Here is a 71,033-nt window from a genome sequence, read left to right as displayed (position 1 = left end):
GATTTGTCTGCAGTCTTTACAAGATAGATAGATTTACCATTTTGAATAATTTCAAATGCTCTTGATCATGTTTTGTAACAGATGCTTCCCTCCCTCATTTGCATTATCGTTTTGGTGCTAGGCATATTTAATGCTGAATGCATCTTTACTATTGTTTGAATTAAGTACATTAACTTACTGTTAAGTTGCATGGAATTTACTCCACAGTTCTAATTTACTAGGATGGATTCTAAATTCTAATAGTACAAGTCCATCAAATGCTTCTGTTCTTCAACTTGTGATTTTTAAATGTTCAATATAGTTAATACAAACTTGACAACTACTGTGGCCTGTGGGGGAATCATAAAAGAATTTGACTAGTTTTTATGAGGTGGAGGGAGTACATTTAAGATACCAATGGTGCTCTTTTGCTGCACTTATTCTGGAAGAGTCATCTCCACCTATGTTTTTATTGACGAATAAATCAGATGCAACCAATTGCTTTGTTAAAAAAGGGTTGTACAAGCAACGTGGATAAGCTGTCTTATAAACCAATAAAATTAAATTACACATAATCCCAGTTTCATTGAATCTTCCCAAGCAAGTTACCCTTGAGATCAGGTGCGACCTATTATTCTCTTGTACCCCTGCGCTCCCTGCAGCAGTATCTAAGCGTTGTTTGTGTTTGCTAATCAATTTATTTGTCCAGTCTCATGCAGTGGTTCATGTAAATATTGGAAGCATTTTCCACCTATAATCAAGCTGTTTCCTGCTTTTGAAATAATTCTTACCAGGTTTTGATAATTTGATAGTACTCCCTCCGTCTTTCTACGGATTCTACCTTGCCATTTCTTACTATTATACTGTGCTTGACAAAATCTATGATATCTATAGCAAAGCCCAACATGACTGCTATGAGCTCCAACTGGTTGTTAAAAATTCTGTTTACTTGTTCCTTTCGATACTTGTCTTTTTTTCCTGCTCAATCAGATTCCTCAAACATTAACATTTACATTGTGAACATGGAAGTTGTATCATTTGTTTTTTTTTTTCTTTCTTTCTGGATGACAGGCTGTTAATTCTTCAGCTTTGACCTTCTCTCACTTGATCTCGCTTCCATTAGCCATACACAATGAACTGGTTGATAAACTCAACAGATTTCAGTCCACTGTACTGGCATATAGTGATTCTAAAGATGCAGATGGGACTATGGATGTAGATTCAAGTGTTGAGGCTTCTGGAGATGAAGAACAAAGTGTAAAACCTGTAAACGCACCAGATGTTGCTGCCAATCTTAAAGTTGACGACACACATAATTTTAAAAGAGATACAAAGGACATACCTCTTGTAAGCTATGCACCTAAAACATCAAAGTCTTCTACTTCTTCTGGTACAAGATTCTTCTCTACTTCCTCTGTTGCATCCTGTTGATTTTCCTATATAAATTCTGTTGTAGGAAAATTTGAAACCACATCTAAAATTGTCTCTCTCACCCCCCACCCCACATACTGAGCCTTCTCATGGAAAGAATCTGTTAATTACTCTAGCCGTCTTCATTACTCAAGAGACAAAGGCCCTATGGAAGATCAATGCAACCATATACACAAGTAGTTTCAAAATTGGCTGATCAAGAGACAATACCTCACTAAAAAAAACTTACTACTATATCGTTGTTGGATGTTAATGGAATAAATAAAAATGGCTAATAATAGTATTTGCATTTTTTTATATATTGTTGTGTGATGAATTAAGAGATTGGAAATAGCCTCTCTGTTCTATTAGAGATAAGGCTACATACATTAGACTTCGTACCCTGCTGAGGATGGTAGCCTGTTTAGAGAGCAATTGGGATAATTTTGATGGTGAAAATCTTATTTATTGATGACCTGACGGCTGACGCAATAGACATGCATCAACTTACACCAAGTTATCTCTTGTATTTGATATCTCTATTCCTTTCTTTGGCAGGACTGGGAATTGATAAATCTATATTTATCAAACCAAAAAGATTTCACTTAACTGTAGTAATGCTGAAGTTATGGAATAAGGGACGTGTCAATGCAGCTAAGGAGGTTTTGCAGGTATATCTTGTTAAACTTTTGTAATTTCTTTATTGTAAACTTTCTTCTGTAACACAGTGTTTTGTGATTTTATCCAGAGCATCTCCTCTGAACTAATTGAGGTCTTGGACAATCGACCTTTATTTATTAGACTTAAAGGGCTGGTAAGACTCATTCTGACTGGCTATGTAGCTTTGGATCTGATGAATTTGGTATTATGTTATGAATTTAAACTAGGCTGCACTAGCTATTGGCCTTGAAAGAGAAAGACACTCTCTATCTGCTGATGCTTTCTTCACTCAAGGCTCATTAGTGATTGGTTTTCTCTTTGCTTGTCTTTCCTTTACAGTAGTTTACTATGTTTATTTTAGCTATTTTACCATTTAAGAAACCCTTATTTGATTCCAGGATTGCTTGAGAGGATCTCGAACCAAAGCTCAAGTTCTTTATGCTCCCGTTGAAGAAATTGGTAATGAGGGGCGACTTCATCGTGCATGCCGTATCCATTTACTACTTGGTTTCCTTTTCTCTTTAAATACAATACTTATATGATAATAATATTGATGTCTCCACATAGTAACTTCTTATTGCTCTCAAGTAAAGATTTATACTTCGATATATATGATGATAATGATGTCTCCACATATTAACTTTTTATTTATCCCTGAAAACACTTAAGTATTTCCTCAGCTATTATAGAACTCATCATTGATGCCTATGTCAAAGCTGGACTAGTACTTGAGAAAGATGCTAAGCAAAAGTTAAAGGTATATCTGATGCCCTAGTTTTCTGCTTATAACCTGCTTTTGACATCAGTAATCCAGTGCTCTTTACAATCTACAAGTAATATTCTTGTGCGGGTTTGGAAAACTATTGTGTGACCATCTTTCAAACTGCGACAAAAAGTAGAATGTTTCCTCAAAAAAAAAAAAAAAAAAAACATAAAGCAGAATAATGCTAAGGCATCTCAAACTTTGGACTGGAACTTATTGATATTTATGCTGCAGGAACATAGAAAATAACACAAATGAAGTGAAAGGGGTATTTTAAGTTTGATGATTACTTTGTGACTTATGTCTTTGTGCTTACTTCTTAATTATATACTTCGTACAAGACACTCATATGTTCTATCGTTTGTAAATTTGCTCTCCTGCTATATATACCAGAAAAAGACTGATAATGACAGTTGAGTTTTAAAAATAAAACCACCTGTAAGCATTTTTGAGCTGTGTTAATACTCAATATCAATATTTCTTTCATCATTTTAAAAACACCAAGAATGGTCTTTACTGCCATCCGATGCCCGATGGTGTTACTTTTGATTCAGCCTTCCATCTTCATAACATATATGAGGATTAAGTAGCATGGCGGGAATTTTCGTTTCTTGCATCTCTGTTGACTGCATGTACACCATGTTTGTCTCAGTTTGGTTTATCTGTAGTATGAGTGTTTTGTAGTGTTTGTCTGTAACTGTAATTGGGATGTTTAATTGCATCTACTTGCTTCAGAAGCTGTCTGTTACATGTACATATATGAAATTCGTGATTGAAACAGATTTTAAGTGTTGGCAGTGGTCTAGTCTGGCAGTCCTCCATTCTATGTTTCTTCCCTCCAACGTCTAAATTGCTGTGCATGACAGATGATTTAATTTGGTTTGTTTAACGCTAATAGTATTATCATTGCTCCCGTAAACTGCAGCTGCATGCTACTGTGATGAATACAACACAAAGGAAAGGAGTAAACAAGAGGAACAGAAGAGGGAAAGACTCTTTTGATGCCACACCCATTTTCGAGCAATTTGGGTCTGAAGCATGGGGTGATTATCTCATCCGTGAAGCTCATCTTTCACAAAGATTTTTATATGATGATAATGGTTACTATCACTGCTGCGCTTCCATACCCTTTCCTGAAATCGCTGAAGTTCCTGCTACCAGTGCCACTCCGGCTGAGTCTGTAGAAGAGTCCATAGCCAAGAGCGTGTAATCTTCTTGTATGGAGTACAATACCTTTGTTTTTCTGTCAGCTCCAGTTTGTACTGATAGCCTTTCGCGTGCCAAGAGGACAAGGAACAACCAAAGTCAATTTTCGAGCACAATGTTTGACAATGCATGGTTTTCATGGTATCTGTGTTTTATTAATTTTTTTATAGAATAGTTTTTAGTGATGTAAGAAATTAAAAATAAAGTTTGTTTGTAGAATGCGTCTAAAAAAAAAAAGAAAGAATAAAAAAAAATGTTTGTATAGTTGGTTGGCAAATGACTTGGCCTTACATGAAGTTTTTTTTAGTCAAAATTTTGGCTGGCTTTTAGTTTGTTACTCCATAATGTTGTTTTAATGATTTAAAGAATTTGGTCGGCAAAAACTTTGGAGCAGATTTCTAGCTTTTTGCTGTTGACCTTTAAAAAAAAAAATTACACTTTTTTGCCACAAAAATAAAATCTGGTCACTTTTTTTTTTTTTTTTTTTTTTTTTTTGACAGTGGTCGTTATACCTATGTATAGTTCACTGCTAACAACTTATTTCATCAAGTAATGTTTTTTTCACCAAACCAATGCTAAAGCACACTAATACAGTAATACAATCTATCAAACTTTTGCACCAATACATTCTGGCAAAGTTTGGTTTGTGGTAAGTTGGTAACTGATAAGGTTTGTATTTATATCTATCAAACTCTACTGGAGGTACTTTTGAAGTGGGAATTCCCCTACTTTCCCCCCATCCCACTTTCAAAGGGTTTGGCCCGTAAACTCGGATCTGGTGGACTTATGAGAGGTTTTAGTATTAAACTTTTGCTATAGTAAAAGGAACACTTATCATTAAGTTCATTATATTTTTGGGGGGTGGGGTGGGGGGAAGATAGCTAAGAGGGAAATGACAACAGACCTAAATTGATATTTTAGGTCAATCGGGTCTAATCGATCTAAACTGGGTTGAGTTCAATTAAGTCTAATCAAGTTTGGATTAGTTCGAGACTTTGAGTTCAAGTCATAACACATTATTGTGTCGATACAAGTCGAGTACTGAATCAAGTCATTTTTCAGTTTAAATCGAATCTAATCTACTGGTTCTATCAGCGTTTTAAAAACTTGTAGCGGTATTCTACTATCATTATTGTTTTAATTATTCTCCTTAACAACCTCAAATACGATGATAATTTGAGGACAAACGAAATAGCATATAGCATATAGCATATTCAATGTCCCACCTAACATTTTAATCTTTTCATACATCGTATGTTATTATAGAATTGTACACTAGTACGTGATGACTTCATATAACATCAAAAACGCATCAATTTAATTAGCAGGATTATAATATAAACGAAACTCTACTTAGCTAAAAAGGGTAAAAACTTGGTTCTATGACATTGTACTAGTACAGCTCTACCACAACGTACATCTATATAATAACACAAAATTACATATTTAATTATATGGAAGATAAGTTTGATATTAATTAAAATTAGATGCTGATCAGTTGGTGCTAATAAATTAAGTTATCTTTAACGAATTTGTTAATGTAAACTAATTACACAATTAAACTAAAGACATAACAAGTCTACCATCACTTGATCCCAGAAGACAACTACATACTGTACAATTGTCCCCACCTTTTATGGAAAGAACATGCATTTATGTTTAATAATTAGCAATTCAATCTAATCCAAAACATTATCAAACGAACAGTCCTAGAGCTACTATTTATCTTCACATGTTCTTCGCACAGTAATTCTTGTATCAGACGGTCTAATTCAATTTTTAGCCAAATAAGTTAATTTGACATTGTTTTATTCAACTTTTTTGGCTTTAAATTGACAGTGTAACGATGATCAAACCGTCTTTAATTTTCTAAGAATTTATATCTTTAATTCTAAAAAATACCTATTTCTTAAATTAAGTATCGCCTGTAATTGTTTGTCACATTAGATGAGCAGTATGTCAATGGATGCAATAAGCATATTCCTAATCAAAAATTCAAAACATCCTTCTTCAATTTTAACTCTGAATGATTACAACACCAAACAAACAAATAAAAACGGACCTACCAAAAAAAAAAAAGATGTCATCGAGATTCCACACTCATCTAGCTAATCCCCTACCTTACACCCCCCACGTTATCATTGTCTAATTTATTAAACCTTAACAACAATAATAATCCCAATTACATACATAATTATACATAATTAATCAAATGGTGGCTTATTTGTAGCCTCCAAATCAATAACATCCACATATAAATTTCCTTAATTTGAAGGGTGTAGACAATATAGTATCCTCAACTTTATATTTAAGATTATGGACGGTGCATTATGTGGCCTTAAATGGGTTACCATAACATCATGCGCTCCATATATATGACTTTACTATAATGTCTTTCACATAAAATTAAAAAGGGATAGATCATGTAGGGCACCCCCACAATCTAAATTTAATTTGCCATTGTATCGGTTTTTACCTTAATTACCTTTACTCGCGAGTTTAATCTCTATCAGCTACGGTTTTTGGACATGAAGACTTCCCAAGTTCCTATTTTCAAAAATCTAACCTATATGAATAAATTGATTTACTTGTGAGAGATTTCGATTCAGTAGATTTCATACAATCGACCTAAAAACAATCTACCCTTACAACATAGGGTCACGTACTGTATGTCTGGATGTTCCTCAGAGAACGGTTTGTCACATGCTAGAAAAAAAATCATTCATGAGATATAAGATGAATAAGATAAGCTACTTCGAGACATTTCCTCCACTAAAGCAATTGGGTGACAGGTTGGAATTGCCAGGGAAAAGTTGTGATTGGTTGTTTCAAACAAGATGTTGTGTATCTTTGATTCAAATATACTTGATCTTTAGTCTTTATCTATACACATATATACACATACACGACCATATATTTATGGCTTATGTACATTAAATGGATTCATATTTGCATATATATGGACCATGCATGTGATGTGAGTGTCATACTCATACAAACCATATACGGATTACCTATCTATCTATATAGAGTGGCGGATTCTGAAAAAATAAATATATTGGCGGCAGAATGCATATAAATAGTTTTGTCAAGAAAAAACTCGGAAAATTTAATAATCACTAGGGGGGCAAGTGACCCCATTCTATGCTAGAGATCCATGCATCATGTGATTATGAAAAATGGTTGCTACTAATTACCAAAGTTTGCTGGATCAATTATCGTTTTTACATTGAATTTTGAATTAATATATAGTAGAGTTCAAACGTTAGCTAAAGAAGGCCATTTTACAATAATATATATGAAACCCTTTAGTTAGAAGTTTATCTCTTGCATTATGAAATATAGCAAACATAATTATAAAGTACTAAAAAGTAATCAAAAGTTGTCATCATCATATGCAATAATTTGGTGTATTTTGCAATATAATTTTGTCTTGTTTATCCAATTAAAAAATGCTAGCTACTACACATTGCTATCATTAAATTTCTTAAATTTGTTTCACAATGTTCTTCCCTCTTTTTGTAAATCTAAATATCAATTAATATGGAGTATAAATTCAATAAAGTAACATAATGTGAAAAGATCATTATAGAACAAAGGGTATACGTGAATACGTGATCATCATAGTAATAATGTCAAGTGTATAACAAGTTAATTTAGGTACAATTATCAAATAAATTTGATAGTCATTCTATAATAATTATTCTATCAAGCCATGAAAGTAAATCTGTATATATATCATTTTAATGGTGTATAATCTGATTGTAATTCTAAAAATCACTAAGTATGACACTACATTCTTTGAGTGATCTGACGAATATATAACAAACAAAATTGATACAAGTATCTTAAATGGTTATCTTTTATTATATCATATTCTTAACCATAAGAGTCAATCAAAATGACAATTAATTTCGTATCAAAGTTTTTTTTGAAAAAATGAAGTTGTGTCATAATTCCTAATTTTGTCAATTGTTTCTTCAAGTTTGTCTTTTTTGCTAAAATTGTGCAACAAAAGCTAAAATTTGGAGAATTTTTAGTTATCTCCTAGTAGTAATAATAATGAGGTGATATATTTGTTCAAGACTTCTTGGTACTTCTAGGACTTTCTATTTTTCCTAGTAGGAATCTTTTTTCTACATATTGGCATAAATGACCTTACATAGTTACATACAAGTATCCCAAAAAGAGGGAAATTATATTTTCAAAAGAAAAAAAAAAAAAAAAAAATCACTTTCATGATAATGGAAGTATACAATAAAAAGAATAATAATTATGAGTATAATATTAGACCATACTTTCTATATAAAGGAGTGATGTGGAAAGGCAATTCCATTATCTTGAAACCCAATTTCTCATCTTCTCTCTTTCTTTCTTTCTTTCATTAGTCTAATTAAGCTAATTAATAGCAATGGCAATTGCTTTTGGAAGATTTGATGATTCTTTCAGTTGGGCCTCGATTAAGGCTTACATTGCTGAGTTTATCTCTACCTTACTCTTTGTTTTTGCTGGAGTTGGATCTTGCATTGCTTTCAGTTAGTACTCTTTCCATTTATTACTTCAATTTTGCTACATTTTGCTTATCATAATCATATACTCCTATTATAGTAACCCGTATTATGTATGTACTCCCTCTATTCTTAATTAATTGTCACATTGATAATTTAGTTTTGATCCCTAGGTAGTTAGCCTTGGCAAAATGTACTTTTCCTAGTACTTCCCATCTCAAAAAAAATTTAAATACCATGTCATGATAAATGTTTAGAATAAATGTAGCTAGTGCACAAAATAGTAGCATGCCATTACTTATTCCCAATCATTGTGTTCTATTTTCTTAATGAAGACAACATGACCTAAGTCTAATGTATCGTATGTTGAATCCAAAATACATCATTATCTTTCGTGACTTCCTGTAGACTAAAAACAAAAGTCGATCAATTCATACATTTGAGTGATTATGTTTATTAATCTTGAGTTTGAATTTTGTTATTTCAGGCAAGTTGACAGATGATGCAGCACTAAGCCCAGCAGGGTTAGTAGCAGTAGCAGTGTGCCATGCATTTGCCCTATTTGTTGCAGTTGCAGTTGGTGCTAACATCTCTGGTGGACATGTCAACCCCGCCGTCACCTTCGGATTAGCCCTCGGTGGTCAGATCACCATCCTTACCGGTATCTTCTACTGGATCGCCCAGTGTGCTGGTTCCGTCGCTGCTTGTTTCCTCCTTAAGGCCTCCACCGGTGGCTTGGTTAGTACTTTTACCTCTTTGTCAATCATTATATTATTTCACGTCCTCATTCTTATTAGATTCGTCTCAATATATATTTTCTAACAAACACTCGATTATAGATCGATAAGAATAATTAAAATTAAAATTTTACTTTAACAAACGTGAAAAGAATAAAATAAAATATGTCATTATGAAGTATGAAACAGAGGTAATATTTTGAAAACTGTGCCGACCAATGTGACAATATGGTCTTGGTTATCATTTTTCAAATTAATTGCAATAATTTGATATAAAGTAGGAGTAGAAAATGTCTAATCGTTGCAAATAATATGAAACGGAGGTAGTATTTGATCAGATACAGATCATTAATTTTTACATGGGAAAGTTAATTAACTAGTATAAATTGTTCTTTTGTTATTGCAGGCAACTCCAATTCACAGTGTAGCAGCAGGAGTAGGATCAATTGAAGCAGTAGTGATGGAAATTATTGTAACATTTGCATTGGTATACACTGTCTATGCAACAGCAGTTGACCCTAAGAAGGGTTCCATTGGTACCATTGCACCTATTGCTATTGGATTCATTGTTGGTGCCAACATCCTAGCCGCCGGCCCATTCTCTGGTGGATCAATGAACCCGGCTCGCTCTTTCGGTCCCGCTGTCGCCAGTGTTGACTTCCAGGACCACTGGGTCTACTGGGTTGGACCCCTTGTTGGTGGTGGTTTGGCTGGTCTTATTTATGGCAATGTGTTCATGGGTGAGGAACATGCCCCTCTTACCAATGAATACTAAATTTGATGATTTAATTTGTGTGTTTTTTTAATTGAATTGATCCAATTTGTCAATGGGATAAGGGTGGAAATTGCAAGAATTGTCTTATTTATTCCCTTTTTTTAAATCTTGATTTGGGTAGTTTGTTTGGTTTGTTCTTGTAAATCCAATGTTCTAATCAATTCAAGTTTTGCATTTTGCGGAGTATAAATCTTTTATTTTTCTTTATCTTTGTTTTTCATGTTGCAATCCAAAATAATGCAATCAATATTAAGATTCCATTATGCAAAACTCGAATTCACACAAAGTATGTTTTCAAAGATTACATACACTAATACTACTCTAAGCTTTAACCACTAGTCCAAGACCTCATTGATGTGCATGATTACCAGTTTTAAATATGTAAATCATCAATTGTCAAATACTACCTCCGTTTCCATATGTAGTAGGTAACCGTTCAAGATCATCAAGGAGTATTATACGTAGTAATTAAAAATAAAATAATCACCTAAACCTATCGCGGTAATGCAGTATTGCAGTATAATGCATGATGCATTGGTATGTGGAATGGCTATAGAAATATGTACGATTGGCTACCTGTTTTGGTTAAGTCGTTAAGCTAATCCAAGGGTGTATCACCAGTTTGCACATACTAATGTATTAACAGTGTAAGCTGTGTAACACTAATACACTATACTCTACTAGTCCCATAAGCTCACGAGGTCATGACTCATGAGCACATACTCTACTTAGTCTACTAGACACATATCAGGTCATGCAAGCTCATGTGTTGTTGTGTCAGTGGAACTCATGTTTAAGTGGGTTGTCCTTGGAATGAGCCAAGAAAACATGTGTTGTATCGAGTTTGTACCGATCTTTATTAAAGGGAATCCATGTACGACCAGGCCAACGTGCCGTGCAAGTTAGCCCCAAGCCAGCTTGTCAATCTCGTGTCTAGCTTTTGTATATTTTAAAAATGATGTTCATGCATGACCATGACCTATCAATGTGTCTTTTGTGCTTGCTAGTTGGGCCTGAAATCTCGTTTTAGCCTGACCCATGCTAAACTCTTGGCTGCTCGTGTCAGATTGAACACTCCATGAACATTTCAAGACCAATTGTAAAACTTAATTTGAGTACTAATTCTTTAATTTGCTTCAATAGTCCAAATCAAAATGTATCACTATATTATTAATTCACGTATACCAATTTGATAACTCTTGTCACACAACTCCCAAGCTACTCATGCTAAAAGCCTAAAAGTGATAACTCCATCCAATCCATGAAGAGTAAAGGACTAAAACTTTATTTGAGTTTCATTCATATACTACCTCCGTTAATGGTTATCTGCAACTTTGGAATATTTTATACCTCACAAAAAATACCCCAAAGTTACAAATAATCATTAACAGAGGCAGTATTAAATTAATATCGATAATATACAAAATATTTGAAAGTATGTAACAAACTATCAAGAAACACTAGGAAAATCTTTTTCATAATTCCATTCATGTGCTTTCCATTCTGGTAGTTGCTGGATGACAACCTGCATACCCAAATCACATGAAAACATTAAGATATTGTTATTATATCAAAATTAATGTTGTAATTAAATAATTAATGAGCCTAATTCATTAAGAAGAAGGTTCTACTGACCATTCCTCTTGAATCTGGTGTACCAACTGTTGTTTGACAAGCAAGTCTCCAATTCTTTGGTTTCTGCTCAAATTTAATTAATTTCCCATTAAACATAATTATAATAAGTTCACATAAATGTAATTAAGTGAGTAACACTGTAATAGGGGAGTCTCTTAGTAATCTATATTACCTTCTTAAGATGCTCTTTCTCTTTTTCAGTTCTTGGGTTTAGAAGTTCCTTGCCTTCAATCACCTAATAAAAAAACCAAGACCATGATCAAATTTGTATCGCGCATTCGTTCTACATAAACTATACTTTGATTAGAGTAGAAGTTATATTAAAAATTAGGCAATTGTTTTCCATGTGAAATTTGATATTTATATCTATGTATGTGAGATTGATCACCTCTACCATGCAGGATCCACATGTTCCACTACCCGCACAGTTTAATAGTGGTCTTGCCTACAAAAAATAAAAATAAAAAATATCAAATTTGACAAAATATAAAGCAATATTAATTTCATTTCATTAATTAGTTTCATATAAGCAATGTACTTAATGAATTTAACAAATGATAAGAGTTTAAATAAGAGCTTACATAAGGTCCATAAAGGTCAATATCATTATCCAACATTATATCTCTAAGCTTTTGTCCACCCGTTGCTGATCGCAAATGCAAATCAGGCGTTCCATCAGGGAGTAACACTGACTGATTAATCAAAAACCCGAAAATCGGATTAAGAAAACAGAGAACATAATAAATAAAATCTATATTGTACAACTTATCATACAATTACTTTTAATGCATGTATTAATAAGATTCCCGTCTACAAAGGTGCACAACTTTACCACACTAGTAAGTACTAGTAACAACAATAATAGAGTGACAAATGGGGAGAGTTTTGTGGATACCTCCCCGTACCTACTCTAGGTTAGGTACGGGTTGGGGTTGGGGTTGGCAAGGAGATAATAATCGTACCCACATAGGATAGTGAGGCGGGTATGAATTTAAAATTTTACACGTCTCATGCAACTTTTTTCCATTCTAGCAATTACATAAAACATGCTAACAAAAAAAAAAAAAAAAAAGAAATTAAGTTTGAGATGTACTTACACTGACAAATGCAAATCCAACATAAGGTGGTTCGAGTTCTTCCTCTGATTGATCTCTCGTTTCATTAGCTTGATCATTCTCAGGAACAGTTCCAATAGCTCTAATTTGCCTTCTATAATTATTGCTATTAAAGCTAATTAGATTTTTGGTACTAATTGTTCTAATAGTGTACTTTGTTGTAATGTAGTGTTTAAAGTTGTTAGAAGATAAGAAACTTGAAGATAAACTGTAAGGAGTGTTCAAGTAAAGAGCAGTACTGCCCATCATTTTTTTGATATGTCATAAATTAAAGTGGAATAGTTTTTCTTGCTTTTTAGTTTTGTTTTTGTGGGTCAAAAAAATAGTGAGTATATACGGTTATAGTTTTGTTTATAGTATGGTTGATGTGTGGTTCATATATATCTTATCTTTGGTGTTGTGATAATAGGTAAAGAAACTCATGATATGGTTGCTTGATGCCAATTGCCAATCATAGCTTTGCCTCCGAGGTTTAGGACTTAAAAACTAGTATAAAGTTGGAGAATAGAGCAATTGTTCATGTGTTCGGAGCAATTAGATAATACTTAAGCTCCCTTTTTTTACATTCTTTTTGTGAGCTTAAATTAATTTTATTAAATTGAAATTTATTTAACGCTTTATTTGGATAGTAATTAATTAAGGAAAGAAAGGAAAAGAGGGAAAGAAGAGGAACAAAAGGGAAAAAAAAGGGAGGGGGAGGTGAGCTCAATTATCCCTTCAAATCTCTCTAATTTTTACACAAACAAGAATATGTACCCCCTTCTTTTCTCTTCCCTTCTTTTCCTTTTATCCAAACATAATGTAAATTTTTTTAAAAAAAAACAAGCTGCGAATTTCATTAAAAAAGATCAATTTCCGCCAAAGTTGTTAGGTTTCAATAATGTAACAACCGATTCTCTATTATATTCCTTATTTAAAATAGTTACTGATTTTACTAACCTGAAATGAATTAATTTTACTAAACTTAAGTTATTTTTACAGAATAATTTTTTTATGGTTTAGAGAACAGGGCCTTACTCCGTTTCCTTATTATGCTCTTGACTTGATTTTACACATTTGTCAATAGTCTCAATACATATATTTCATCGTTAACTAATGAGAAAATCCAAGTTTATATCTAAGATAAACTTGTTAACATATTTTCCCTCACAATACAATCTTTATCTTTTATTTTTTAAATTATAATTTTTTCTAATAAAGTGGAACAGATTCAAATATACATAATTAAATTGTGAGACGAGAGAAATTGGGATGTTAATATAAGAGATTAACTTAGGTTTCCTCCTAACTAATAATTAAAGGTTGAAATAATAACTTTTTCTCCCTTTTTATCCTTTCTTTCTCCTCTTTTAGGATTTTAGTTTTCTTGACGACCATTTAGGTCGAAGAAATTAAACTATTTCCTGATTTCCAACCCTATTACTTTTAAATTCAAGCTAAGTCATTTTTTTTTTTTGGTTCTCTCCATCAATCAGCTAAGACTGTTTTTTTCCCCAATATTCTGAGTTTTTCCCAACATTTGGGGTTGTTGATCATCATCTATGGATGAGAATTTTATTTTCAAAGATTATCATAATTCATATGGGTTTAAGTCTTGTCATCATTTCATCAACTAATAAGTCCTAATTGTTTAAAAAAAAAAAAAAAAAAACCTGATAAGTCCTAATTTGTACACATTTTAGATGCTTATATATCTACACTCAATTGCTTATATATTTAGAGGTTTAAGGTGTATATTTACATTATTTGCTTAATTAATTAGGTCATGCTCTACTACTCTCCATTAGTGTGTTTTGATGAATTTTAGGTGATTTAGATGCAAATGGATTATGGTTTAATAATCATGAGTATGAAGTATGAAGCTATCTCGCTCAAGGATCTCAACTCACGTCTTTGAGGCAAAAATGAGCTAGAATGAAGCAAAGCACCGATGAATTGAAACACATGACGAATATGAGTCTCATCCACTATTTTGCTTATAACTTTTGATGTAAAAATGATAATGGATTGATTTAGATTGCATTGAAAATTAAGCAGACTTCAAGAGCTTTTCAATGATATATTACGTGCCTCAAAAAAAGCTCCAGATCTCAAGCTATGACCGTTTTAAGACGAGCCACACGAATCGTCCATGCTCTAGCAAGTGAATTGATGCACGTCCGCGCCTAGAAAATTCTTGGACAATTTAGCCTAGATTAGTTAGAGCTGGCAATCCTGACTCGATCTGTGACCCGAAATTGACCTGAAAATGTAAACCCAAAATTGACTCGAACATAATGCTGACCTGACCCGACCCATACCCGACCTGAAGTGGAGTTGACCTGCTACCCGAATTGGCCTAACCCGAATTAACTCGGCTCGAAGTTGACCCGATACCCAAATTGACCCGACCCGATATCTGTGACCCGACCCAAATTGATTGATCCGAACGTATTCGAAACCCAAAGCAACCCGAACTATACCTGAAATGACTCGACCCAAAATTAAAAAATACTCAAAATGACCTAACTAATTTAGGGTTTAATTACTTTACCTGAATAAACACTTATCAAAGATAAGCTAAATTAAACAGTATAGTATTGTGTGTATAATGATATTGACATGTGTATGTAATTAAGTACTCGTAATTCATAAAGAGTTCCATTTAATTGGGAACACTAATTATTGCTATTGTTATTATTACTATATATTACTCTTAGCTTCTTCTTTATAGTGTTACATTGAATTATTTTTTTCACTATTCACTATATCTAATTTGAATTTTTGACCAATTAATCACTAATAGTGATCATACATATGAAATAATACAACCTAGAGTATATAGAACTGTTGGAATTGTCTAATGAATATACTACATATTTTTGATATTCAATTGTTAGACTCAAAAAAAGCTCCTGATCTCAAGCTATCACCGTTTTAAGACGAGCTACGCGAATCGTCTATGCTCTAGCGAGTGAATTGATGCACGTTCGCGCCTTGAAGATTCTTGGAATCTTGGACAATTTAGCCCAGATTAGTTAGAGCTGGCAATCCTGACCCGATCTGTGACCAGAAATTGACCTGAAAACATAAACCCGAAATTGACCCGAACACAATGCTGACCCGGCCCATACCCGACCCGAAGTGGAGTTGACCTGGTACCCGAATTGACCCAACCTGAATTAACTCGGCTCAAAGTTGACCCGATACCCAAATTACCCAACCCGATATCTGAAGTGACCCGACCCGAATTGATTGATCCGAACAGATTCAAAACCCAAAGCGACCCGAACTATACCTGAAATGATTCGATCCAAAATTAAAAAATACTTAAAATGGCCTAACTGATTTAGGGTTTAATTACTTTACCTGAATAAACACTTATCGAAGATAACCTAAATTAAACAGTATAGTATTGTGTGTATAATGATATTGACATGTGCATGTAATTAAGTACTTGTAATTCATAAAGAGTTCCCATTTAATTGGGAACACTAATTATTGCTATTGTTATCAATATCAATCAATCAATATATATATTAAAACTCAATGGCAAGGATTGTAATCTTGCCACGTGTCACCAATCTTGCCACGTGTCGCCATGTCACCCACTATCATTAGTCATACATCAATGTTTTCCCTTTAAAATTTATGATTTATTAGCATTAATATTTGAACTCATAAACTCTTATTCATTAATATTAAACTTTAACTAACCACCAATCCGATGACATCTTATGATGATAAAGTTGTATTAAAAAGAGTTAATCATATTCATAAATTTTAAAATTTTAACTGTAAACTTATATATGTGTGTATATTTTAACAAAATATGATTGCAAAATTAATTTTATTTCTTTCATTTACCCAACCATAATTCATATAGGTTATAGTTAATAAAAATATATAACCATGCAAAGCAATTTTAAAGGTTTTTTTTCTTTTTAACCACAAAATATGTTTACTCAAAGGAATTTATAATGACAGCTGAATGATAAAAAAAAATCCCTTTAACAAATAAAACAAACTGATACAATATAACATTTAAGATGCTGCATATTAAATAATGAATTTTGATTTTCAATTATATTTAAAAAAAATAAAAAATGATATTATTTTTATAAAACCAACAATATGTTTCATTATATTTTGTTATAATTTTTTTATATACAAACAACGACCCGGGGCATCGCCCGGGCCAAAAAACTAGTTATATATTACTATATATTACTCTTAGCTTCTTCTTTATAGTGTTACATTGAATTTTTTTTCACTATTCATTATATCTAATTTGAATTTTTGACCAATTAATCAATGATAGTGATCATACATATAAAATAATACAACCTAGAGTATGGGCCTGTTCTCTTACGTTGAAATTCAGTTCAGTTCAGTTCAGCTGAGTTCAGTTCAGTTCAGTTCAGTTCAGTTCAGTTCAGTTCAGTTCAGCTCAATTCAGTTCAGTTCAATTCAGTTCAATTCAATTCAGTTCAATTCAGTTCAGCTCCTAATTTCCTTCTCTTATAAAATATTCATTTCAGTTCAGTTCAGTTCAGTTCAGTTCAGCTTAGTTCAGCTCAGTTCAGCTCAGTTCAGTTCAGTTCAGTTCAGTTCAGTTCAGCTCAGTTCAGTCAATGAGAACAGGCCCTATATAGTACTGTTGGAATTGTCTAATGAATATACTACATATTTTTAATATTCAATTGTTATACTTTATACTTATTGATAATTATAATATATTATTGGTGAAATTTCTACATCGACATAGGCGAAGATTAACCTAGCCCAAATTAACCAGACCCGAACTCAACACAACCCGAATTTGACCCGACCCGAACTTGTCGTGACCCGATTTCAACTCGACCCGAACTTGACTCGAAGTGTTGACCCGATACCCAACCTGACCTGAATTACCATGTAACGCCCTAGATTTTCCTTTCCTTTAAAATACCTATTTTGCGCTTTTTAAACACACGAAATAGAAAAATCTAAGACAATATTGCCACCGTGAAAATGGCTAAGGCAATTATCAAAGACAAACAACGGGAGACTATCTTTAAAACCATTCAAAACAAGTCAACTTAAAAAGTAAAGCCAAACCAAAGTCAAACGAAGTCAACCTACAACTTGGAACCATTGTAGGATTCTATTAAAACCAAACAATACTTAAAAACCTTTGCGTTAGTCTTACAAGCATAATATAATATAATAAATAAAGCAATATACCACATCGTAGTCTTATAGAAACTAAGCATGATTCGCTCTTCACTCATGCCCATCATGAATATGCTTCATCACCTGAAAAGCTCCTCTTTACTTGTCCCCATTACTCGCCATTAGAAATGGGTTGTCGTAGGGCCAAGATAAAGACAAGTCCAAACAAACATACGAACACACAATCAACAATGCTGAGTACATAAGCGTAAATAGAACACACTAGCATGTTTTCATCTTATCATCACACATCTTACCTTGTTGAACCTGCTTATTACAAGCATAAACCATACAACATGACCACTCAATAAATAACTAATTTATTTATTTAGCTTGATTATGCATCGAACGGGTTTCCACCTAACCTGCCCCAATAAAAGGGTACTAACACGGGAGCTAACTGTGCCAGTATAAAAGAACCATTCATAAGTGGCGAAATTTCTGCGAATAATAAAAAAAAAAAAAAGAATATACAACATCCTGTACTCCCATTATAAGTTATGGTCAAAAATAAAGTCTCATAACCCCCCCCCCCAATATGTTCATACTCAAGGTATATACGTTCCAAGAGTTTTGATGCGTAATCTCTTTCACTTTACGTTGATTTATATATTATTGGACTTGGTGATGACTCTCAAACCATAACACGATCAATCATTATAATCATTCAAGCAATCAAACTTATCAATTTAATTCTTGAATAATTAGTGACCACCTAATTTTAAATGTTGGATCCTCTTTATTCTACCTCAGTGTCAAAGACACCTTAAACGCATAATGCGCCACAAATCCTATCTCTCGGTGTTAGATATACCTTAAGTGCACTAAGACACCAAAATATTATTTAATCCTCGTGTACATATACAATAGCTCCCTCCTTATGCTTATAGCATCAATAAAAAATTTTATGAACGATAATAAAATTCCTTTTCAATATTCCAAACCAAATTAAACATTTATTAAACATGCTCTCAATCACGCCAAAAATAAAAGTGTACTTCATATGCAACATGCCAATGTAATTAATTCCAATCATCAATTCATCACAAATAATCCATGCTTGGCAAATCAATCACCAACATCAATCCAATCAAAAATTTCAATCAATACTTATCATGATACTACCTTGAAATTAATTAATCAAAGTCTAGCATGCTTCTATATACTCAAATAATTACCAGGTACACGAACGTACCTTGAATACAATCTCAAAATCGCCACGACTACACGAAATCACTCACTTGGAATTCTCCTACAACCCAAATTTAAAAAGAGGCATTAATACCTATCCAATATGACTTTCCAGCAACATACATACACTTTAAATTACTTATAAACCTCTTAAAATAAGCTAAAAATCAATTTAAAACCCTTTCTTTGATTCCCTATTAATGAGTAATTAAAAATCCTTTTAAGAAACATGATTATACCTTATATACAAAAATTCCAGCTTTATTAATGATAAGTGTTTTATTTGTCCACTTATCATGGCATTTTAAACACGATTTTGTACTTTTTCCCCTACTTTAATCCCTTTTAATTTTCTAACTCCTTTTGTACTAAATTTCATCTTTTGGCTTTCCCGTTTCTTTTTATGTGCGTGCTCTTTGTAGATGCAATGAGAATGTGGTTAAGTAGCATGAGCTTAAAGACTTTCTCGAGTAAGCATTCACCAAGCAGGAGCGGGCGTGCACCTTAAATAATGGAGCCATTCAATAATATGCTAAAACGTAAGCAATGTGGACCCTACTAACGGATTTTTGTAGTGTTAAAATCCATTGTATGACTTTTTTGTGGTGTTAAAATCTAAAAAATAAAAAAAAAATGAAAAAATGGTTTTTAACACTACCAAAAAAAAAAAAAAAAAAACTTTTATTTAACACCACAAATTTTTTATATAATTTGATTTTACCACCACTTAACGATTGCCGTCTAAAAATCCGTTAAGTGGGGTCCATTATGCCACGTGTCATCACATTATTGGTTTAGAAAAAAATATAAAAATTAAAAAAAAAAAATCCAAACCCTAAACTACCCCAGCCAACCCCATCCCCACGGTTTTATTATACTTTTATAAACATGCAAATTGAGGTTAGTTTTTTTTTTATGATTTTATCAATTCTGACCTCAGATTGGATCAAGAGGGACAAAATACCTCCCTACACATATGAAGAAGATGCTTTGCGCATGAAAATCGGAGAATTTTTTTTTTTAAATCATTAGATTTAACGGTATTCTTGACGGTAGGTGGTAAAAACAATTTTTAAAAATTTTTTGTTGGTAAAATAAAACTTTTAAAAGTTTTGGGTGTAAAAAACAATTTTTATTTTTTACTTTTTTATTTTTTTGTGGTAAAAGTAAAAAAAAATCCTACTATTATATACGAATTTAATGCAGCCTTAAAAAAATTTGGTGAACTAATTGCTTTATTTAGAATAACAAGAAAGAACGGGAATACTTTAATGTTAAGGTGACACGTGGGAGCGGTTGTTATATACACCCGGGTGTTTCGTACCCTCATAAGTCATAAGTACTTATTCACATTGTGATGATTGTTTTTCATTTTATCACTACGTGAAAAACACAGTAGTACGCCCGGGTGTATATAACAAATTCTAGACACGTGGAACTAGTTTTTGGAGTGCCCTTTGCTTTAGTATAGTTATAGATATCAAATTTTTGTTTATTTGTAAAAAGTATAGTAATTTTTTTACTTTTATATGAATAGTCTAAAATTTAATTTTGGTTAGAATTTGAAATCTATTAACTTTTACTAAAATAAAACATTGCTGACATCGACTCCTAATAAATTATCCTACGTGTCATCCTCACATTAATTTTCCCTCCATTTCTATTTGTCATGTCATCAATTATTAAATTCGTTTAATCTACAGTTTCTACATTATATAATTTTCAAACAAAATATATATATATATATATATATATATATATATATATATATATATATATATATATATATATATATATATATATATATATATATATATATATATATATATATATATATATATATATATATATATATATAGACCATAAATATATTAGTTGCACATTAGTTAAAAAAAACATTTAATAATTAAACAATAATGGACTACTCGTACATATTAAGACGAATAAAAACATACCCAACTTGGCTATGTTATGTTGTATATATATAGAGTAATTTTGAAAAATCTGTCACCTTATGAATATTGTCAAGATTCCAAATGGGAAGAACAAAAAGGAAAGGAGGGAGTACGTTAATGAATATACGTGAGAGATATACAATAAATATAAGGACTTATTTGCATTGACAAATCTGGCGGCGGTTTCTTTAACCATTAGGTTATAGTTTAGGGTTTTAGGGAGGCGGGGATAAGATAGAAGGCTAGGGTTTCAAGAGGCTCCAACACTATAAATGCTACTAAGATATATTTCTGTGTCTACCACTTCAATATAAGTCACCAGCAACAAACCTCTTCCTTCCCTTCCTATCAAAATTTATTTTCTAAATTCCCTCCCTTCATAGGAAATTATTTTTATCTGCGTTTTGCTATTAACAAAATTACTTTTCATCAAGTCATGCATCTAGCTCTTATAAATCTCACCATATCCAATTCATTTCTTAGGTACATATGCTACAATGTGATTTATATGCGCCTTGATTCAAGAAAAGATCAATCTTATGGAAAAAATTCAAAATTAAGTCTAAAGCTTCATAGCCTAGCGACATCAAATCAGTAAATTACCTGAATGTAAGTTTAGTCTTGATTTTCTCTTAAAATGTAAACATTGATTATCGAATTTTTTACTTTATGCTCATATATCAAAATGGTATGAACATTCTCATAATTTTCCCAAAAATAAAATCAATTTTCTTAAAAAAAATAACTAAATTTGAAGTTTATAGATTTTTTAATAATAACTTAGTTTTAGATTAATTGATAAAATTGTTTTATTGTTTTTTTCCAAAAAGAGCGGATTTGCTCAAGAATAAAGGGATGGAATTGAACATAGAAATAGGCAAGCCTGGCCTAGATCTAGCCGGAAGTGTGTGATCTAATAATGGTAATAATCTTAGGATATCTATAATATCATATGGAAAAAGAGAATGTGATGCTTGTTCAATTTGACATTTTTTTGTATAGCCAATTTTTTCAAATTAAAGCTTATCATCAAGTTTTCAAATTGAATGACCGGATTTTCGGATAAGGTCATAACTTTTTAGAAAAAAATCCGAACAACGTTTGAATCGAAAATCAGAAATTTTTAATTCAAATGTTCATTTGCAAACGTAAAATCGGATTGAATACCCAATATTTTAATTAGGTCGAATCACTCGAATTTGCAAATCGAATCAAATACTTTGGCACAACGTATTACTTCTAATGATTATATTTTGCGAGGTTAATTAAGAACGATGATTATTTTAAATGAAAAAAGTTGGCTTATACATGTCCTTTCTCCGTATCCGATTGTTAAATTTGTTAGTTTATGAATGTTGATAATTTTGTGAAAATTTTGGCTATATGATCCTTATATTAAGATCTTTATCTAACACTGTTGTACTCTTTCTTATGCAATTGTCAGGTTCCTAGAATATTGTTGAGTCAAATATTGCTTTTTACCAACAAGGTCAAATATCCTAACTTGTTCTAGGGTATTAAAGGGTTGCCCCTCTTGTTACTGGTTTCAAAAGATTGATAACCTTGCTAATGTAACAAAACACACTAGTTGAAAAAACGCAATCAACTGGCAAAATGTGACTTTTAGCAAATGACATGTGGGGTTGCTATATATTATGATAAGCATGATGGTGATTTTAAGGATTCATCTTTTGTTTTGATTTCTTACAATATAGAGTTTAAGACTGATATGGTGTTTCAATCCACAAAAAAAACAATCTCTAGGGGTTTTGAAAAGACTCGAGAAGACATTGTTTTTTTCAAGGCAAAATTATTAAGAGATTGTGAGATACGCGACTAGCAACAACAGGGTCCCTATCATTAGCCGTGATGATATGATAAATGCGGAAAATCTTGTGCATGTTAATGGTGTTACAAACAATTGAAGATATCTTGGGGCAATGGGTGATCATTTAAGGTTTTCGGCACAAAGTGACCATTGTTGGGATTTCAGGCATGAAGTATTTGTGCATACTTGTATTTCTCAACCATTGATGGAAGTTTTGTATGTAATATAGTGTATTATAGTTACCAAAAATGGTGGAATTGGATTACCATCATTAACTAACTTTTATTACTACATTCGTTTCATATTTTTTGTAACTTTGGGATATCATTTGTGAGACGTAAAATACTCCCAAGTTGAAACGGAGGTAATATTCTTTTGTAATAATTCAGCTTTGGGAATGTGTATACGAAATCATAAAGTACTACATCCTTGTTTTAGTTGATACATTTTGATTTTGTCATTTTTTACACACATCACTTTGACCATGTTTTGTGATTTATACATAATGAAAAATATAATCATGTGGGTCTTGTTAGATATATCACGATATATATCTTCAAAATATCAATTTTTTTATAAGTTTTTTCTTATCAGTGATTAAAAATATTAGTGGTTAAATTTGACATTGTCAAACGTGACTAATGACACGTGTTAACTAATAAAAAATGCTTGTTTGTTTTCACTCTCAAAAGCAAAAGTGAAAAGTAATATGAAATTAAGTCCCATCAATTTTGCACAAATTTATTTACTGGTGTAATTTTTTATTAAATACCAAAAAGTAAAAGTTTGGTGTATTATGTAATATCAAATGTTGTTAGATTAGAGTCATTATTGTATTTAATCAAAATATTGAAGGAGCATTTATTTGGAGATATTCCTTAAAAGGTAAGGGAATCAATTGCCTTTATTCCCATTGATATTTTGTTAGCCCATTTTTCAATTCTTAGTTCCTTTATTGTTTCTCTATTCCCACAAACTCTTCCAAATTGATTCCCTACCATACTAGATAGGTATCTCAATTTTCAATCCTTAGCCACCACCCTACCCCCATCTCCTACCTAGCTCCCCTACCCCAACCACGTTTAGAGCACCTAGCCACCCCACTGCCTCCCCCCTTGTCACACTTCCCCCACACCTACCGGCCCTCCCCTTACCTCGAACCATCGAAAAAGCTACCTTCCCACCCCCAAACCCTTTAATCCTCCTTCCCCTCCCTGCGAAAATGCTGTCCGTCCCTCCCCACACCCTCGAAACCATAGCCACTAATTTAAGTTATCAAGTAAGTCCAAGGCTTTCAATAATGACAAGTATATATAGTTTCCATTTTAAAAATGGTTAACCTAACTAATGGACGTACTAATATTTACTAAGGAATTCGTTATATACACCGGGGTGCACTGTACACCCAACTAATCCTCATGGGTGTACGGCGCATCCGGGTGTATATAATGATCTCTCCATTTGCTACTTTCTCTTGCTTTTCTATGTTTATATTTTGACTTTAGAGGTCAACATTCAAAAACATGGCTATAAAAATACACTACTAGTATTATAAATATTAAAAGCATAATATCATGTGGGATGTTAATTGTTGGATTCATCTTATAATAAAATATCACATATCATGTTTGTACAGAATTTTTACTCAAATTATATCGAAGATATTCATGGTCAAAGATGTGCATTGGAGACCGTAAAAGTCAAAGTGAACCATTGAAAGAGTACAAGTTATTTACCTTTAAAGTCCATGTTTGTAAGACATAAACTTTTACTTTATATATAGGTCAAGTAATGGTGTAGTAAAGTTCATTTTATTAATACACATCTTATTTTTCCTATGTGACTGTGTTCGTTCTCATTTTTGCAATAAGTTGTATAATTAAGGACATAACACATATTAGGTTTATTTACCTTTACTTTTGTAATTCTAAGACTCAAACACAATAATGAGAGTCAAGTTAATGAATTTTGGAACTCATTAGAATATTATAGGTTTTTTTTTTTCCTACAAAAGATTCTATTAATGTAAAATAGTATTACAACCTAAGAAACAAATTACATCCTAACAAGGGTAAAAGAAACAAAATAACAATATAATGTAAAATTAAAGACATTGATGGACCACATACAGGTAACACACCCAAACCAACCCAAAGACAAGTCTTGCCAATACTTTGGACCCATACCTGCCTTGTTAACTGGAAACCTTGAGAGGGATAGTGACTGAACCTTGAAATTTGTGATGGGAACTGAAACCTGCAAAGAGACTGAATCGAAATGTTGATGGAAGTTGTTGAGAGTTGAGCCAATCAACCAGAAGATGAATGCACCCTGTAGCTTTAAAACGAACCTTTGACATCACTCCACTCCAAAGGATTGACAAACACTAATGCTTCCTCGGAGTTTGGGAACATAACTAAGAGAGTCATATTTCTTAATGACTCTTCCATGAGAAACCTGACACCCAAATGCAGGTTCTCTGCTTGCAACTTCACCAAAGGAGAGAGCAAGATATTGGAGGACTTTGCTTACCCTAGACATTGAACATGGGGAGCCTCCTTCAAGATAGAGGTTAACAACGATGTCTGACTTGATCATCACATGCACTAACAAAGGGATGATAGTAACTAGAAAAATACTCCAATCACTCGGCAAATAAGTCACCACATGTAAAGAAAACACACCTCTTCCCTTAACAAAACCATCAATTGAGATATGGACCATGGCTTGACAATCCAAAGAAGGATTACCAAATAAAACTTTTATCAAACAACGGCCTAAGGAAAGCTTAGAATAAAAGGCATCCTTACTCTAACTTCCCTCCCCTAAAGAAAGGAAAAAAGGAAAATCCAACTCTCTGCCTAAACCAGACATGCAAGGGAAAGCTACCTTCTGCAAATCCCTTAAAATTGCACATTTGCACCACCCCTGAATCCCAAAAATAGTACACCAAACAAGCAAACATATATTTCCTGGAAATCCCAAGAAAATAAGCTTGAAGTAGTAGCTGGTGAAAACCACCAAAGGCAAAACTAATCCAAATAAAATTAAAGTTGACCCAAACCATCAAGCTAAGAAAACACAATAAACCAATAGAATTAAAGAAATTCAACAACATATAAACAACAAACTAGAGCAAAGAACTAGCTAATACTCAGAAATAAACCAACTTGTGAGACTAGGAAGAGCAAAAAGTACCCGAAGACTATCTCATCGACATAAACTAACACCCTGACTAGTCGTGAAGCCCAACTCAAGAAGTCCCCTCCCCTGAATCGAGACTTATATTAGGGGAGAAAACCTTAGTCTTAACTTCACCTTTACCGTTACGAAATCAATCAATGGAGTTCCTTTCGATGGCGGCGTTAAGAATATCCTTGGCTCCTTGATTCATGGGATAATTGAAATTGTAAACACTTAACAACACCCAAACTTGAACAGCTACCGATGAACCCGATGGCAAACATATGACTTTGCTAACTTTCTTAATCCTTACCCTGAAACACCTAAAAAATAAACTAAAAGAAAGCTAAGGAGCTTAACTGCGCTCGCCGGCAATGGCAAGGAGAAGAGAGCCGATCGCCGGCGAGCCGAGGTTGTTAAGAGGGGGAAAGCGGTGGGAGGGCGGTGCAGTGGCGGATCCAGGATTTGTGAAATGGGGGTACGAAATGAATTTCGACAAAAAAAAAATTTACAAAATAATGTAAATTGCAATAATTTTTTCCTAGCTAAATTTTGAATTAATAAGTCATAAATCATTTTACTTTGTATTACTAATGGCGTGTATAATACATCCCATCCTCCGACGATAAGTCTTATTATTGAGTAACTAAATATGTTTGGGAGAGAAAAAATAGAGATTATTTAAGAGACCTGTTATCTGGAACAACAGCTCTCTTTGATTGAAATACTAATCTCCCGCTGGAAATTATCACCAAAGAGGCTAAGAGACCTGTTTTTTAAGTAGGCGATCTCTTTGATGTTACACAAAAAGGCGGCTGAATAACTAGCTACATAACAGAACCTAAGAGACCACCTCTTTGATAAATGGGGTCTCTTTTCTTACCAGACTTTTTTTTTTTTGGCAGAATGGGGGTACAACTGTAACTCTATGTACCCCCCTAGATCCGCCAGTGGGGCGGTGAAATGACACATATGAGTTTTTAGAGAGAGAAAACTTGCTTAGTATTAAATATTTTCGACTATTACTTGAACATTATAGGTTTAATTTTGCCTATATGATTACACTCATTCCCAACTTTGTGTTATGTTGATTTTTAAGGTTGCTCACCCGGTTCACCGGAGCTTAACTCCGACTACATCCGGATCCGACTCGGGTAGCACACCTGGCTTATGGTGGGTGAGTCTCCCAACAAGAGTTTCTGCATACGGTGAGGCTCGAACTCGAGACCTCCCTTAAGCGGCATCAAGTTGCTTACCACTTGAGCCAACTCTTGTTGGTTTGTGTTATGTTGATAAAATAATAAAATATCATCTTATTTTTTCACAAGTCATGACTAATCTATATCTATACTTAGTATTTAAAAACACAAACCAAAATTGACACATGTTATCATTCTTTCTCACCTTTCTTTATTCATTCTCCCTCCTTATGTTTTCAAAGAAATTCTCTCTTCATCTCCCCCTTTATTTCTCAATAACTTTTATATTTTGTAATCTTTATTTTAATTCAATAACAAATTAAATTTCCTAAACCTTCTCCTCTTCTCATTATTCCATCTATCAATTCAATTTATTCACATTCATAATTTATTTCTTTAATTTGACCCCTTATCTTCCCCCTCTTCTTATATAAATACAAATTTTCAATAAAGATTTTTTCACACTCATTAAGTTTCAAAAACTAAAAAATTAGTATATCTCTCAAAATTCTATGTGAAATTTCTACAACAATGAGGATGATGATTGAAAAGGGAAATATTTAGGTGGCAAGAATACTATGGAAATTCCATAGGATGACATTGTTTGCGTGTCATGGGGCTTTAATTTTGAAGATATTAAGCGCAATATAAGAGACATATATTGGTAAAGCTAAAGAAGAATATAATGTCTTCACATTTGATGTAAAAATTGTAAATTATAATAAGTGTTTCGTATTTACAAAGTAGTTTTTTATACAAATTGTTGATTAATATATCATGCGATAGAGATATGATTTTATGATTTTAAGCCATTTTTTCTACAACTATTAGTCTATTACCATAAATTCATAAAATATTATAATATGTCAAAAGACGATAAAATAAATTCATTCAAATAATTTGTAAAAGGTTTTTTTTTTTTTTTTTTTTTTTGTGACAAGATAATTTGTAAAGTTTCAAATAAATATATAACTTAAGCATAACCCGTGCGTAGAACGGGTCCAAAAGCTAGTTATATTCATTCATTCTATTCCTTAGTTTAATACATGTACCTTGTAATATCCATACCCGCTCACTACCCATCAAGATCATACCCATATCCACTTAAGAGAGTACGGTGCGGAATCCACAATGATGTTATTGATGTATGATGTATGGGTCCCCTCAACCAAGGAGAGTAGGAGACCATGAAATTGGGGTTTAAGCAATAGAACATTTCTTGTAATCCTTAAACCCTTGTTTTTGGGTAGAAGAACTACCTAATAAAATACACATACAATGTCCCAAATCACTACTCTCCGCCTCCTAATTAACCATTCTCCTCCAATCTTCTCACCTATTTTCTTCAAACCCAGAAATCTTCATCTTCCAATCAGGCGTTTCTCTCTCTTTACTGCCTTTTCATCATTACCCAAGAAGCAAACAAATTTGCAATCTTCTCCTGCAAAACCCCTGAAGTACAAGAACAGAAATAAGAGTTCTTTGGCTGAGAAAAAGAAGGGAGAAGAAGGTGCAAAAATGGCGGAAACTGAGTCTTCTGGGTTTAATAAGAGGAGGGCAATGGGCAAAGATAAGGATGATAAGCCCAAGAATCTTCAGCTCAAAGTTAGAAAGCTTAATCCTGTTAATACTATTTGCTATGTTCAGGTATGAATTATATTGGGATTTTTTTAATTATTAATTGATGTTGATTTTGGGTATTTTGAATAATGGAAATTGAAATTTTCAAATGTTCATCATTTGGGTATTTGAGGGTTTTTGTGTTTTTGATAAGGGTTGTTGATTGTAATTATTAAAACTTGATATTGCGTTTATGGGATATGATACTATGACAATGTTCAGAATATAATGGTTTTGGGTTGATTTATTCGGTATGATTGATAAAATTATGTTGGAAAGATTGATTGGTTTTGAATGAATTATTGAATTGTAGAAGGTTTATCATATCAATTTAGGTGATGCTGAAAGATACTGCGTTGCAAAATGAAATGTTATTTAATTTGAGGTTGGTTTGATACTGCAAATTGTGTAATGCTGGGTTTTGTTGATTACAGATTCTGGGAACTGGAATGGATACTCAAGATACATCTCCATCAGTCTTGCTTTTCTTTGACAAGCAAAGGTTTATCTTTAATGCTGGAGAGGTAATAATAGGTTTATTCTAGATACTTGCACTCCCATGTTATCAGTTGGAAAGTATTCTATTGAACTGCACTCACTGCAAAGCCATGGATTTCAATTACGTAGTACCTTTTATTGTCTTATGCAGCTAATCAGCCCATGCTTCACCTATTTCATTATGTAATACAGTTAATTGCATTCTGTTGCTAAATTGCAATGATAGTGTTAACTGATAACATATAGTTTGAAGATTCATGCCAAAACAAAACACGTTCTAGTTTACCATATCCTTTGGGTGCATGGTTCTTGCCTTCTTGGTCTATATTAGTCAGTCAGTCACCCATCTTGTGGTATAATTCAAGATTATTAATTCAGTGCTTAGTAGCTTACTTTCACATCTTAGTCAGAAGTGTATATATGAAAATAGCTACAATTATTTTAATTTCAAAATTTCAATGTAGTATGTAGATCGTTGGTTGTGAAGATGCCAGGGTTCCCTTTTTATTTCAATAAGAAACTTATTTTCTTGTTGCATCTTTTCATTCAAGATAGTGCTCTCAATGTGAACAATTTGTTGTGGCCAAATATGCAGATGGATTTGGATCATTTACAGAAACTCCCATACACTATGGTGCTAAATGGCTTTCTTAAGTCCAAAAGATCGTAACTACAATGTAGATGCCATTCAATACATATGCAGGATTGCCGAGAACCTTTGCTGTAGGAAATCTTATCTGTGAAAGTGGCTGAAATTGAATCTTTGGTTGATGGGCATAAAGTTATTCCTGTATTATTAGTCAGTTGATCATAAAATGGAACCCAGAAACTTTCTGTTCCAAATATCTGATTCTAGCACCTAAATTCCTTGAGTACAGCTTCTTTAATCTTCTGTTAGGAAGTAACTGTACTCAGTAGAATGGACAAACCATATGTCTTACTAACAAACCACACTCCTAAGTATACCTGATGCTAGGAGTGTACCTGTTTGACCAGAAAAAGAAAAGGAGAACTTGAAAGAAGGATCTTTGAGCATTCGGCCTTGGGTGCAGAAGGGTGTATACCCAAACTTGTAGTCAAGGCTCTGTCAAAAATCAAAAGGAAAATTTTCCAAATGCATAGTCTGTTTCTCATATGATGAGATGGCAAAGTCAGCTCAACAATTTGATGTGAGACACTGGCTCAGGCATAGGGCATATATTTGCTTTCTCATCTGAAGCTTATCCTTGAGGACAGGACTTGGGGGGTTCTAAATAATGTTAGAGAAAAGGAAATTAAAGGTTGGCTACATAAATCTGTTCTTTTCTTATTATGTTTCAGCTGCACTCTGGTTTGGTACTGTTTAAGACTGATTTAAGGTTATATTTCTAAAGAATTGTAGTAAACAATAACTGTTTATAGCACAACAATAATATGAAGGACAATGTAGCCAGTTGAGTGACTTGAGTTGTATTCTCCCTGAAGAGCATGTGTCTCTATTTTTTCCCCTTGAAGAATTCACTGACCGAGCCCCAGCCCCAGTTATTAGATGTTCTCATTATAGGCTCATAGTTTTTCTCTGGGTTTTGTGTTGGTGAACTCAAGTTACCTATTGAACTGAAGATAAGTATATGAAATTTTGGCATGCCTTTATTGCTAGTCCTGTATTTGTGTACTCCTGCCAAACTGATTTTGTTGGCTTTGGTAGAGAATATTGAGAAGGTAATTTTAGTGTTAATATGGAAAGTGCCTCTATTGCGTCTTGCCTTCTCTAGAGTCCAATGTTAAGACTTGAAACTTTAACCAATTAGCCCTTTGTTTTGCATTTTGTTATCATTTGTTTTCCAGGTAAGGGAAACACTAATTTAGATGTTGTATGCATGGGAAGTTGGGAACGTAATGTATTCCATTCTTTAAATTTTAAGTGAATTCTTGTCTTTCCCCCTTACGCTTTTGGCTACTATATTTTGTGCCTTTATCTTAAATGCATGCTATCAACTTCTAAAGCAGGATTGAGATATTAATTTTAGTAATTCATTGCTTTGCTCAGGGTTTGCAGCGTTATTGCACAGAGCACAGGATTAAGCTGTCTAAGGTCAATCCCCTTCTATCATTGACTCACTATGAATGCAGAAGCTCATGGTCAGAGTTTTTAAACTGACTTTACAAATAGGCTATAACCTAAAACGTTGTAGTGGGAAAATTTAATATGTCACTGAATGTTTGATGCTTGAAAGTCACTATTGTATGCTAGTATAGTAGTATGACAACTGTACATTGCAATCTTTATGCTAGATATTGTGAAAATTGTTGCTCTAACGGTGCATTTTTTCTCAGATAGATCACATATTTCTGTCTCGAGTCTGCTCAGAAACTGCTGGAGGACTTCCAGGTGTCCATTTTTGCTCCTATTAGTAATCGATGCATGAAACACAAGCTATATGCTGTTTCTTAGATGAAGTAATTGAATCAAAAATAATGTTTGTGACGTAGAGGATGATTAAGAGGCTCATAAGATGAATGTTGTTTATGCAGGTCTTTTGTTGACTTTGGCTGGAATAGGGGAAGAAGGAATATGTGTATGTATCATCTTCTGTTGGTAGATTTGTTCCATTGAAATGAAGCTTGTGAGTCTTATAGAGTGTAACTTCTGTTATTGACATGAAGGTCAACATGTGGGGCCCTTCAAATCTCAATCAATTGGTTGCGGCGATGAAGGCTTTTATTCCAAATGCTGCCATGGTCCACACTCGTAGCTTTGGTCCTTCGCAGGACCCTGATAAGATAGCAGTCTCAGATTTGTCAAATTTTTCAGGACCCATTTTACTTATCAGTGATGAGGTTGTTAAATTATCAGCTATTCTCTTGCAACCAAACGAGGATAAGGAAATTATAAATAATGAATCAGAAACAACTATAAAACCTAGAGATCTTTCCGTAGTCTATATTTGTGAGCTACCCGATATTCAGGGGAAGTTTGATCCTGAAAAGGCTAAGGCACTTGGACTGAGAGCTGGACCAAAGTATCGGGAACTGCAGCAAGGGAAATCAGTAAAATCAGATCATCGTGATATTATGGTAAATCTGATAATTTTATTATTTACCTTTGCCTGACTTTTTTTGTGTAAAGTCCCTTACATATTCATTCTTCACAGGTTCATCCTGCTGACGTGATGGAACCTCCTATTCCTGGACCTATTGTACTTCTTGTTGATTGTCCAACAGCTTCTCATTTACAGAATTTATTGTCAGTGGATTATCTCAATAAGTTCTACACAGAGTTCTCTGGTAATCTGTCTGAAAATACCAAGGCAGTGGCTTGTGTAATTCATTTAAGTCCATCATCTGTTGCTAGTAGTCCTGCTTATCAAAATTGGATGAAGAGATTTGGCAATGCCCAGCACATCATGGCTGGACATGAACGGTGTGTTAGTTTTATCTTTTCTTTTTAATAATTCTTCTTAAATCTTGTGCTCCTGCCCCTCTACATTTTCTATGGCCTTTTTACTTCTGGGTTTGCTAACTGTGATGGTGACAGGAAGCTTGTAGTTATGAAACTTATGCTTGTCTTTTGCAGGAAAAATGCTGAAATACCGGTCCTAAAATCAAGTGCTAAGATTGCAGCAAGACTTAATTACCTGTGTCCTCAGTTCTTCCCTGCTCCTGGGTTTTGGTCTCTTGACACTAACGATAAATCATTAAACTCTATATTTTCAACTAAGGTTTGTTTTATCTTATCCATGACTATGTATCCCTAAGACTTCATCTCAACATGATGGACAATTAATGCAAGACTAACTGGCTTCTCTTTCTTACAGGACCCTCAAACCACCATTGCTGCTGAGAATCTTCTTAAGGTATGGCTACTGGTTAGGATATTGACAAGGTCAATGGGTATTAAAGCGTAGGGTTTACCTTGATTGTCTGTTTTCCCTAGTTCCTTTTCATGTGATCATCACTGGTACATCACTTAATATTCAGCCACAAAGACAGGCAACTTCTTTGCTTAGGAGCTGTGGCTTACACCTATTTATTAGAGGAATAATGATGCTAATAATCCTACCTTTTAGCAATCTTCTCATATTGGTCTGAACTTTCAATTAACTCAATATAATCTCACATTTTGTATCCATCTTCTTAAAAATGGACCCTCGTGAAAAAAGACTGGTTAATCAGTTATAACAGGTAAATTTTCCAAGTGGCATTTTTTTTTAATAAAAATTAAAAATCCATGTGGCAGGTTAAGCCTACATGGAATACACTTCTCTTCCTATTTTCTTCTTCCCTTTCATCCTCTTTATCTCTTCTCTTTCTCTTCCTCCTATATATGCAAAAATTTAAATGGCTACAACCAACATCAATAGCAACAACACTTCATCTTCACAATTAACAAAAAGAAAATGAAGGGCCCTACATCAAATTTGATTTAGTGTAAATCCATAGCTACCATAAATTCACATCCATGAAGAAATGGGTCCAAGGTCCAACTTCAAAGATTGAATAATGAAAGGATACTAAATCAATTTTGTTTGGATGATACTGTGAATGTGGCTGACTATTATCTTGCCTTTGTCAATAAGGCTACAAATTTGATAACAAAACCAATGTACGAGACTGTGCATGCCCCTATGCCACCACTAATGCTGCTCCTCTGCTTCTACCTACATTTAATAACACCCAGACCTCCTGATCAGTGACCTGACCAACTGCACATTGCCCTTTTCTTGTGCCTCCACTGGTTTCCCTCTGCTTAGACCACCATAGTGGAAATATAATGTGGGGAATGGGGAGAGGTTATAAGTTTTTATTACATCAGAGAGAAATCGAAGGGGATATGTGTTTTTCTTTTACGAATGTGTGTGTGTGTGTGTGTGTGTGAGAGAGAGAGAGAGTGAGAGAGAGAGAGAGAGAGAGAGAGAGAGAGGGTGTCGGAGTTCCACATAGGTACCACATTGGATTTTCTTGGTTTGTCAACTGGCCACTTAGGATTATAACTTGCTGTATCCGATCATTTTTCATAAGGGTTCATATTAAGTATATGGATACATAAGCTGGGATTATACTGAGTAATTATAAGTTCGGACCAATATGAGAAGATCACTGAAATGTGGGATTATTAGCGTCAAGCCGTCAATATTATATGCGTAATGCTGCCCTTATTACATATTTCTGTAATTATAATAAGATATATTGTTATTTGTGATACAGTTCAATTTGCGTCCATATGCAAACCTCGGTTTGGACAGATCATCAGTCCCTGCTTATACTGGACCCGCTCAAATTTTAGATGACTTACGCGCCGAAATTCCTGAGATTGACAATACAGTGCAGCAAGTTAGGGAACTGTGGAATAGTCCTGTGGAAGTTAATGGAGAAATGTTATTAGAAAATAACAATTCTGTTGTGGAAGAGCCATGGTTTGATGAGCTTGGTCTGCCCAGTTGTTTAAAAGATATAACCCGAGAGGATATGGAGATTGTCCTTCTGGGTACTGGATCATCCCAGCCCTCCAAGTACCGTAATGTGAGCTCTATCTTCATCAATCTTTTCTCGAAAGGAAGTTTGCTTTTTGATTGTGGTGAAGGCACATTGGGTCAGTTGAAGAGAAGGTGTGCTTACGTCTTCTTTTTCCCTGGAATTTAGAGAATACTGTTTTTTTTTTTTTTTTTTTTTTAAAAAAAAAAAAAAATTATTTAATCTGACATAATTTTACTTGTCTTGATCAGATTTGGGGTGGAAGGTGCAGATAATGCTGTGAGAAATTTGAGGTGTATATGGATTTCTCATATTCATGCTGACCATCATACAGGGTTAGCAAGAATTCTTGCTCTACGTCGTGATTTGTTGAAAGGAGTTCCTCATGAACCTTTGTTAGTTGTGGGCCCAGGACAGTTGATGAGATTTCTAAATGCGTATCAAAAACTTGAAGAGCTAGATATGCAATTTCTTGATTGCAGGCATACAACTCAAGCCTCTTGGGATGCTGTTGACAGTTCTCTCAACTCAGATGTAGGGTCATCATCTCCTACTAATTCTGGAAGTAATGTTGATTCTACGCTCTTTATGAAAGGAAGCCCAATGCAGAGCTATTGGAAGAGACCTAGTAGCCCAGTTGGAAATGCTGCTTCCATGGAAAGACTTTTGCACTTGAGGAAAGTGCTGCAAGATGTGGGGCTAGAGACCTTGATAAGTTTCCCTGTCGTGCACTGCCCACAAGCTTTTGGCATTGTCCTGGAGGCAGGTGACAGAATCAACAATGTTGGTGAAGTGATACCAGGATGGAAAGTGGTGTACTCCGGGGACACAAGGCCCTGTCAAGAGCTGATAGATGCATCTCATGGCGCTACGGTCCTAATACATGAGGTAGATCTATAACAAAATTGCAGTTCATTCTGTCATTTTACTTGGAATGTGTTTACCTATTTAATCAGCTGTTGGGATTTAGTCCAGCATAGTCTAAAGCCTAGCATCATGAATCTTATAGCCCCGTTGGCAAGGACAGATCTTATTGCGCTTGGTCTTAACCAGTTTGATATTCTGAACTTCATTTGAAATAGTAGCTGAAAGATGGTAATTTGAAAAGCTTATAGCTCGAGATGAAAAGTTGTTTGATGTTATCGGAAATGGTAGCCAGATTTGGATTTCAGTAAAATTGGATAAAAATGCTTCAGCTAATTAAAATTTTTATTCAGTGGATGCTACTTATCATCCCCCCACTCAATTTCTGATTATTTTAAGGATTTTTTACCCTAAGTAAAAACAAAAGATCATTTTTCATTCTGATAGGAGTACAATGATTTAAGAAATTGACAAACTGACAAAGTATGATATATGCAGGCAACCTTTGAGGACGCCTTGATGGATGAGGCTGTGGCTAGAAACCATAGCACTACAAAAGAAGCCATTGAAGTGGGTGAAGCAGCTGGTGTATATCGCATAATCCTTACACACTTCAGCCAACGGTACCCAAAGATTCCTGTGTTTGAAGATGCCCACATGCATAATACGTGTATAGGCTTTGACATGATGAGCATCAACATGGCAGACTTGCCTGTTCTTCCTAGGATTCTTCCTCACCTCAGACTTCTCTTCAGAACTGAAATGGGTATTGATGAAGCAGATGATCTTCTTCCTGAGGCAGTTAGTGCAGCTTCTTAGTCGCATTTTTTTTCTTCCAACAATGTCTTGCTGACTTTAAAGAAGAGAGAGGTAGGGAGAAAAGGGTGGGGGTACCTTATTAGTTTGCTAATTTTACGTCGCCCATAACTTGTAAATTTTTCCACAAACTGTACAGCTTATTTTTGCTGTGGGGTATTAGTATGTGCTACCATTTTTGTGCTAAAGTTCTCTTATAATTGAAATGAATGAAAATCTAACAATCAATCAGAGCCGGGGTCGGAAATCTATGAAATCAAATACTCCATATGTTAGTTGATTTACTGCATCATGAATGGTTTTTATCTTCTTTATAGGTTATACTTTTGTCGAAGAGAAATGGATGTTTTGGATGGAACAGACTTCTGTCAGTGTCCAAGCAGGCAAACATAACACTATCTGATTGGAAAAAATATTAAAAATGATGTTGACTTAGACTCAGTCAAAGTTAAAGTATATTGGTGTCGAACTGTTGACCACCACCAGATTCAGACGCCTTGGTCACGCTTGTGGAGGATTAAACAAACGAAGACTATGAAGATGATGTTAGACTGGTTTTATCCGAATGTAGTCCCTGGCTACCGTGCATTCACACTAGAGTAATATTTATATCAATACTGTTTTCAATATCTCTATGTTAATCGGACTCTTCATTTCACCTCACGTACCGGTGTCGGACCCTCGACACTCAGACATGGGTATGACACCAGGGCACTTCACTTTTAGTTAAAAATCATGGAAGTTTTTCACAAAATAGCCGAGTCGGACGCTTGGACACGTACCATGTTGGACATGAGTACCCGAATCCAAGTAACATAGGTTTATCTAGTTCATAGTTTGCCTTGTTGCTAGAGTGCTAGTTGATGCTTGAGATTTTTCGTTAGCAGCATGTTGATCAAAGCACTTGACAGGAACATATAATCAACTCGAGTTTGAAAACATTAGTATATGATTTTGAAACACTTAAGTTCTAGAAAGTAGATAATGTAATGACTCAAAATGGAAGAGTACATATTATAACCATCCAGAATCATGCAGCTTCAACAGACTGTTTCTTGTAAAATTAGGAAAGGCTATTTGTCTTGGTAGAATTCCGCAAGACCAGGAATGGATTAGAATCTTCACACAAAGCTTGTGATAGACCAATATTCTGGTGCCTTGTCTCCTGCTGCGATAATAACGCAATGATGATTAGTCAGTTCATTCATCTTTCAACACGTAGGACGTAGGTATACAACTCCAGTGTCGCATATTAGTATTGTGTACAGACTACAGAGGGGTATGAAGGGTACTGTCATGTTCATGTAGATTGAAGTATTATCCTCTATATAACTTATTACTTGTAGTGTCATTTTAAAGGTGGTAATAATTTAAATAATAATCACAACAGGGATTATAGAAGTATAATATTGTAAGAAAATTATGATCCATGATGTTCGTCTACCCTTTCATTCATAAATTTTCATTATTATTGGTTATGCTAATTGCCAATATATATTCGTGTAGAAAAATAAATTATTACGAAAATTTGTATGAAACGTATCATTACTATAAAAGGCAATCATAACTTTCCACAGATCTTAAACCCTATCAAATATTGTGAACACTTGCATCCTAAGGTAACTTAACTTACCTTGTGAAAACTGATGGGATGCTTGGCTTCTGAACCATATAAATGTGTGCATAGAGTCTGGAACAGTTGCAGAATCTCAGTGATAGTATTTCTCCTCTCATCCATGGAAACAAGCAACATCTTCTTCATGTTTACAGCTTCTTGTTCAAGTATGTCCAGTCTGTTATTCAGGATTTCCACAGGTGCCACGATATTTCTGTTGCTGTCACTGCTGCCACTGCTACTACAACCTTCAGTACTCATAGGAAAATTCGTGGTAGATTTTTCATCCATTATTGAGGACCGATGCATGTTATCGCCTGTCCTTGACTCTTGTTCAGGAGAAACAACTGAGTCCGAGAAAGAGTGATACAAGAATCCAGGAAGTAGAATAGCGGTGGTCTTAGGTAGATGTTACTAGAACTGCACTAAATATGATCAGAGGAATATTGTCTATATGCTAATTTGAAAGCTGCAAGCATTTGCGGCTCTGTTTGCTGACTGGCACCTTCACCTACTTGAGAAGGTGCAAAGTTTGGCTGTATTTCAGCAGAGTTTTGGCTTCATATGTGAAATAACAGCAGCTTTGAAATTTTACCCTTACAAAGTTCTAACCAGTACTTGACCAAATTTTTCCTCAATAATTGAAAAAGTAATCTTCAAGATAAGAATGAATATCCATACAAGTATACAAACTAAATAACCTACATCAGCTATCTGATCAATTGTCCTCGAGAAAAATATGGAAAAAAGGTAAGATTGGCTAAATTGGCCATGAACTTGTACTTGAACCCATAATGCAGCCATATGAGGTAAAACTTCTTTGAAGGCAAAGAAATGGTAATATTGCAACTCTTGGAATAAATAGACGTGTCTATGTATAATCGATACATTAGATAAGATAATCTAAAGACCGAAATTGTTGAATGTGCATGTACCACAATGTATGCTATGAAGATACTGCCTTGAAGGCTGTTAGCTAAAAACTAATGACACATTTCACACTAAAAAAAAAAAAAAAACGAAATTGACAGCTTCACAATAATTTTTGTTTCTAAAAAAAAGAAAGAAAAATCTAAAAACCCAATTCAACGAAGCAACTAATCAGAAACACAGACTGATTGCTTATCCGTTTGCTGTTGCATGATGAAGTGTTTCCATATCAATATACAGTTCACAGTTGTTCCACAACACATTCCAGCAATATCTGTTTCTGATTATTATAAGTGCTTTCTTTCAAGTGCATGCTTAATCGACAGGAATCTCTACATCCATCTTCATGTCCGAATTTGCAAAAATCTGAGTATAACCAGAAAATTCTGTCAGGTTTGGATAAAGAACTGTGCAGAGAGGTTTAAGAGGCACAATCACACAGAATTCAGTAGCAAATAGATGCTTGTGAAATCACTGAAGACAGTCCACATGATGCAAAGAAACACAAGTTCCTATAATCTATACATGGGTTTTTACAAATATACTCACCAAAATCAGCATGGAGTAACTCAAAAATATATTCTAAATTTGCATCAAAAGCTGCTCACAAGTGACATCACATACGAAAACTTCCATGTCATCAGCACAAACATTTAATACTGATATTAACATTAACACTTAAATTCCAAATTTCCAACTATTCTATATTTCCTTCCAAGCAATCACTTTGCAGCTCCCACCTGTTTGCATTTTACATGAGCAAACACGGAGAGATACCACTTCAGGGAAATACATCAACTTTGCATTGCTCGGTGTTTGGAATGTTCAGCACTAGTCAAGACAAACACTAGGTGTTTCCCGACTCAAGAAAATAGATGTATATTTAGAATGCTTTTTGTCAAGTTTCAGAGTTCATATTCAACAGAAATCAGTAGAGCTTATCATGGACAGAAAAGGATCAAACATAATTACTTGAAAAAAACTTCATTTATGAGCTCTTGAAAGGATCATCCAAATACAAAATATCTTTGAAAAGAAGCTTCCTGCGGTGGTTAAAACTGCCCTAAAAGAATTGATGCCTACAATGTCAAGGATGATAGAGTTTACTCAGACTCTTTCATTTACCTCACATGTCCGTGTCGTGTCAAACACCGACACCGACACCGACACTTGGACACTTCATTTTTTACTAAAAAGTAAAAACACAACTTTTTTCAAGAAAATGGGCGAGTCCGATGCTTGGATACCCGTGTCTAATTTGACACTTCATCTGAGTCCAAGTAACATAGGAGAGGCCACATAGCACAAACTGAAAACAGCATGGGGCTAACCAGCTAAATCTAGGCAAGAAAGAACATAACAAAGGTAGGTCTATACTTATGAGAAGACTAATTTTTATAGTTTAATCAGCACAAAATTCTGTAAATAGCAAGCCATCAAACAGTTTTGCATGGTTTCTCGTGGAGGCTGTCATGAGTAACTCTAGATGTTGCCATATACCAATTAAAAAAATGATTATCTGATCAGCAACTCGTAATATTTCTTATCGCCTTGAAGCACACTGGAGATGACATATCAATTCACGAGTATTATGATATGATGTGGAATTGGGGATACGTGAAATATCATATAGAGGCAACTTCAAGATGAGAAACAGCAATGTAGCTTAACTGCTGAACTAACAAATCGCTATCTCAGATTTATATGTTTGAATGATACCTTCACAAAATCATCCAGCATCAAATAAGACTCCCTTGTGTAGCCAGCTTCCTGCAACAATTGCGTCAACACCGCCTATGGCACAGAACACAAACAATTAGAGACTGAATTAGGCTGCACTTTATATATTCCACTTACACACGCATAGCATAGCCCACATACACGAAGCTTATACAAAGGGATAAAATCTTAAAATAGAGTCCAAGAGATTATCAGTCATATGCTATATAAGAAAATTTCACATTATAAGAGTGACCATTAATGATGCAGCAAATAGTTCTTTTTTCATCCCAAAATATTATCACAACTGGTGAAACAAGAATAACATATTTCATGTCTGAGTCTTGTTACAAATAAATAAATAAATAAATAAATTATCCATGTATATTCAACACTTTACGAAAGGGTGAAAACTGCAATATGTGACAACAGCATATTCTGGTTTAATAAATATTTACATCTATGGAAATTTGACCGTACAGTATGAACGCATCAGATGGACATCTATTCTGGCACAAAAGGCCACACACACAGCTCATTTAACATTGACAATGTCAAAGATGGCACCAAATAATGCCTAAGTAAAAAAAAGAGGCTAATAATAGGCACATATTAGGCACTTCGGCGGAAGTAATGCCCATATCAATTAAATGAAGCAGAAACTGCTCTTATTTCTCTTATCTGCTCTTATTTCTCTTATACACATATTAGGCAAGAGACGAGGTTAACGCCCATGCTAAAATTAAAGAACCCACCCAATTGCCTCTTTCCTAATTTCAGTGTTGTGATGGATCATGAAGCAGAGCTATAAATGGTATTCGGCACCTTGAAATTTGAGAGTTGAAGGGAAAACTTTAGGTGCAGAGAAAGAGCAAAATTTAATGCTGAAAGGATTATTGCACCTAAATTCTGTGGCCACAAACTGGACAAAACCAAGCAAAATCAAACATTTTAGAAAGCAGGTTTTGTGCAGAATGGTCATCGTGCAATGAAAAAGTAATTGGTTCAATAAAACAAGAAAAAAGTTCTGTTAAATAATATGTCGTTACTTAAGCCAACTATCTTTAGTAACTTTCACCATTGGAAATTTTATACAGGTCATGACATCTGTACCCATGCCACATGAGCTCTCCATAAAAAGCAAAGTATGAATGTAGTTGCAAAACTGTCCATACCTCTCTTTGCTCAGCAGTCATGAATGAGCCAGTCATATCACTGAGCACTTCTATAATGTCATTGAAAGTCACCTTCCCATTGCCGTCTGAGTCATAAACCCTGAAAATAACTGCAAAAAAGAAGAGAACTTGTTTACTTTAGCTACTCACTGAAACTTGGAGCTTACACAGGAATCATTTAACAAATTGTTATGTCGAAAGGGGCATTAATACAAGTACCAGAGAAGAGTTAACAATCATTCCTTTGAAGGAGAAGAGGTAGAGAGAATCTACAAAATAATCACTCATCAAGATATGGTGATAGTCACTGATTAATTCAATGACTAATGACCTCAAATACTATAAAGCTGAGAATAAATCTAACCAGATTCTCAAATACTTTAACAACACATCTAAAAGCAAAAAGGATTTATCTTTCTTTTTACTACTTTTCTTTTACTTCCTAAGTACATTTTAGTTGCATCATTTGGTGTCTACAACAACTTAGTACAAAATTTGAGGTCTGCTAACATGCCCCAAATTCTTGGCCTCACAGAGGCAAAGTAAACAGAAGCTGGTTCCAGGAAGCAACAATGTTAATTGAGTCTTTGGCTCTTAGCTCTTAATGATTTATTGTGTAATCATTTATACAAAGGGTGCGAGATTGTTCACCTCAGCCATCCTTCGGTATATGGGTTGAAGCCGTGGTATTCCCTTGGTGTCATTCTAATTATGTATAATATCTTGACAACGAAAATCATTAGTCAACTTAGAAAGCCCCTATGATATGTTGGCCCCATTAAAAAAACTTTCTTCTCAGAAAACAATATTTCAATCCATATGCAATCCTAAAGTAAACAAAAACAGTCATACAGCCCATCAGGCGCTTAAAGGTAACTCAATAAAACAGGATAGGCTGTTCTGCTAGCCATCATATTGACCGGACTTTATCCCGCCTACAAAGACTGAGACAAACTTAAGCAGCAGAACAATCAAAATTATGAGATAGCACTCTTGCCTAGAAGATGAAGACAGCAAATCAAGATAACCATTAGCAAATAGCATTCCCCGATATACATAAATCTATCAGATCAAAACCAAAAACTTACGGGCAGCTTTCTGCTCAATGCTTGCTTTGGCACTAAATGCAGATAAGAATGCAACAAAATCCTTAAAATTTAAACCATCAACCATCTTCAGCAACCTCTGCATAAAAGACACCCCACAAATCCATAACATCAATTCGGCGAAAAATCCTAATCAACAGTTAATTCATAACAGGCAAACCAAGTATGATCTCAAAATCTACACACTCAATACCTGAGCTAAAGGGTTCATCGCGAACTCCGGCACAGACATAAATTCATCGGATGAAATAAAACCTTTGGCAGTCCGATCGAGTTGACAAAATCTTTGATACAAAGAAACTATCTCTTGCTGATTGACTATATTAAAAAAAATAGCATATATCATATTTCATTGAATCATGGCAAAATTAAGCATTCCACAAACTATAATCATAATAAACTCCATACATAATTTATTGCAGTGTTCTTGAACTTCTTCAATATCATATTGGGTAAGCGTCGATGGAGCATTACCCATTTGATTCCTTCTCAATCTGTGATGATTAATTAAGCAAATAATTAAATATATAAATAAAACCCAATAATTATCATTGAAAAATTCACAATAAATTCCTAAACTTGAATAATCAGAAATTACAATTAAGATAAACCCTTCAATTGAAACCCATGAAATGAAAATTGAGATTTACCAGAACAGCAAATCCTTCTCGATTGTAAAAATAAAAAAAAAATTGTCGTTGAAATTGAGGTAAAATGAACTTAACCAATATTTTACAGAATTAGGACTTTGTAGAGAAGAATTGTAATAGAAAGCTTCTGTCTTGGAGAAATCGGAAAGTGAATTGATATTTGTTGATTGGAAATTTTTGTGGGATGATACTAAAATTGCTGGGAAATTCTATGATGAAAATTTTAGGTGAAATTTGTATGAAAAAGTTTGAGGGTGAATTACCTAGATTTGAATGCAGTTGACTGAGTGTAAAGATTACAGAAACGCCTGGTTCTACTTTCCGACCACCACCCTAACTGTCGATTACAGTCGATTGCTACTCCAGCCTCGACGATTTACTCGTACCAAGGCTATGGTTTTAACTTTTAAGGGCCCGCCGTTATTTTGTTTGATACGACTCACACGAGTATAAACTAATCTGAACTTATTTTATCTTATCTGATTTGATTTGAATGTATGATCCGTTTTACTAAATCAATATGTTATTTACTGTATACTATTGCAAGTTGTTTTTTCATTACAGCATAAAACGATTTTACCATGTTGACTATTTACGATTTTATACTTGTACTCATTAGTTACTTCAAGAGAATGCAAGACTATTCACTAGTGTCTAAACCAATATTTAGCTATTTCATAGTGCCAATGTGACATAGGATAATAGGAGAGTCACTCCCAAAAGCTAGCTCAAGGGAAGGAGAGCCTATTGTCCTATATAAATCCCACATTAACCCCCCTCATACGATCGATGTGGGACTCAAGTCTCATACCTTACAACAGACAGTCCTATGACAATCACTAACTAACAAAGTTGAGATTAACAATAAGTCGATTAATTGAAGAATTTGTGATTAATTAACAAAGTTGTTAATTATTGTTAATCTCAACTTTGTTAATTAATGATTGTTAATCTCAACTTTATTTCCAATGTATAATTTATTTCATTAATTAACAAGAAATCATATTAAGGCAAATGCCCTAGGGTCAAAAACACTCAATGAATCATATGTACCATCTAGTAAATTAAATTTGTGTCTACCCAGTAAATTAATCATCTACATTAGATTTCTGAAGCATGTTGTCTGTGGTTGATCATCAAAGGTCAATTAGATATATGTGGTTGCAACCAAGAGATTAAGCATCATTGGTCAAGCACATTGATATTTTAGGAGCGCATACACCGATGGTTTAGTTGCTTCTGCTTTTAAAAGGCATAGTGAATCCACTTTAAGCTGCTATCTATCTCAGATTATAGAATTCAAATTGTTATTGTTAAGAGTCATGCATAGAATTGAAGTAATGGTGTTCTAGCACGTACATACCATACACAATTAAAACGAAGCTAAGACATGCATTGGATTGTTTTTACATCCATCCACACAATTTCAAAAGTCTGAAATCACATATAAGATAAGTCAGGAATACAACTGTACATAACAATCTTCCTATATATTAGAAAGACATGTCATATATAATCATTATGCTGAAAAAAAAATGAAAGAAATAAGAAGCAATCATGTCTTCAGTTATCATCAGCAAATCAATAAGATTTCACAAGTGGCATGTTGTGGAACAAGATAAAACAAAAATTATAGAAAAACTATCTTACATTATGTGATTGTCAATTGACCCCACTTGTTTTAATTACCCCACTTGTTTTAATTAAAAATTATTTTAAAAAAATATGTATAAAATAAAAAAATAATTATTTATCAAGCGTTAAATTATTTAATATAAGAATAATAATATGCAAATTTTAAAAAATGTATCAATACACATTATTATATGAAATAACTATGTGCAATATAATATTTACGTAGCTACACGTAATTGGTTATTTTATAAATAATTTCAAGTAATTTTTTTATATATAAATAATTTATTTTAATTAATTTAATGTCAACAATAGTATTGATTGATTACACAAGTTTAAATTCAGTATATATATTATATAAATATATTAGAGGTACCATATTAATCATATGAAAATTAAAAAAAAAACATATATATACACTTAAATAATGATTTACAAAATAAAATTATAATCATGATTAATTTGAATTATATTTGTTTTGTAAGTCATCAAAAAAAAATGTATTTCATTTTTTTTTGATGATTTATATCTATATAACATATTCCTAGGCCTCAACTATCCGCTTATCAATGTCAATTAATTTATTTTATTTGATTAAAAGTTTATTTCAACATTTTGAACCCACTTATTAAATATGCTAGATTCACCACTAGTTGCGTCTCCAATGAGTTTTCTCCATTTGTAGAGGCTTCATACAACATTTACATGTTCACTTCCCCTTCTATACTAGCAATTTAATCCCAATTTGTCTCCAAGTGCTTGATAAAACCGAATCATCATGGTTTTTTTTTTTTTTTATAATAGTCAATTATGAGTTTTGTGGGATGGAGAACCCAATGTGAAAAAAAAAATATATGGAAAATTCACTAAGATATGTCGAACCATAATGCTTCCTAAGATCATCAATTGCAAACCTAGTGAAGTTTACTTGCCTTAGTTTATCATTGCATTCAATTTGGCGCTTAGGGTAATTATCCAGTTTTTTGAAGTAAAAATAGGTAGTGTCATCTTGAAGCATCCAGAACGCATAATCCTTGGAATTAGCAAGACGGGACTCTAAGCATCATTCCTTGCCTTTTGGAAGCTCATGTATAACCTTTTAGAAGCTTATGTATAAAATTAGGACGCTTAACCACCATATTATCTTTCTACAATACAAAAAAATCAGTCACTCAATGCAAAAACAAACATCTTTTGAGTAGCAGTGTGAGCAAGAGAAACACTTAACATTTAGTGTAGCCACAGCAAGACACAACATAGATGTGTGAAATCAACAACTGGAGAGATATTTAGGTAGCCGTAAGACACTGATATTGCATTTAAAATTTTAAAGTCACATTCATAATTACAGCATACGATTATTGCAATTTATTGTGCAAATTGTTACAGTATAAGAAAACAAGAAAGAAAATCAAAATACATCCTAAGTAAACACACATGCAAAACAATTGATAAAGATCCAATATTGTTGTGATAACACAATCAAACGAAAGCAACTAAATTCAGACAACGATCAAAGATACACACTACAAGAACTGATTCAAAGATAATGACTTTGGAAACTACGATAGTAAATGAATCAACCGATAACTAAAGACAATGAACTAGTGTAAATTTTAAAAAAAACTAACGATCATTCAATTGTATGATAGATACTCAATAAATGAACTGCAAAAGTACCCCATGAAATTCATTCTCTTTCAAAGGTTCACAATACCAACATTGCTCTCAAGCATTGACAAATGAGTAAGACAACACAATGCACACACGCAGAAAACAAAGCCTCGTTGTTCCAAGTCAATTTTTGCCATGATTGAATAAAACTCAAATCTACATTGCTAAGAAAATCCAATTGTTTGCTCAATCAATTGTCTCCTAGTTCTTCCCATGGATGACACACAAACAATTCAACATCATAACAGGTACACTGATTTTGATTTCGACAAAAAATTCACAAGATTAAATACTTAACACACAAAAGGGCAATATTATAACACTTACATCCTTTGAGTTATGCTTGGAATAACAAAATTAGAGATTAACCCACAAAGCTATAATCATTCAAGCAGAAGATCATCCTTAAACTTAACATTCAAGATTCTTCCCACATTTATATGATGAAATTTAATAACAACCAACGATATTATCTCACTCTATACATTACCATTTAAATATTGGAAAATTTGTCAAATAACACATTTTTATAACCCTTTTGTTGTGAAAAACTCCTTATATAGATTTTTTATTTTGTTAAAACACACCTTAAACCAGAATTTTTTTGCGAGAACACACATTAGGGCGGTGTTAGCGGGATTGACTCGGTTTCCCAATGTTGACCATCACGTGAAGGTCATGTGCCGACACCCATTCTTTCTTTTTTCCCCCTGTTTTCTCCAATTACTTTCTCTCCTCTCAAAACCACCAAACCACAACCTAGCTGCCGACACCGGCCGCCTAGACAACCCAACCGCCGACATCGACCGCCTAGACAACCCAACCGCCGACACCACCACCCACCAACCTAGCCGCCATCACCAGCCACTTGAAAAAATCCCTTCCTTTCTTTTATTCCCCTTTCCCGTCTAATTAGACTTTCTCTCTCCTATTTTCTTCTTAGCAATGAACCTTCGAATTATATCAACTGAAGGGGTAAACTCCATTTTTTGCTCAAATTGCTGCAAAGAACCTTAATTAACCTAATTTTGAGGTAGGTAAGTTGTTAAAATTAATGAAATTGATTGTTAATTTCGTCGTTTTTTTATTTACCTTAGTTTAGGGTAATTGGAGGTATGAAAGGGGAAAAAACCACTAATGTAGACACCTACAAATGTATCCCCAAAACCAAACCCGATGATGAACAATCTTTCACCGCCATTATTGGTCGGGTTGAGTATTTAATCTTTGGAGTGCTTAATCTATATTTCCATTCAATACATTTCGTAAACCAACCCAATTCTTAGCCCATTTCCCCACACCATAACTTACTTTCCACTTTTCGTATCCGCATCACAAAACCGAGAGAATTCGTGTCTATATAATTTTGATCCAATTATTATTTGGTTGGATAGGCCTTTCAATAAGCTTTCGTTCCAACGGTATATCATAAGCCCAATTCCAATTTAAAACAAAGAAGATATATGAGCAAAACACTAAACTCGGCCCAAAACCGACACCCTTCTACTAAATCGGCAATATCTTAAAATCTACAAATGAATTTGACCTGATTTTAGTTGGGTTAGAAATTATACTTGATAAGCTTTCCAGTGATATTATATGCTTTATTCCGAGTTACGAATCAAAAGTTATCATAGTTTTAAAAACGCGTAGAAAACTGGAATTACCGCGCAACAGTTAAAATGCCGCGTCGCGGCAAAACCTGACGTGTCACGGCAATTTCTACCATGACACGACAATTTTTACTGTGTCGCGGTACATATACCATGACACCCACGGTGCTCTTTCCGTGTTTTTTCCGCGTTTTCTCACACGACTTTATATCTGAACACATTTTTTGACCGCGATACGGTGTACCTGACCGTGCCACGGTGGACTTGACCATGTCACAGTGCCCAACACCGTGTCACGGTTCCCAAATTAGGGTTTTATCTTTTTATGGTATCGTGCATCCCCCTATTCGTCTCCTCTATAAATACAGACCTGAAATCTGCAGTTGATGGGCATCAAATCATTCTCTCTTCTACACCAAAAATCATTCTCTTCTTCCTCTTTAGCCTAAACACTAGCCACGATATTCTTCCATAATACTTCCCTTAAGCACTCCAAGGAGTTCATACTTGACCCGAGGTTCCGTCCTTAAACCAACGCGTGAAAGGTACAATTAGCTGAGGGTTTGGACCAAATCAACTCTACTTTTTATTTAATTTAATTATTTCAATTTGATTTATAATTTTATTGAAGTTACCATCAATTTATTCATGATGAAGCAATTCAAGGAAACGCGGAAAGTGAGTAATTAATCACTTAATTACTCTTATTTATATGCCTTTTGCTAGTATCATGATTAGGGTTATTACTTGATTTGACTAACACTATTATTGTTGAATTGCTTCCAATATTAATGTATATTCTATTGATATTATGATCACCATATTGCATGTTAAAGGGAATATGTAATTGAAAATCACGACTAATAATATAATTTGGACAACCGGTTTAGGTTCCTTTAATCTTGTTATTTTAATCAAGTGATCACTAATATTTTAGAATTATATGTTGCATTAATATTCAACCAATTTAGCATAATAATAGTTTGGAGCAAATTGAATCTTTGTTTGCATGCCTTTGAGATTGCGGGAATATTTTTCACAATAAGAATCGAGTAGAGGCCAATACGGGCGAATGTGACTCCATGACCACTTCGTACCATCATCCTTGATCCTCCTTTCGTGGTTCCAAACAATATGGAGTTAGTAATCTCATGGATTATGAATGGGGTGTACCCTTCACGGGTTAATCGTTGTTGTCTTTCGTTGTCCCTTTATTCGTGGTTGCCTTTTATGACCCGTGAGCAGTTTACAAGTTCCTTAAAAAGTTGTTGGCGGCTCTCTACTTTCCTTGTCCCTAATCGTTGTACCTAATCGTATATGTCAATTCCCACTTCCTATGAGTGCCACGCATATTCACAACATGCTTAACGTAGGCGCACTTCCAACGACGCCTGCAACTGCCAACCCTCTTTTCTCTCTATTATTTTGTTTTAGGGTGTTAAGGATTCTTGTCAAGATGTTTGAGGTTGTTTATGAGGTGGTTAGAGGTGTTTATGGAGATGCTTAGGGTTTGTTTGGATAGTTTTTCATGGCATGGGTTTAGTTGTTTTGGAGGGTGATGTTTGGTGTACTTGGTGGATTTAGAATGATTTGGGTGGTTGGTGATGGCGGCTAGGTTGGTGGGTGGTGGTGTCGGCGGTTGGGTTGGCTAGGCGGTGATGTCAGTGTTGGCGGCTGGGTTGGCTAGGTTGTGGTTTTGTGGTCTTGAGGAGAGAGAAAGTAATTGGAGAAAAAAGGGGGGAAAAGAAAGGAAGGGTGTCGGCACGTGACCTTTCGAGTCAATCCCCCTAAAACCTTCATTCTTAAGGTGTGTTCTTGCAAAAAAAAAAAAAATCTAGTATTAGGTGTGGTTTAACAAGAAAAATTTTATAAGGTGTTTTTTTCACAATAATTTGGTTTTATAAGGTGTTCTCTGACAAAATTTCCTTAAATATTTAATCTATTATTAAAGACTACCTCCACAAATAAATGCAAGATGCAACAAAACCTTCTCAATTTAACAAACATCATAAATAAATTTTGTATGCGGCTGGCCACATGGTGCAACAGGGGTTACTTGTAGGGTGTTACTGGTAATGTCAGGGGTTACTTGTAGGGTGTTACTGGTGTTGTCAGGGGTTACTTGTAGGTGATACTTGTATTCTAAGGTACTTGTATGGGTGTTACTGGTTTGGGCATGGGTTACTTGTAGCCTTGTAGGGTGTTACTGGTTTGGTCAGGGGTTACTTGTAGCCTTGTAGGGTGTTACTAGTTTGGTATGGGGGTTTGGGTCTAGGGTTACTTATAAAAATTACTCATAATACAAGTAACATCATAATACAAGTAACAACAGAATACAAGTAACACCCTACAAGTAACCCATACAAGTAACTTCATAATACAAGTAACCCCTATCGCATCATGTGGCATGCCACATTGAAAACCTCTGTAAATTATATATTGGAAACAAAGTTGAGATTAACAATCATTAAGTAACAAATATTATCATAGCTTAGCTAAATAGAAGGCTCATCAATAACAAGTTAACAACCATAAGCCGACCACTTCAGGTCTTTTCGGATCGGGTCAACTTTGGATCGTTTATATTAGTGGTCAGACGAGTGTTTGTCGACGGTGTAAGGGTATGTTGGTAAATTCTTTTACTAATTGTTGCCACATTGATAAATTACACCAAATTGCCATTCATCTAATTTGTGTTGGTTTGTTTACTTTTATCGAGGGAGTACGTATGGTTGAATTGCATTGATTTCGCAGGAACCCAGCTGAGTGGAAAACCTCCAAAAACGTCAACCACCGTACCACCTTACCCCAACTCCTCCGCTTTCTTTCCCTGCAAATTTTCTCTCTCCTCGCTTTCCTATCGTTCATATTTTCAACCAATTCCATCACAATTCAAGATCACCTTAATCAAATCATTTTTCATTCAATTCTCCCTATTTCTACACTTGGGTCAATCTCCAATTTTTCTGGGTATCATCAATTTCTCTCTCTTCCCCCTAATCTCATCACTCTTTTCTTCCCAAAATAAGAAATTTTAACCAATTTCAATCTTTTTTTCTTTGTGGGTTCGTCGATTTTGAGATATTTAAGTCAAAATTCGAACTGGGTATTTGAAAATTTTGGATTTTTCTTGTTAATTTGGTGTTTTTAGGGTTGATTGAGGAATTATATAAGGAGAAGAAGAAGATGGATACGAGCAGAAGAGCAGTGGAATCATACTGGAGGTCTCGGATGATTGATGCTGCTACTTCTGATGAAGATAAGGTTACACCTGTTTACAAATTGGAAGAGATTTGTGAGCTTCTAAGATCTTCTTCTTCTGGTATAGTGAAGGAAGTCTCTGAATTTGTGTTAAAAAGGCTTGATCACAAGAACCCTATTGTTAAACAGAAGGTATGATTTATGCATCAATTTTTGTTTTATTGGCATTTAGGTAGATCTAGTTATGTGAAATTGTTTGTGTTAAGTTCATGATTTGTGTTGAACCTTTGTTTTGTTTTGATTCTGCTGTTTTTGTCCACGATACGATTTTGGTGATTAGTTTTGAACAAAGGGATCATGAAGTAAGGTCCAATTAGAGTTAGAATTAATGATATAATGTCATGAATGAGATAGTGTTTGGTTGATTCGGGTGTATTGCTATTTGGTGATGGTAATTCTATCTGTTATTGATGTTATTTATAGGCTTTAAGGTTGATAAAGTATTCAGTTGGGAAGTCAGGTGCAGAATTCAGGAGAGAAATGCAAAGGCATGCAGTGGCTGTGAAACAGCTACTTCATTATAAGGGGAAACCTGATCCTTTGAAAGGGGATGCTTTGAACAAAGCTGTGAGGGAAACAGCTCAAGATGCTCTTTCGGCCATATTTTCGACAGATGACAACAAACCAGCTGCTGCGAGTGAGGTAACTCATAAGAGGATGGAAGGTTTTGGGAATACGAATTATGTGATGCCACCAGAAGAGAAGAAGTCATTTATTAGTGAGGTGGTTGGTATTGGAAGTGCTTCGTTAAAGCAAGGACTGAGTTCCTTGGCTCAGGCGCACTCTCAGTCGTTCAAAAAGAATGATACTGGCAGTTATAGGGGTCCGACACTGAATAGATCATTGACCGTTGAATCGGACCACTCAGACAGGTATGATAAAATGAGCTATCATGGTGGTGGTCAGAGTAGTTCGTCTATTTCAAGGAATGCGACGTCTGGACCGTGGGGACAAGATTCAAGGACTGTTACCTCAGAAGCAACCAATGTGGATTCTAATTCAAGTTATGGTGAGAGTAAGACACGAGAAGAGAGGCTTCTAGAGACAATTGTGACATCCGGTGGTGTGCGGCTACAGCCTACACGTGATGCTTTGCAAGCTTTCTTGGTTGAGGCCTCTAAAATGGATGCATTGGCTTTAAGTCGAGCACTTGAATCAAAACTTCAGTCTCCTAATTGGCAGGTATTTTCTTTATTTTCATGTTCTCGGTTTACATTTTTTTTTACAAAAATTAATTTTTTGTAAAGTATGTATCTTGATTTGGTTAAAAATGACACACTCTGTATTTTTTAATGACCTGTTGATCAGGGCTAACCAAACCATCAGTATGTTGAGCTGTTGACATGGCTCTGCGCATCCTCCTTTCTATATATTATTTTTTGTTGGGTTTGGGGGAGGAGCTAAGGTAGGAATATGAAGCTTTTTTTAGAATTTGCTGGGAGACAGTTTCCTTTTACCCTTAGTTATAAGATGCATTAAGTGGCCTGCCGAATCTGATGATTATGTTCTGTTATGTGATGTTTATGCCGTCTTGACATCATAATACTACCTATAATTAATTATGCTATTGCCAAACACTGTAAACCAGACTCTTGATTCATCTAGCTGTCAATTTTTTCTTTTATTACTCAAAGACGGATGAATTTGTGTATTACTAAAAGACAATGGGCTGATTTTGAATGGTGAAGGGTAGATTTATGCTTTGATCTCTGAGACATTATTTTTGATGGGTTTTACTATCTTTTTCAGGTTCGAATGAAAGCAGTTTGTGTCCTTGAAGCAATTTTGAGAAAAAAAGATGATGAGCATTTTGCTATTATTGCCTATTACTTTACTGAACACGTAGATTTGGTAATCAAATGTTCCGAGTCCCCTCAATCGTCATTGAGAGAGAAGGCAAACAGAGTAAGTCTTTAAATTTCCAAATTATTAGCTATCTTTTTTGCTTGACTCGAGATTTTTGCTTTTAACGTTATTGCTGTTTGTCTTATCATTAATGGCGATTTAGAAAAACCCCAAATGCAAAATTAGAGAAGATCATTGTCCTTGTTCATTAGATATATTATGCAATCTCGTTACAACAGTTCACCCTATCGAGTGTCTCCACAAGTGGATGAACTTGTCTGTTTATTATTTCCCCCCCTAACAATCCTTGTTACTTTTTTAGTCCATTACCCATTAGATAATTCTTTGACTTAATTTTTTACGAGTTCATGTGATTTTTGAAGCACAAGACGTCTTTGGCTTTGCTGAAAAGGTATAGTGTAAATGCTTTGATGTACTCATCACTGGAACAAACTGCATCTAAAGTGCTGCCTGGAAGTTGAAATGTTTCGGCTTTTCATAATTTCCAATCTGCTTTTGGCTCAAGGCAACATGAAGCTTAGATTTGAGCTAAGTATTTCACTAGAAATTTCTCCCTCTCAGACTCTATGCCCCTTGCCTAGCCCATCTGACAACATTGCTCTCTGAGGTAGTAGAGTCTTTAGACAGTCTAGCCTTTATATGAATACTGAATCATTGAGATTCTATATAAAAAATCACCACTGGGCCAGAGGCAATGGGTATAATCGTAGTGTTCATTTATGGGCTATGGGCAACAACTTTTGTGTTTTATTATATTCAATGATTCCTTGTTTCCTGGCTTTGCTGTTTTCCCATTCTCGTTCCTGTTATCGTTCTTGTTCTTGCTCTCTAATCTGTTCTACATAGTTTAGGTATTACTCCTGTCCCAGAATACACTTTGCACTTTCCTTTTTCTTCTGTTCTAGAATACTTTTTAAAGTCCTTACACTTCCATTTTAGAAATGATCCCACTAATTTTTGAAAATCTCTCTTCCTGCTACTAAAAAAAAAATTGCCACGCCCTCACTTATTCAATAATCAAATATACTTTTTTTAGATCAAATAACAATCGATAGCCATACAACAACTTATTGTCTAAAACTTTGTCATGATTAGTGTCAAAAGTATTATGGGAAAGAGGGAGTATATAATTTTTGTGAAATAAATAGATTACAAACTTCAATTATGTGTATGAGTGTTAACCATAAAGTACTTTATCGAGCTTGCAGGCTTGCCAGGAGCATTAGTTTTTTTTTTTACTGGCAACAAGTGTTCGTTTTTTTTTTTCCACTTGGTTGGTTATGTGGATGCTACTGGATCTTGAATTATATCAAGGGACAATGTTATCATCTTTACATTCCAGATGGCCATATTGAGCATTGTTAAGCACGCAAGACAATTATTGCATATTACCATTGATTAATGGAACTCCCTAGGATTCATTGTAAATTTGGAGTTATTCTTTACTTTAGTGTAAGCAATTCTAAAATGGGGAAACATCCAGCATTTGATAAATAATTAGAAATTCAGAGGGGGAACATTAAGCAATTTTAAGAGAACATGTACTGAGTTGGATGTTGACATGCTATTGCCGCTTGAGCAATAGAAAACAAATTGTTTGAGGAAAATGAGAAAGAAGCAGGGTTGAAGGTGATGGGTGAATGACAAGATTAATGTTTGAAAAATAGCCCATCAACGGTGGATTCTGAAAATTTTAATAGGTTAGAGTAATAGAAAGAAGGAAAAAAATGAGAGGTTTAATGAAGTAAGGAGCAGTTAGAGAGGGAAGAAAGCTCCATCATGGATGACCATCTTCCCATCAATGGTGTAAAGAAATGGTAGAGATTGAAGTTGTGGGATTAGACTTAAAGTTGTACATTGAGAGAATTGGGATTGGGAAACGACAGCTGTTTGAAGAGAATTTGAAATTCTTAGTGATGGCCCTTCAGCCATTCTAATGACTGCATAGTATTCACACAATTCCGAAACATATTTTGATATGGATTTCCAAACAGTTTGTATGTGCCTATCCAGATTTTCTAATGAGATGATTGTGTCCATACTGACCCTCACAGAATTTGGCATAGGTGGATAATGAATAACCTCTTTGTGGCTTGGTGCATGTTTTGTCACTTTCTGCCGTAATTTGGTATTTTTTCAGTAAAATTTTACTGTATCTTTAGCTCACATCTATTTCCTATGCAGTACAAGTCTTGGGTCTAAAGTTAAGGGAGACACAGATGATAGTAGGCCTTTTGTTGACTTGTCTCTCTCTCTCTCTCTCTCTCTCTCTCTCTCTCTCTTTCTGTTCCTTGAGAAAATATAGGGATTAGGATCTTCTTGTACCACTTGGATATCATACTTGACCTCTGCTAGACTCATTTCCAAAAATCATCATTTTCTCTCCAACTTGAGTTCTCAACTTCTCATTCACTTGGATTTTATTGCAACTATCATTAAAGACCCAGCCTTATTTCATCCTTGTTAAATACCTGATCTACCATATCATTGGCACGTGATTAAGAGAAGAGAAATTAAGGAAAAAAAGCTCATATTTTCCGCTCAAGTAATGCTCAATATCCAGATCAGCTGAACCAAGTTCTCTTAATGGGTGTTTTTTTTATCTAGGGATATTGCTGTCGCTTTTACCTTGGAATTTAGCTAGAGCAAGGGGTTCTTGTGCATATTGATATTCGATTGTCATTGTGTTAAATGGTTCTTATTGGTTTAAAACTAGAATTTCCATAATATTTTGGAATTTACAATTGGGTTTCCTTTGCATTGGAGTTTGGACTGTCCAAAAACTTATTATGTCACCTGGAAGTTTGATAACAGAACATATCAACGAAACACCTAAAGCATAAATAAGCTTATCTTTGATATACTCCTTTTTTTTCAGTATGTTTCAAATTAATGTTCTGAAATTTATACATTCAATATTCATACATTTGATGTCTGTTAAAATTCGTGATATTATAGGTCTTAAGTCTCATTGGTGGAGAGCAGACTGGAAACTCTTCAGAAAAGCCTACAAAAGTCGAGAGAACAGTGGTTGAGATGCCTGACCTGATAGATACGGGGTATGGTGATTTGCTTGGAGAAGAGCCCAAGGAAAGCCAAGATGAGCAATTTGTTGCAAGCAAGCCATTGTCATCCTCTCTCATAATTGATGATTTATTTGGGGATAGTACAGGCAATGATTTGAGTAAGAGTGATCTAAGAACTGATGATGATCCATTTGCTGATGTCTCTTTTCATACGGGTGAGGACAAAGACCAGGGAAGCGACCTCTTTGCTGGGATGACTGTTGGAGAAACTTCTAGTACTGTTGAAGCACCAAGGAATGGTGGTCCTGATCTTTTTGATATATTTGGGTCCTCAGAACCTCTGCATACACAAGGGAGTCACACAGACGACGTTAACAACCTAATGGCAGGCTTATCCATTAGTGGAAATGGCTCAGTGACAAATGAGAAAACAATGTACCCCACAGCATTTGCTGAATCAGCATTTCCCGGTTCAAATTTGAATCCTGCTTCCCAAGGGCTAAATGATACTCTTAGCAGTGGGTTTGATCCCCTGAAAGCTACCACTAATGCAAATACCCTTCCTATGGGATCTATCCCATACAATATGCCTCCTGGAATGTTATATAATCAGTTTTATCCTGCAGCTCAAGTTAATTATGGTGCCATGAGTGGGTTCCTTGCTCAGCAGCAGTTTATGGCAGCTATGGCCAACTTGCAGTCTATAGGCAACATGAATCCCAATAATCTTGCTGGTGGTAATCTGGCTGGAACATTGGGAGGAGATGCTTCCGCTCTTCCTGATATATTCAACGCAAACATGCCTACTCAAGCACCTACTGTCACAATGAATGCTCCGAAAGAAGAGACAAAAGCGTTTGATTTCATCACGGTAAGAATAGTTTTATTTTGTTTTTATACGTCAATAATTATTTTTTTCTTCTTGTGCTTTGGTTTCTACCTTTTCCGCCTGTTTCTATGTATACCTCTTTTTGAAGATTTTGTGTGTTTATTCTACATTATTCATTCTCTGAAGATCAGCAGATTTCATCCATTTGGATGATGAGAGGTAAGAAAGAGTTGAGTAATTATGCCAACATTTATTTTAAATTCTGCCATTTGGTTTATCTCCCAAAAAACAGAGATGGATGAAAAAAGAGTCAAACCTGCAAATTCACCTCTTTATCACAAATAATATTGTTAAACACCCTTTTAATAGGAACTTGTGGAAATAGTGCACAAGCTCACTCGTTCCACTACCATTTTCTTTTATACCAAGAAAACTACTCTCTTAGGCCTCTCTCTAAGACCTAGGGCCTTCTGGAAAATTCTAATACTAGAACAGAGGGCTTAAAAACCAGCCAAACTAAGGTTACCCTTTTAGCCCTCCCTGTCTAATTTCTTTGAGCTACTTTTTTCAGAACAGGTTTTTAATAAGTGTTGCATGATTTGCGTAGCCATATATAGCTGTTAAATTGAATGCCAGAAGTTTGGGAACAAATATGAGAAGTAAATATTGTGACTAGTGAAACAGTAGCAAGATATTGTTGTAGCCTTTACGTAGACCTTTTCATTTCCCAGCCTACCAACACAATGTCCTCTCAAGTGTTCTCTAGTCTGTTGGTATTTTAAAACTGGCTGGCATAGGTATAGATCATAGATACTAAGTGTCATTACTTGGACATCTGTCAACTACAATCCAATACTACGGGGTACTTTTTAATAAGGTTCTCTGATTTGAGTTCAAATATGAAAATTTTGATCTTTGAGTTATCAACAAGACGACAATCTTGTATCTTTTTGAGTCCTTAATGTGTGGCTTTTGAAATAAAAAAATGGATGAAAGAATTACCAATAATTTATTCTAGGGCTGCTCCAATTTTACTTATTGCACTTCCTCCATTCTCTTTTAGTAGCAACGTTAGGCAAATTGCATCATTCATGTTCTCCCATTTGACCACCTTTGTTGATTTATATGTTGGGCAAATTATAGTGAGATCTTGTTAGTTTCGTCTCAATTTATATTCACAATATCACATTTACATATTTTTTACTCAACTATAATTAGAGAAAGGGTTGTTAAAAGCATTGGCAGGCGTGGATGTAAAAATGTTGCAACTAAAAGAGAACATAGGAAATAGTTATTTTTATTAATTATTATTACGAATTTGGTTAACACTTCTTCTATGCTCAACATGTTGCCTTCTTTAGGCTGCCTTAATATCTCCTGTCAGTTACATTTTCAAGACCATTCATTATAGAATTTTTATGTTTGTTGGTAACATACTACATGTCCTTTCTCTGTTATGCTCCGTTAGTTGTTCTGTGGGTAATTTAAAGCCTGTATGGAGATTGAAGATTTTTACTGTTACAAGAATTGTTGTCATTATGCTTCACATTTGAAATTAAATGTTTTGTGGTTTTATTTTCCTTACTTAGATTTGGTCATCTTTGTGTATCAAATTGATCAATGCGTGTTGCTTTATAATATGACAGGATCATTTGACACAAGCGCGTGATCCTAAGAGGGTATTGTAGTTCACTGATTTAAGGGGAAGACTACTGGATTCATTCAGACAAAACAATGTTGGAATCCAGATAAATTTTTTCGTGATAAAATTCCAGTGAGATAAACTTGATATTGTCAAGAATTTACTGTGACATGTTGTAGAAGTCATAAGAGCAAGACAATCTTAAAAGCGCGGGATAGAAGGATCCCTTGTCTTTGTGCAGAATTTGTAAGTTTAGAAAGGATGAGGGTGTGTTGTGCAGTTAGCTATATTTTATTGTTCGAACTTTTTTGATGCTAGCTTCAGTTTATAATACTTGTGTATTTTTTAAAGAACGAATTCATGTAGATCTTCCAATAATTATATTGCCTTTTTTTTTGGAGTTTGAGATACCAATACAGAGATTTCTTGCATAATTTTGCACCGTGATGATTGATGATTGTTACTCCTTCGTAAGATGTTTTATATTTGTTGATATGTTATTTTAGGCACGTTCATCAATAAATGATTTCGAAAATCAATACCTTCAATTTTCAAAACATACATCACACATCAATACCTTCAATTTTCAAAACATACATCACACATACCTTCAATTTTCAATATGCCTTGAAAGTTTGAGATGAATCTAATATACATGACTATATTTCTCGAGTACAAATCACAAACAAGTCAAGTAACTTATGTTAATGGTGTTAAAGTCAATTTGTATCAACTAATAAGAAACAAAACATGTAAGTATTCATTAGTTCTGCTTGTGAAGAATCAAATGCATAATTATGCTCGTAGAATCCAAGGTTTCTGGTTTCCTCGTTAATGACAGAAAGCTCCCACAATACAAAAGGTGTATGAAGGGATTTAACAAGTACAACTGTATTAGTACTCAAATCAGTCACATGTAGGTAAGCCAACAACGGTCTTTTTTACACTGTACTTTCCAAATTTTGGGTGGGAAGGTTAGAATAACTTCGGCTGTGAGAATCTCCCGCACAACTTAGAGTAACAAGGGAAGAATACAGTTAGCTATGAGACTGGATGAAGGGGTCAAAACTTAAAGGATCTCAAGGGTTTAATCCGAGTAAATTGTTATGTTGGATGTATCCCAACAATAGAAATAAAATCCATTATTCTGGCAATAGAGGTTACATTACATGGTTTTGTTTTAGCCTTTCGAATCAATTTCTACAAGCATTGATCTAACAAAACTATCTCAGAGGGGTTCAACAATGACCCTGCTTATGTAATAGAGCAAAAATACACCAGTGATTGGTCATAGTAAATTTCTGAACTTCCAAGAATTGGTTTCCACATCACTTGACTGCCAACATGCATCCTCAAAATTGGCAACAATGAGTCTCAATTACTGATCTATTTGTCGTTCTGCTTTCCTTCAGCATTTTCTGTTTCCTGTTCTTTGCGAAACCCAAGCTCAGACAATTCTTGCTTTGCCATTAAGTTCCTGCATAGCCCCAGTTACATTCCTCAGCAAATTTCAACAAAAACAATCACCACAGATACAGGAAAAGGAAGGGGGGGGGGGTGAAAAGAAAAGGCTAGGCAGACAAGAAACTTACTTTTCCATTCGGCATTGCAAATATTTCTTTGAAAACTCTCTACATTTTCCTGAGTTATGGCCAGCAACTTTTAGACAATTAAGATACTCTTTTTTCTCCTGCAATTACATCCCAATCATGAATTAATTAAGCCAACACAAGATAACTCTCTATTATAAAGAGTACAAAAAATAGAAAAGCAAGGCGCTCTAAGGTGAATAGGCTTGAAACAGACAATCAAAGGGAAGTACCACGTCGCATTCATGATCATGATCCAAAGGAAATACTCCTTTTTCCGGAGGAACTGGTCTTGCACCTCTTGACCCACCAAATGAACCACCTGTGCAGAACAACTAGCACTGTTTCATAAATAGAAAAACTTCTTCCCCCTTCCCCACCCAATAAGGTTTTGAGAGGATTGAAAACTCTCCAATAACATAAATTGATATTATTGCATAGGTTCATAACAATATACATCAGGATCATCCAAATACCAATGCATCCTAAAATTACAGAACAATAGTTCCAAATTGACCTTTGATCTGGTCACATGCTCCACTTAATCTCAAATCACAATGAAAAAGAACCAGGGCCTATTCAAAGAGTCATTAAGTTTTTGGACATTCATTGAGCTTTGACTTCTAACAAATCAAGAAAACAGGAAACTAAAATTCTGATAAACAAGCTGATTATGCAAATTCTGAAGATACTGTTTTCTTCTGAGGAACTCTGTGGACATATGCCAGTTCAATTTTAATCATCATTGATCATTCCTTATATTTTGGCAAGTGGATCACAGCTGAGTAGGCCGAAGAAGAGTTAATCTCATATTTGTTGTCCAGCTTCCAAACTTGGGTTCCTATATTTTCTCTTTGACAATAGGAAAAGAAAATGAAAAACAAGGTCAGAAAACCTCCTAAAAGAAATGGATTAATTTATTTTATTTCAATTTTAAGCCATCTTATCCTTTAAATATATATAGTTATATTAGTCGTATGCACAATGCATACACAGCTTTACCTTGAGAGTCCAATGTCTATATCCCCTTATCCCCCATTTATAGGCTTGTCATAGCGTTCTATATCATCCAAACATATCAAAATCTATTCATACTAACCCTAGCAAAACAGAACATTGATCGGAATCTTAAATTACATTATTGAAGTGTATCATTACAATTTCCCTATCTCTAATTAATTTTAAAATTTCATCATCAATTACTGTCATCCATAAGAGAAAAGAGAAATGCATCTCCACCCGCCGCTAGAGGGAAAAAGGAAAAAAACAAAAAAGACATGTTGAATCTTCAAGTTGAAAAATACAATGCAGAAACTATTTCTAGTTATCTTATTCCCCGTCAATTTCTTTCAGCTCCTTCTGAAATATAAATGGTGCAAGCCTTTCTACCAACACTAAAAAGCAAAACTAAAAACCAGCACATACTACCAGAAATTTTTTATCGATACCTAAATGCCTTGCAAGACCAACACCTATAAGGAAAACCAGCACATAGCACTGCATTTTTTTTATTAAAACGACAATACCTGCATCTCATATCATTCAATGTACCCTAATTTAAGCAAACAAATAACATGCTACTGAAGAGACTAGAGGGTAAATCAGAAGAAACTGAAGTATATATCAGGATATCATTTCAACTCTCTGAATTTTTAAGAACAAAAGAAGTTACTAAGCCATTGCAAAATAAAGAACTTGTATCAACAAGTAACATGGAAAGGAAAAGCAAGGTGGTTCGTACCAGCGCTCATCTTATTCTCTTGTTGTTCTGCAACCGGTCAAAACGCGTCCTTCTTCTAGTCTGAAACTCCTTGCAATGAACAGTGACAAAATTACAAACGAGGGACTGATTATAATAAAAATAAGAAATTAAATCAGGGGAAATTAAATGAACAAAGAATTGAACCACAACACAACGTAATGATAACTCAGAATGTATTTATCCTATAATTTCCCCGTGATGAACATTAGCACACTTGCTAATTCAAAATGACAATTGCAACCAAACAGCCCAAAACTTTTTCAGTCAACTAAAAGTGATGGGAAAAAAAGAATCCTTAATCCAACAAGGCAACAACAATTCAAGAAGTGTTGCTTTTATAAGCACCTTCAACTCAAACCATGCAATCAATCATCCCACTTACAATAATAAGACACTTCTAATTTTTAACTACCAATGAATCTACAAGACTACAAATACATATCTAAGACTCTTAAGTCATAATAATAATGTTAAACCCACATTTCGGACCTAAACTTTAGGCAAAGTTTTGCTTAATCTCTCTATCTTCTCCAACTTATTCCCTATATTCTCACTATCCAACAGACCAGCACCATCACGGCACCGGCACCGGCACCGGCATCAACAATGCCACCATCTCCCTATTTCTTCCAAACTACAATCCCACATCAACCAATCTAACCTGATCATCCACCAAAACAGAAATTAATCTCCCCATTGATCTGCCACCGAGAATAACTCAATTTGATCCTACACCAACTCTAATTGTAATGTTCAAATACAACTCAAACTCCAAAATCTAATTTTTTTTTTCCATCAATTACATCGGAAACATCAACAATAACCAGTTTTCATACAAGAAGCAAGCCACTATTTACAAATTACCACAAAAGACAGCAACTTTCAACACTTTAAACCAAAGCAAATGAATTTGAAAAATACCCAATTGAATGATCGACTTAATTAAAGGAAATTAATAGTTATCAATGCAAAACAATCAGAATTCTAAAACTAAAAATCTTCACACATAAAACCCCAGAATAAGAAATTTTAAAAAATCAAATGAATTTGACAAAATAAAAGGATTGTACGAAGCTAGTAATTACTTAAATTGATAAATAAGAACATAAAGAATAGAAGAAGAAATTAAGGGGGGGGGAAAGAAGACAAAGTATAAAAATTACCAAGTGGGTGCGCGAATTGTAGGCAATGAGCTTGAAAAATTCCGGCGATCGTCAAGAAAAAAAAGATGAAGAGTTTTTATAGTTTGGGTTGCTAGTTAGGTGATTTGCTTAATTAGCAATTAGTTCTGGCTTCTTCGCTACTTGTTTCCCAAGCCACGGTTGTTTTTTAATTTTTATACTTTGAACTTGCTTTGGAGGGGGAATGCTAGGTTTTCTCTTTGAAAAGGTTTAAGCTTGGCAAACTAATCCGGTCCAAATTGACTTGAATTGGAAAACCCGACTCACATGATTAGTCCGGAGCGAAAGAACTAGATGAATCGAAATCAAGCTAAATTGAAGTTGGCCCGATGCATATCCGAAACAAGATGAGTTGAAATTGATTTGTCTTGAAATCAAATACGAAGTAGTAGATTTGTAAAACCTTATAAATATAGTAATCGACCTAAATTGAACCATTGTCGTTTCTAATAAGGATTATTTAGTTGACTTATTTTTCTTACTCTGGATTTTGGTGTCCAAAGACTAAAGAGTTGTAATGGTCAATAATATGTATCAGTGTATCACCTCCCAGCTATGTCAAACACTTAAAAGAGAAAGTTCGTCATGTTTTGACTAAACTTAAAAGCTATTAAACATGTATGACTAAACTTAAAAGCTATTAAACATGTGTACATTTTTAGAGAGTAGAACAAGAGTCCATTCTTTTTAGTCTAAATTTCTAAGAATGATCTTTATAATAAGTATATATTAACTCCAATTATAGGAAAAGTTATTGTTTATCACTTCTGAAAAAAGCATTCAAGTGAAACCTTGGTCCTTGGGTTCCAAACTTTCAACCTTCAGGGTTTATAAATACACTATGTCTATGAACAATTCATCCAGAACTTAAAATACATGGACAAAATTGGCTACATGATCAAATGTTATCTACCTCCTTAAAATCAACATTCCTCCTGATTTTCAGAAGAATCAGAATTGACTATGCTGGTGCTCCTATTAATTTACCTATACTTACACTGCACTATATCTATAGTTCTATACAAATCTTAAAAGTATATAAAGAAGTATGATTCGTGTTTGGTTTATATGTTGTTCTTCACTTATTACGCATTGTTCTGCAAGAAGGTTAGCAGCTTCATAATGTTGAATCAGAATGGTGAGCTTGTCTCAGAAAAACCAAAAGCACTTGTCTTTTGCTTGTGCAATAATTGTGGTTAAAAGTTTGACTCTTAACACTTGGGTTGTTGAACTATAATCATAGTAGATTTCTTGGCGCTTCTTCCATTGGGGAGAGAAGTTGCCTAAACCAAAAGAACGATAAAATTGGTAAGATATGGTTGATAGAATTCAGTAACAGAAAAGCAAAAAAAAAGTTGAAGTCGTCGTTTCAATGTGAATGAATTAGAGCAAGTAAACAGTAATTATTAGTAAGTACTCACCACTCCAATGTGCCATTTCTGATCGCAAAAATCATTGTAGGTAGAAGCATCCATCACCTGCGAAGAGAAAGATTTAGAGACTTGTTACTATAAAGACCAAAGTGCTATCTTACTTGCTGTCTTTGTGGAGACTTAATTTCATTAAGACCAAAGTGGTTCCATTGTGGAATATATAGGGAAAGTAGACGATTTTGAGAAAGTAGCATGCCACAAAAACTTGGGATTATTCTCGGATAATCATAAGGTAAGACTTCTGTACAGAGATGGCTGAAACTTAGGATTGTCAAATGTCAATTTTTCTAGGAGTAACTTGTAAAATTTGATTGAATATATGATTTATGGTACCAGGTCTTGTCAATTTCACTTTACTTATATCAAACTATAGTTGTGAAATGTATCAAATTTGTAAGACCACAATTTTTCTGATATACAAACTATTTAAAAATTAGTTTGGTAGCAGTGAGCTTACAACAGTATAGATTGGAGGAACTGCAAGTCCTTGAGACTTCTCTGTTGGTATAACAGAAAAGCGTGGAGCCAAATCTTGTGAGCGGAATGTCCACCTGCAGAAAGCATTGGTGAGATTTTCCTTTGCGAACATTAAGTTGTAATGAGAACCAAAATGTCACTTTTTGCAGGATAAGAAAGCTAAATTGATTCATACCCTATGTATAAGAAAATACAGTATTGTGCCAATTCTCGAACCAACAGCCTGATCCAGTAAGTCTCTGGAGAATCGTCCACATTTATGTATATCTGAAATGACAATATAATTAATTTCCACATACGCAAACAGACTTCAAAGTTCAAGAAAAAACAGGGTCAAGAAGGCATACCGCTGCTTCTGCTAAAGCTACAAGCTGCATTGCCACCCGAAATTTCCTGTAATGCAGAACATAGCAGCAACCAGTTAAATAAAGCATACTACTGGCAGAATTGCTATATGATAGAAAATAATGATACACTCTTTACTGAGAAATGCAAAGAATGAAACATCACTGTGGTGATGATGGGGCCTATTATTTAGGGACAAAAGAAGCTACAGAGTTACAGCCACATACTTGAACATAACATATTTTGAACGCACTGCATCATGCATAGCACGAACATCATCATCTTCTATAACACTAAGCTGCTCCCTCAGAGATAACAAGTTCTGAGATATGTGGTGGAAGATCACCGAAAATGAAATGAAGTAGTTGAGCAGCAAAAGAGCCTGAACCACATCAAGTCAACAATTCATCATCAAATTGTAGTTTAAAAAAACCTATCTAGAATCGTTCAAAAAAAAAAACAATGCAAATTAAGATGCTGTAAATAATGAACTTACAGTAAAATATGGTACAGAAGCTCTGTAACCAACAAGAGTCAGGTAAAATATACACCCAAGTGCAGCTGTAGTTCGTCTTTCATATAATGATAGATGCTCGCAAAGGATGCAGTAACCATGAGCAATGAGCAGGAAGGACACAAAAGAAGCTGTTTGAAACAGGACTCCGGTTACATACACCCCAAAGGACATCCATAGGGAACATACTTCGGAATAAAAGCAAGAATACCTGCATATACAAAAATGACTCAGATAAATTAAAATGTGTGATCATCAATAATAATACAGTACTGCAGTCATACAAAAATGATTCAGATAAAAAAATCTTCGTAGCATCCATGTTGCGTGTAAAGCTCCTTACATCTAATCAAACTCTCCACATTATGCAGGAGCCTCATGCCTAAGTGGTGGTTTCTAGCTCATAATATAGCACAGTAAATTTAACAACTTCTGTCTTCTGCATACAAATTCAGCACAAGGAGTAGGCCAGGAAGATGCAAACTTCTTATAACTTACATCAGTTTCTTCCTTTAATTGGGAATCATTTTAGTTGCAACGATTTCACAACTACAGTATAACATTCATTAATTCATATATCAAATCACCATGGTATATGCATTAGTCCAGTAAATCATCGGTTCCGAAAACATATTAACATTTGCTTGCTTATTATACCAAATGAAAAGGCTTAGGCGCTCAATTTTTTACCTTAGAAAGTTAGAGTCTATATATACTATGTTACTCGGACTCTTCATTTTACCTCAAGTACCCGTGTCGGACCCTCGACCCTCGGACATGGGTATGACACATGGACACTTCATTTTAGTTGAAAATCATAGAATTTTTTCACAAAATAGCCGAGTCGGACACTTGGACACGTACCCGTGTCGGACATGGGTACCCGAGTCCGAGTAACATAGTATATATATGTATTCAATATATGTTCATAATCTGTATGTAGAAATTTATTCAACCAGAAATATAATCAGAAAATAAAATTATAATCATAATTATCATCAAAGTAATATGTTGGGGCAAACTATAATCAGGAAATAAAATGGAATAAAAATATTAAGAAAAGGATTGAAACTTTGAATTTTGAAACATACCAAAAGAGGAAGGATAGCATAAGCTGCAATGTTTTAATTAATGGAACTGATGCCAACGTCCATTGCAGATTATTATTCTGTTATTATCATAATCCAAACAAAAATCAAAAATCAGAGAAATAAAGAAAAACTAAATAACATGCAAAAAAAAAAAAAAAATATATATATATATATATATATATATATATAATTTTATAAATTAAAATTCACCCACATGATCAATTAAGCTTCAACTACTCTATCCCAAAACTCAAAACAATCCATATTGCATGATTTTTCCGTTTAGAACAAATTCACCAATAACTCCCAAAAAAAAAAAAAAAAATACAATTTAACCAGCAAAAAAAATTAGAACTTTAATTAACTTCCTAAAAACCAATATTGAAATCTTTTTTTCCATGTTTAAAAATCTTTATAATTTTCGGTCAATGAAAAAAATTAAGTGGGTCAGTCCAAAACAAACCCACCAACTAGAGCTATCAAAAACTGAACCGACTTAACCTGACTTAACATGACATAACTAACGACCTAATTGACCCGACATGACTCGATTAAAAATGAGCTCATGACCCAACCCAAACACCCAAATTGACAGCTAACTAACTCAACATGGTTCGATTAAACATGACCCAACCTGAACACGAAATAGCTTTGTCATAACGAAAAAGCTAATTGACCCGACATGACTCGATTAAACATGACCCAACCCGAACATCCAAATTGACAACCATACGGCAAACACGTAAAATAAAATGCAACCAAGAAAAAAACAAGAAAATGACCTGAAGATGGCGGTTTCGCCAGGTGAGGAAAGCCCAGGAAAGACAAGAAACAAACCAAATAGAAGACAAAGTAAAGTAAAGAGAAGGAAGAGGACGATATGATTCATTAACACCCCAAGACATATTGCTAATTTGATGCATTTGATTTTTGTGCAATATTACAAAATTTGCAACACCGTACAATTGAAAAAGAATTTGGGATTAATATAAATACAACTATACAAGTGTATAATTTAATTTATTAAGTAGACTTGTATTTGAAACGAAATGGATTAGGGAAAGAAAAGGATTGTGTAAGGCACTATAAAAAAAGGAGGGAGTCACGTCTTGTTAATTAAAGGTTGGTATGACTTGTGGACATGTTGTAGTATTGTCCCTTAAATAGGTGCATCAACTCCACCTTCAACTAACCATATTGTACAAGGTTTTGGAACATTATATTGTTTTATGACTTATGAGGCAATTCGTCGTGATTTCGATATTAAATTAGTGTATTGTGTTTATGTCGATGTGTATTTGTTTGTAAAAGTTTTGGAAATTACTGCTTATTATTTAATATGTGGAATTAAGTTTTGTTTTGACTTTTGAGATACGTTTTGAAAGATATATTTTTAGTTAGTTTTTATTAAAAGATAAGTTTTTTTTTTTGTTAAAAGATAAGTTTAAGCAAATGGTTGAAATTCAAAATTGATTTATATACTCTAGGCCTAGGCGCTTATACCATGTTATAGAACCAACTTAACCAAAAGTTTAAGCGGATAGTTAAAGCTCAACATTGGCTATTGTTCTTTTTTTTTCCTTACATTAAAAATAAATCCATGCCAACATATCTTGTGGAATCCATAACTCCATATTATTTGACAAAAGTTTAAAAAAAGCGGGTTTACAATAATTTAACGAATGACGGTGTTAAGCGTGCGAAAGTTTTACAGAGTAGTACGTAAGTTTCTATTTTTCTCTCTCCTCATTGGTTTCTATTTGATCTTTTTTTCTGCTCTTCTTCTCTCTCCTCTGCACTTCTTCTTCTCTCTTTCTCTCTCCTTTGTTCTTCAATTTCCTTTTTTTTCGATTTTATCTTGATTTTGTAACATAATTTTCCTGTTTGATCAATGATTTATCTTCTACAACCAATTTTAAGGTATGTATGTTCATCTAATTTTTCACCCACTACGGAAGCCACCATCGCCGCCACCACTGCCGCGAGCTTGAGCCTCGTTAACAAGAAAAAATTGAATACAAATTGATAGTTTATCTTTCATAATAGATCAAGTAACAATAGTAGCAATAATAACAGATCAAAGTAGTAGAAATTTCGAATCAAAGTAACCAAATATGGGTTACTTTTGAAAAAAACAAACAAAAAAAAAATACTGAGATTTTGATACTCTGTTTTGCAATTTGCATATGTAACTTAATTACTTTTGTGATAAAAAGGGTCACTTTTGTGATAAAAAGAGTCACTTTTGTGAAAAAAAAAAGGGTCACTTTTGTGAAGAAAAAAAAAAAGTCATTTTTGTGAAAAAAAACGTTACTTTTGTAAAAATAAAAAAAAAAAGTCACTTTTATGAATAAAAAGGGTCACTTTTGTAAGTAAAAAGGTCACTTTTCGCAAAAATGTTCGATGCACAATAAAATTATTGTAAACCGGGGGCATGTAAAAGGAACTGATATTATTTTCACTTACCAACTTCAATATTCTTTTTTAACATATAGTATATCCTTCACACTAAATATTTTTCGTTTTATGTTCGTCCAGGAAATAATTATTTGTATATTTCTAGCCGCTTGTGCTCAATTATTTTATTACAACATATAAAGATATTGATAATCTAATCCAATAAAATCACATACACGTTGACCAATTCAATTTAATTAGATATTATCCAATAATTAACTTGCTATGCTTAGAAAAGGTGAACTCTATTTAATTTATTTGTTTTTTGAATAAAACTACCAAACTTTTGTTATTTTATTAAGTTATTTTAATTAAGTTATTATTATAAAAATCAAACATACAAAGATGGTGAGCCATGTTTGTAGGATAGATGAATTTGAATGATGCCGTCACGTATAACAAAATCACTTTCTCTTTTCTTTTTTTCTAACTAATTGTACATCAATTACTTGAAAAATATGAGACAATTCCACGCAATTATGAAATTCATGAAACATATGGTCGGAAATAAGCAACATTTACTAGATCATCAAAAGAGTTCCTCACTTTTAATATAAAAGAAATGAATGTTTATATTCAAAGCAATAAGTGTTGGGAATACTCTTTTTTTTTTTTTTTTTTTTTTTGAAAAAGTTGGGAATACTCATTAGACTATGTATTACTCGTACTATAGTATAATTACATGCAATGTGCTCCCTTGTTCGAAATTATTTTTTAACTATTTGAATTTTCAAATTGAAGTTATTTGAATTTTAAGCCAGGAATTAAAATTGAGAGATTCAGCCATTCAAGCATACATCTGACACATGCTAAAATTATATTTTATATAAATTATGAAATACAACTATAGTTAT

At 34.1% G+C, this 71,033-nt stretch overlaps 8 protein-coding genes across 10 annotated transcripts in view; 4 read left to right on the top strand and 4 right to left on the bottom strand.

Annotated features, from left to right (window-relative positions):
• The window catches only part of LOC145620197 (uncharacterized), an 11,109-nt gene extending 6,777 nt beyond the window's left edge, over positions 1-4,332 (top strand). Inside the window, exons 7-12 of one of the 3 annotated variants that reach the window (XM_081674829.1) lie at positions 1,051-1,369; positions 1,948-2,060; positions 2,138-2,203; positions 2,448-2,538; positions 2,739-2,806; positions 3,738-4,332. In XM_081674829.1, the coding sequence (XP_081530955.1) occupies positions 1,051-1,369; positions 1,948-2,060; positions 2,138-2,203; positions 2,448-2,538; positions 2,739-2,806; positions 3,738-4,022 (942 nt within the window). In that variant the 3' untranslated portion in view covers positions 4,023-4,332. The remainder of the gene's footprint in view (positions 1-1,050; positions 1,370-1,947; positions 2,061-2,137; positions 2,204-2,447; positions 2,539-2,738; positions 2,807-3,737) is intronic. The other 2 variants (XM_081674827.1, XM_081674828.1) reach the window with 2 other exon arrangements.
• Positions 4,333-8,343: 4,011 nt separating this feature from the next.
• LOC145619102 (aquaporin TIP2-1-like) lies at positions 8,344-10,245 on the top strand. The gene is made up of 3 exons (XM_081673703.1): positions 8,344-8,553; positions 9,014-9,264; positions 9,670-10,245. Exons 1-3 carry the CDS (start codon positions 8,430-8,432, stop codon positions 10,036-10,038), a joined length of 744 nt encoding a protein of 247 aa, XP_081529829.1. The 5' UTR covers positions 8,344-8,429; the 3' UTR covers positions 10,039-10,245.
• A 1,055-nt stretch (positions 10,246-11,300) lies between these two features.
• Positions 11,301-13,117, bottom strand: LOC145620811 (photosynthetic NDH subunit of subcomplex B 3, chloroplastic-like). Its single transcript, XM_081675528.1, has 6 exons — positions 12,771-13,117; positions 12,255-12,365; positions 12,062-12,118; positions 11,846-11,908; positions 11,674-11,736; positions 11,301-11,563 (listed from the first exon to the last, which is right to left on the bottom strand). The coding sequence occupies exons 1-6, from the start codon at positions 13,035-13,037 to the stop codon at positions 11,489-11,491; spliced, it is 636 nt and encodes a 211-aa protein (XP_081531654.1). The 5' UTR covers positions 13,038-13,117; the 3' UTR covers positions 11,301-11,488.
• Positions 13,118-28,522: 15,405 nt separating this feature from the next.
• On the top strand, positions 28,523-36,822 carry LOC145621535 (tRNase Z TRZ3, mitochondrial-like). Its single transcript, XM_081676266.1, has 12 exons — positions 28,523-28,984; positions 29,392-29,481; positions 31,485-31,529; positions 31,772-31,826; positions 31,970-32,013; positions 32,102-32,512; positions 32,590-32,858; positions 33,012-33,156; positions 33,253-33,291; positions 34,643-35,043; positions 35,161-35,797; positions 36,272-36,822. Exons 1-12 carry the CDS (start codon positions 28,616-28,618, stop codon positions 36,590-36,592), a joined length of 2,826 nt encoding a protein of 941 aa, XP_081532392.1. The 5' UTR covers positions 28,523-28,615; the 3' UTR covers positions 36,593-36,822.
• A 2,217-nt stretch (positions 36,823-39,039) lies between these two features.
• On the bottom strand, positions 39,040-44,189 carry LOC145620736 (uncharacterized). The gene is made up of 7 exons (XM_081675446.1): positions 44,048-44,189; positions 43,543-43,628; positions 43,328-43,452; positions 43,117-43,213; positions 42,029-42,138; positions 40,854-40,928; positions 39,040-39,500 (listed from the first exon to the last, which is right to left on the bottom strand). The coding sequence occupies exons 2-7, from the start codon at positions 43,610-43,612 to the stop codon at positions 39,450-39,452; spliced, it is 528 nt and encodes a 175-aa protein (XP_081531572.1). The 5' UTR covers positions 43,613-43,628; positions 44,048-44,189; the 3' UTR covers positions 39,040-39,449.
• A 7,227-nt stretch (positions 44,190-51,416) lies between these two features.
• On the top strand, positions 51,417-59,730 carry LOC145621536 (protein MODIFIED TRANSPORT TO THE VACUOLE 1-like). The gene is made up of 6 exons (XM_081676267.1): positions 51,417-51,676; positions 51,858-52,099; positions 52,391-53,149; positions 53,717-53,872; positions 56,792-57,730; positions 59,335-59,730. The coding sequence occupies exons 2-6, from the start codon at positions 51,893-51,895 to the stop codon at positions 59,374-59,376; spliced, it is 2,103 nt and encodes a 700-aa protein (XP_081532393.1). The 5' UTR covers positions 51,417-51,676; positions 51,858-51,892; the 3' UTR covers positions 59,377-59,730.
• Positions 59,731-60,520: 790 nt separating this feature from the next.
• Positions 60,521-63,863, bottom strand: LOC145620788 (cytochrome c oxidase assembly protein COX19-like). Its single transcript, XM_081675498.1, has 5 exons — positions 63,845-63,863; positions 62,661-62,720; positions 61,153-61,241; positions 60,923-61,020; positions 60,521-60,807 (listed from the first exon to the last, which is right to left on the bottom strand). Exons 2-5 carry the CDS (start codon positions 62,668-62,670, stop codon positions 60,717-60,719), a joined length of 288 nt encoding a protein of 95 aa, XP_081531624.1. The 5' UTR covers positions 62,671-62,720; positions 63,845-63,863; the 3' UTR covers positions 60,521-60,716.
• Positions 63,864-64,765: 902 nt separating this feature from the next.
• LOC145621463 (uncharacterized) lies at positions 64,766-68,964 on the bottom strand. Its single transcript, XM_081676192.1, has 9 exons — positions 68,505-68,964; positions 67,723-67,799; positions 66,614-66,842; positions 66,345-66,499; positions 66,120-66,165; positions 65,948-66,039; positions 65,753-65,846; positions 65,284-65,340; positions 64,766-65,145 (listed from the first exon to the last, which is right to left on the bottom strand). Exons 1-9 carry the CDS (start codon positions 68,643-68,645, stop codon positions 65,074-65,076), a joined length of 963 nt encoding a protein of 320 aa, XP_081532318.1. The 5' UTR covers positions 68,646-68,964; the 3' UTR covers positions 64,766-65,073.
• Positions 68,965-71,033: the final 2,069 nt, after the last annotated feature.

This window comes from Chenopodium album, chromosome 27, assembly GCF_948465745.1.
Source record: "Chenopodium album chromosome 27, dcCheAlbu1.1, whole genome shotgun sequence".
NCBI lineage: Eukaryota > Viridiplantae > Streptophyta > Magnoliopsida > Caryophyllales > Amaranthaceae > Chenopodium > Chenopodium album.
The sequence above is the reverse complement of the archived record's forward strand: the minus strand, read 5'-3'. Positions and strand labels throughout refer to the sequence as shown.

Bases quoted from the DNA above. Each gene is read 5' to 3' on its own strand.
- LOC145620788 (XM_081675498.1), bottom strand. The intron at 61,021-61,152 runs GTACTTCCCTTT...ATGTAATTGCAG, and splicing joins ATGATCATGAATGCGACGTG to GAGAAAAAAGAGTATCTTAA. The intron at 60,808-60,922 runs GTAAGTTTCTTG...GGGGCTATGCAG, and splicing joins TTGCAATGCCGAATGGAAAA to GAACTTAATGGCAAAGCAAG.
- LOC145620736 (XM_081675446.1), bottom strand. From the start codon at position 43,612: ATGGGTAATGCTCCATCGACGCTTACCCAATATGATATTGAAGAAGTT. The intron at 42,139-43,116 runs GTAAGTTTTTGG...TCTTTTTTGCAG, and splicing joins CATTGAGCAGAAAGCTGCCC to TTATTTTCAGGGTTTATGAC. The intron at 40,929-42,028 runs GTATGGACAGTT...TCTGTGCCATAG, and splicing joins TGACTGCTGAGCAAAGAGAG to GCGGTGTTGACGCAATTGTT.
- LOC145620811 (XM_081675528.1), bottom strand. From the start codon at position 13,037: ATGATGGGCAGTACTGCTCTTTACTTGAACACTCCTTACAGTTTATCT. The intron at 12,119-12,254 runs GTAAGCTCTTAT...TATTTTTTGTAG, and splicing joins TTGACCTTTATGGACCTTAT to GCAAGACCACTATTAAACTG. The intron at 11,564-11,673 runs GTCAGTAGAACC...TTGGGTATGCAG, and splicing joins CACCAGATTCAAGAGGAATG to GTTGTCATCCAGCAACTACC.
- LOC145621463 (XM_081676192.1), bottom strand. From the start codon at position 68,645: ATGCATCAAATTAGCAATATGTCTTGGGGTGTTAATGAATCATATCGT. The intron at 67,800-68,504 runs GTCATTTTCTTG...TGATAATAACAG, and splicing joins GGCGAAACCGCCATCTTCAG to AATAATAATCTGCAATGGAC. The intron at 66,040-66,119 runs GTATGCCTTCTT...TTGTCATTTCAG, and splicing joins TAGCTTTAGCAGAAGCAGCG to ATATACATAAATGTGGACGA.
- LOC145621535 (XM_081676266.1), top strand. From the start codon at position 28,616: ATGTCCCAAATCACTACTCTCCGCCTCCTAATTAACCATTCTCCTCCA. The intron at 32,513-32,589 runs GTAAATCTGATA...CATTCTTCACAG, and splicing joins CAGATCATCGTGATATTATG to GTTCATCCTGCTGACGTGAT. The intron at 33,292-34,642 runs GTATGGCTACTG...TTTGTGATACAG, and splicing joins CTGCTGAGAATCTTCTTAAG to TTCAATTTGCGTCCATATGC.
- LOC145621536 (XM_081676267.1), top strand. From the start codon at position 51,893: ATGGATACGAGCAGAAGAGCAGTGGAATCATACTGGAGGTCTCGGATG. The intron at 52,100-52,390 runs GTATGATTTATG...TGTTATTTATAG, and splicing joins ACCCTATTGTTAAACAGAAG to GCTTTAAGGTTGATAAAGTA. The intron at 57,731-59,334 runs GTAAGAATAGTT...ATAATATGACAG, and splicing joins AAGCGTTTGATTTCATCACG to GATCATTTGACACAAGCGCG.
- LOC145619102 (XM_081673703.1), top strand. From the start codon at position 8,430: ATGGCAATTGCTTTTGGAAGATTTGATGATTCTTTCAGTTGGGCCTCG. The intron at 8,554-9,013 runs GTTAGTACTCTT...TTGTTATTTCAG, and splicing joins TGGATCTTGCATTGCTTTCA to GCAAGTTGACAGATGATGCA. The intron at 9,265-9,669 runs GTTAGTACTTTT...TTGTTATTGCAG, and splicing joins AGGCCTCCACCGGTGGCTTG to GCAACTCCAATTCACAGTGT.